Source organism: Mesoplodon bidens (genome assembly GCF_964165515.1).
Source record: "Mesoplodon bidens genome assembly, chromosome: 5".
Classification (NCBI taxonomy): Eukaryota; Metazoa; Chordata; class Mammalia; order Artiodactyla; family Ziphiidae; genus Mesoplodon; species Mesoplodon bidens.
The window spans coordinates 138667926-138740014 of NC_138161.1; the positions used below are offsets into that span (position 1 = coordinate 138667926).

Sequence of the window (72089 nt, forward strand, 5' to 3'; positions counted from 1 at the left end):
CCCATCCCTCGCTTTTTAAAAAACACACATATATGTTTGCCTAAACACATTTTGTTGAGTTTTGCAGGTTTTTGAACTTTATCTTATATAAATCGAGTTACACGTATGCTTCTGTGATTTGCATTTCTTATTCAAAATTAAGCTCCTGAGACTGAACCATACTGATCATGTGGTTCATTCATTTTCACTGATGTGAATTTCTCCACTCTTTTGTCCTTGGACACTTAGAATGTTTTCAGCGTTTTTCTATTGCCACCAGCCTGCTGTGAACATTCTTGGGCATGACTCCTGGAACATGTGAACCAGGATTTCTCTGGTGTAGACACGTAGGAGTGGAAGGGCTGCTTAGTTATAAGCATCTTCAACTTTAAAATATAATATAATGAAAATGTTTTCCAAAGGGATGATACCACTCTACACTCCCAACTGGTGTGCAGAAGAATTCCTCTGTTCTACATCCTTTTTGATCGTTACAAAATGACCTCTCGTGATTTTAATTTGCAGTTCCCTAATTACTACTAAGATGAACATTTTTTCACATGTTTATTGCAGATCAGGTTTTATTCTCCTGCACAATGCTTATTTATGACTTCTGTCCAGGTTTTTATTGGGTTGTCTTTAACGGATTGATTCACAGGTGTTCTGTATACATTCTGATACTATACCTTGTCAATTACATGTGTTGCAAATATATTCGTTTGGCATTATCTTTTCATTCTTTTTGAAGTATTTTGAGGAAAAGAAGTTAATGTAGTCCAATGTATCAATCATTTCCTGTCCGATGTACACTTTTTGTGTCTTGCTTAACTTTCTCTCCCACTAGTTTATAAAGATTTTCTCCTATATTTTCTCCTTAAAATTGTAAAATTTTGGCCTCTCACATTTACATCTAATCCATTTGAAATGGATTCTTTTAGTATGGCATAAGGTATCCACCAACTGGATACGAATATCCAATTTTATAATTTTTCATATGGATAACCTTGAACCAGCACCATGCTGAATGGTCCATCCAGTTCTCAATGATTTGTGATGTTATCTCAGACACAATCAAGTCTCTGTCTAGGTGTGTGTCTGTTGCTGGGCTCTGTCTTATGCTCCATTGTTTCAGCTGTATATCCTTGTGCCAATACCAGGAGTCCTAATTACTCTTACTTTATAATAAAAATGTCACCTTATCTTAGCCTTCTTTAGAAGCATCTAGGTTATTCTGGTCCTTTGTTTTACCATGTACATTTTATGATTACTTTAATTAAATTCTAAGAAAAATGCTGTTGATCTTAAATCATATAGAATCCATAGGTCTATTGGAGACAATTGCTATTGCTCTAAGTTTCCCTACCCATAACATGTTGTATTTCTACAATTATTTGGGACTTACTTCTTTAATAGTTTTCCAAAAGAGTGTATCATTTTGTATCATTTTCTCCATATTTTCTGAGCTTTAGGTCCAGCTATGTTATTTTTCACTGTTGCTATTGTAAATGGTATTATTTAAAGTTTGTAATATTTTGTTTGTTGCTTCAATAAAACACAATTATTTCTATATACCTAGCAACATTGTTAAACATATGTTACTTCTAAAAATTAATCTATAGATTCTTTTGAATTTTCCATGTGGATAATCATAATAACTTAGTCTCTTCCTCTCTAATTGTTTCTGGCTAGGATCTTAAGTACAATGTCAAAAAGTGGTAATGGCAGCATTCTTGACTTGTTCTTGATTTCAAAGGAACTATAGTAACATTTCACTTCTAAGTATGATGGCTACTATAGGTTCTTTGGAGATATTTCTTATCAGGTTAAAAAACTCACCTTCTACTTTTAGTTTGTGAAGAGTTTTATCATGACTGAATATTAAATTTCACTGGAGGCTTCTTCCATATCTGTGATGATCATATGGTGTTTCTTCACTAATCTGCTGATGTGATAAATTTGCATTAATACATTATTTAATGTTAAACTAGCCTTCTGTTGTTGGGATTATCCCAATTTGGTCATAATCTACTGTGGACAAAGAAAGTCGCCTGACATTTCAGTAAACAAAGGATGTTTTGGAGGTCTTAAAGCTATCAGCCACTACAGTCGCTGCCCCCGACTTCTTCCCTGGTGTACCCTGAGGGGATTCAGGATGGAGAAAAACAGGATACTGGCCATGCATATATAGTCAATTAGTATTTGACAAGAGAGACAGGAACACTCAATATGGAAAAGATTGTATCTTCAATAAATTTTGGTGGGAAAACTGGATAGTCACATGCAAAAGAATGACATTGAACTCCGATCTTACACAAAAATTAACTCAAAATGGATTAAAATTTAAGTAAAAATGGATTAAAGACTTAAATGTAAGACCTGAAAATGTAAAAGTTTTAGAAGAAAAATAGGGGAAAATCTCCTTGACATTGGTCTTGGCAACAATTTTTTAGATATGACACCAAGAGCAAAAATTAATAAGTGAAACTACATCATACTAAAACGTCTTCTGAAATAAGTTAGACAGAGAAAGGCAAATTCTGTATGATCTCACACGAATCTAAAAGAGCTGAACTCATAGAAATAGAGAATAGAATGGTAGTTGCTAAGGGCTGGGATTGAGGGGATCTGGGGAGATCTTAGTCAAGGGGTAGAAACTGCCAGTTATGAGTTCTGGGGATCTAAAGTACAGCATGGTGACGATATTTACAATACTGTATTATATACTTGAAAGTTGCTAAGAGTCCGATTTTAAATGTTTTACCACACACACACACACACACACACACACACACAAATGGTAATTATGAGAGAGGATGGAGGTGTTAACTAACCTTATTGTGGTAATCATTTTGAGAAAGGATGGGAGCAGGGCACAACCGTTAAAAGAATGACATAGCCCGAGGACATGACATAAACTGATTAGAACCAAATAGGTCCAAGATGGCAGATGACTAGAACTTGAGCCTCAGTATATGCTCATTGTAACACTTCAGCAAACTAAATGATACATCCACAGGCACCATGACAGTTTCAAGGCTGACCACAAAAGTGGGCAGTGGCCCAATTCCTGGAAATCCCCACTCCTTCCCCAAAATAGCTGGAATACTCCTCTCACTCCTCAGCCTATGAAATTACCCACCCCTATAAAAACTGACCACCCCATACCCTGGGGCCTCTCTCACCTTCCCAGATGGCCCACACTCTGACATATGGAGTGTGTTTCTCCCTGAATAAACCTTCTTTCACTTGCTATGGCTCGCTCTTGAATTCTTTCCTGTGTGAAGCCAAGAACCCACACTTGGTGGCCATCCCAGGGACTCAGACGTGACCTAGGATGTGACCATCCTCTCCTGCCCCACTCTCTTTCCTGCAACAATTTTGCACACAAAAGTGTACTTTCAAATCATCATATTGTACACCTTAAACGTATACAATGTTATATGTCAACTATATCTCAATAAGGCTGGGGGAAAAATATTTTTGTAATAGTATGGGGAAAATACATCTAAAAGTTCTACTCCCTGAACTATTTCCCCAAATGATGGAATTTTGCCTACCGATTTATAGCTTCTCTAAGATAGGTATCATTTTGCACTTTAAAGAACAATGACAACACCAGAAAAACAAAACAAAACAAAACTGTCTGCATGATTTGGATACATGCTGAAGTATGAGAGCCACAGCCCCAGTGTACCCTTGGAGGAGGAGTTTTGAGAATCACAGAGCCTCAGTCAGCTGAGTCTCTAAAGGACTGTTAGAGCAGAACCAACCTGTTCTCAGCCCAAGATCCTTAAATGAGCAAGCAATAAATTCCTATTAGGTTGAGCCACTATGTATTTGAGTCTCTACACTACTGTGCCCTAGCCTACCCTAACTAATATAAATGCTTACCTCATTAATTTTCAGGCTTTTTTCCTTTTATAATATATGGGCTCAAAAGGTAAAATTTTCTCTAAGGACTACTTAAAAAGTTATCAGTTTTGACATTTAGACTTTTGATTATCATTCAGTTTAAAATATTTTGTCCATTTGATTGAGGGGACTTGTGGATTCTTTAGAAGCATGTGTCTCAATTTCCAAACTTACAAAGTTCTTCAGTCTTCTTGTTGATTTCCAGTTTAATTGCTTTGTGGTCCCAGAAACTCCTCTGTATGACTTTAATACTTTGAAGTTCGATGAGACTGCTTGGGTCCTTTTTTATCAACATTCTGTGTATGCTTGAAAAAGCACACATATTCTGTAGATGTTGAATGCAGTGTTCTGTGTTTCCACTGGGTCAGAGTTGTTAACCATCTTGTTGAAATCTATATGCTTACTGTTTTTATTTGCTTGTTCTATCAATTTCTGAGTGAACTTTGTCAAAAACTACCTCTATTGCTGTGGGTTTGTCTGTTTCTTCTTGTGGTTCTTTCCATTTTGGCTTTATACAATGAGGAAATGTCATTGGATGCATGAAAATTTTAAATCATTGAATCATTGTGTTTTGGTGAAACCAATCTTTTATGAATATGTGGTGACTAACCTTCTTGAATTCTAGGAATGTTTTCTTGCCTAAAAGCCTTTTTTCTCTGGTAGCAATATAGTTACACTTATTTTCCTTTGGGTAGTATTTTTACACCTTATCCAATTCTTTTATTTTCAACCTTAGCATGTCCTTATGGTTTAGCCGTATCTTTCACAAAATTGTTGTTTGTTTTTAAATTCAGCCTGGCTTCCCTGGTCCAGGAAGATCCCACATGCCACAGAGCAGCTAGGCCCGTGAGCCATGGCCGCTGAGCCTGCACGTCTGGAGCCTGTGCTCCGCAACGGGAGAGGCCACAGCAGTGAGAGGACCGCGTACCTCAAAATAAATAAATAAATAAATAAATAAATAAATAAATAAATAAATTCAGCCTGAAAATCTTTAAACTGGAACATTTGGTCCTTTTCCACTTAATGTAACTACTGATATATTTGGATTTAAAACTATCTTATTTCATGCTTTTTGTCTATCCTTTCTGGCCTTCTTTTTAACTGAATTTCATGTTTTCCCCTTTTACTAGTATGGGGGAGAGGCCTTGCATTGGTTATCCTATGTCTTACAATGTATATTTAAAATTTTAAATGAATCAAAATCTTTGTCTTCCTTCTGGTTAATACAAGGATCATAAATGTTCAAACTCCCACTTACCGGGCTTCCCTGGTGGCGCAGTGGTTGGGAGTCTGCCTGCCAATGCAGGGGACACGGGTTCGAGCCCTGGTCTGGGAAGATCCCACATGCCGCGGAGCAAGTAGGCCCGTGAGCCACAACTACTGGGCCTGCGCGTCTGGAGCCTGTGCTCCGCAGCAAGAGGGGCCGCGATGGTGAGAGGCCCGCGCACCGTGATGGAGAGTGGCCCCCGCTTGCTGCAACTGGAGAAAGCCCTCACACAGAGACGAAGACCCAACACAGCCCTAAATAAATAAATAAATAAATAAATAAATTTAAAACACATAGTGCCATGTCCCGCCCCAGAATTCCTAAGTCAGTGGAGCTGGGGTAGGATCTGAGAATTCGCTTTAAAAAAAAAAAACTCCCACTTACCTCCTTCCTCACTTTCATAAAATTGTAATGTGCTTGGGGCTTCCCTGGTGGTGCAGTGGTTAAAAATCCGCCTGCCAGTGCAGGCAGGGGACATGGGTTCAAGCCGTGGTCCGGGAAGATCCCACATGCTGCGAAGCAACTAAGCCGTGCGCCACAACTACTGAGTTCGCATGCCACAACTGCTGAAGCCCGCAGACCTAGAGCCTGTGCTCTGCAACAAGAGATGCCACCACAGTGAGAAGCCTGCGCACCGCAACGAAAGCGTAGCCCCCGCTCACTGCAACTAGAGAAAGCCTGTGCACAGCAACGAAGACCCAATGCAGCCAAAAATTAAAACATTAAAAAAAAATTGTAATGTCCTGTATTTTTCTGTTATTTAAAAAAATGCCACAATTATCTCTTTTATATGGTTAAACACCTCTTGCATTTGCCTGCCTAACTTACTGCTTTTTTGTTTACCATTTTATCTTGCATTTTAGGCCTTCCATTTTGTCTCAGATTCCTTCTGCCTAAATCTTTTAGGATTTTCTTTGGTGAGTTTCTGTTGATAGCAAACTCCCAGTTTTAATTTTTCTGAAATTTCTTTATTCTATTCTCATTTCTGAAAGATTTTTACTGGGTATAAAATCCTAGTTTGGCAGTACCCTGGAAAGAATTGTTCCATTGTCTTCTGTTATTAATGTGGAGTTGGTTGTCAGCCTAGCTGTCATTGCTTTGAAGGTTCTGTCAAAGGAAAAATTCTGGATGCTTTTGTCTCAAATTTTTCTCTTTGCCTTTGATTATCTAATTTCACGACTTTGTGTCTAGATAGGGGCCCGTTTTTACTTATTCTCATTGGGATTACCTGGGATTTTGAATCTGTGGAGTACTGTTCTTCATCAGTTTGAGAAAATTCTCAGCCTTTGTAGCTTCAGACGATCTCTATGATCCATTTTCTCTCTGCTTCTCTGGGACACCAATCAAACATCTATTGGACTTGCTGTGTATCCTGCCTGCATCTTACTCTCTCATCTGTAATTTCTTCCTCTTTGCTGCATTCTGCATTTCTTCTGCTCCATCTTTCAGTTCAACAATTCTCCTTCAACGTTGTCCAACTGCGGTTTAAATTTTATTTTTCATTTCTAGAAGTTATATTTGGTTTTCAAATCTGTTCTACCATTTTTAAGTGGCCCATTCTGTTTTCAAGTAGGCCTTATATTTTAAAAAATGTACTAATTTGCATTTTGCAATCTTTATTTGATAACTCCAGAATCTTTTTTTTTTTTGGTGAGGGGAGGATAGGCTGTTTTTGCTTCTATTTTGAGGGTTTTCACCAGTGGTCTCCTTCCCTGCTTATTATTCACTGTGTGCTGCCCATAGGCCTTGAAAAACTCTTGATGTGGTTTTACCACAACCTGGGATGAGGGATGAGGATTGCTTTTTCCGGAAATGAATCAGATTTGCTTCTATTGTGCACTTGAGATTTATATTTCTGGAACCACTTTAAAATTCATGACCCGAGGGTCCCCCTCCCCACTCTAATAATGCAGATTTGGGCTTTAATTCTGCTCAAGGGTCAGTACTTGATCTACAGTCTCAGGGATAGGCTCTTTTCCTCTTTCAATTTTTCTTCTCAGCTCTGCTCAGCACCAAGGAAACTTTGTCTAGTCCCAAGGGGGCAGAAAAAAGAATCCAAATGTACTTCTGGGGTCCCAACTTAACGGGAAGGGTCTACTAGGCTCCTCAACTTAGGGGAGGCCTGCTTGGTCATCTGCTTCTGTCTCCCTTGTTCTGAAAGGCTATCAAGATTATAGTTAGATCAGCAAACACATCTAAGTGCCTATTAACTTTATAGGTTCTTGCTGTATCTTGGATTTTGGCCTGCTTGTTCCTCATTATTATATTAACTCTAGGATGATAAGATTTTTGAAGTATTTTATCTAGCATTTTAGTTGCACTCATTAGAAACTTTGGCCCTAAAACGTAGCCCATTATGCAGGTAGCAGAAACCAAGATCTTCACCTTGCTTTGATGTTCTTCAGTTTCGCTATGTGTATAGGCATGATTTAATCCTACTTAGGATACTGTGATTCGTGGAGCTATGGATTCATGTTTATCAACTCTGGGAATTTTACCTTTTAAAATATTGCCTCTTCTCTATGCTCTTCATTACTTTAATATAATGTAGTATTAGACATTCTCATTCCATCCTCCATGTCACCTAACTTCTCATTCATACAGTCCTTTTCTCTCTCTTCGCTGTCTTCTAGGTCAATTTTTTAGATATACCTTACAGTTTAAATCACTTCACTTATGTCTAGTCCTTTTTTTTTTTTTTTTTTTGGCGTACGTGGGCCTGTCACTGCTGTAGCCTCTCCCTTTGCGGAGCACAGGCTCCGGACGCGCAGGCTCAGCAGCCATGGCTCACGGGCCCAGCCGCTCCACAGCATGTGGCATCCTCCCGGACCGGGGCACGAACCTGTGTCCCCTGCATCGGCAGGTGGACTCCCAACCACTGTGCCACCAGGGAAGCCCCTGTCTAGTCCATTTTTGACTTATCTATTGAGTTGATGTCAGTTCCTGTACTTTAACTTTTGGTCTGTTTATCCCTTGTTTCTTATTGTATGCTCATCTTAGTAATTACAGCTACTCTGCATTTTCTCTCTTGACAGTTAGAACCTATTAAGTGTTTGACAGTGTTAGATGTGTTGTTTCCATGTTTCTGTAATCACTCATAGTGGCTGGTCTTACGTGTTCGGTGATCATCAAGTAATGCTATGAGAATTCTGTAGGCCTAACTTGGAAAGTTTTCCTCTAACGATTTGATTCTACTTCTACTGGTATCCCCATCCTGGAAGCACCTCAGCCTGCTCTGACTCCCCTACTCTTCAGCCCCAGACCCCAAACATAACTAAGTGCTCCTGGTCATCTAAGCTGCAGCACCAGTCCCTACCCTGATTAATCCAGATTTACTCTAATTGTTTAGCTTTGGGCTTGGGGTAGAGGAGGGGAAAAAGTCCTTGGGGAACCCTTCTGTTTTTTTTGCCAGCAATGCCTTAAGAAGCATGTTCTAAGATTAGCTGTCACAGAAGAGGTGAGTTGCTCAGAGGTCCGGCTTACTCATGATACCAAAATCAGATATTCACTTGTAAAACCACCACTTTATGTATTTCTTGAAACATATTAAGCATGACTACTTTATGAACTGTACTTTGATACTTCCAGTATCTCAAGTCTTCATGGGTTTCATTCTGTAGCTTTCACTCAAAATTTACTCTTTACCTTAAGTATCTTTATTTCACGTTACTTTTTAAATACATGTTTAAAGTGAAATATTAAATGTACAGTTAATGATTTTCATACTGTGTACACACCTATTTAACCACTACCCAAATCAACATGTGAGAGATGGCCATTACTCCAGAGAGCTCCACTAGGCCCCCTTGTTAGTCAGCTCCTCCCCCACACCTTCCAGTAAACATTAATTTGGCTTCTATCGTGTTGACTAGTTTTGCCTGTTCCTGACCCTCACATAAATGGAATAGAGGATATACTATTCTGTGTCAGGCTTCTTGCATCTAACATGTTTTTGATACTCATCCATGCTATGGCATGCATCAGTAATTCCCATCGTGCTTTTTGCTATGCAGTATTGCACTGTATGAACATAAAGTGACCTTCTCTTGATGACCACCTTTAGTAATAAAGCTGCTATGAACATTTGAGGACAACTTTTCATTTCTCTTGGGAAACGTTTCCTCCCCACCTGGTAATAATTCTGGATGATAGAGTGGATATAGTTTTAACTTTTCCTAGAAATGGCATCTTTCCAAAGTAGCTGTACCATTTTACACTCTAAACAATGTATGAGTCCCAGTTGTTTGAACATCCTCGGTATGATGTCTACTTGTCATTGTACAGGGTGCACTGTAGTGTTTCCTTGGTTCTAATTCATTAATCATGTTAAGTATCTTCTCATATGCCTACTTTTTTGTAAAGTGGCTGTTCAGGTCTTTACCTTAAAAATTTTCCTTATTAAATGTCCTGTCAGATATACTGTGAATATTTTATCTGTGGCTGCATTTTAACTTTTAATGGTGTCTTTTTAATTTTGATGTTTCTTCTTTTTAATGGTTAGTGCCTTTTTTTGGTAAATTTCAATCCTTGCCTACTCCAAGGTTGCAAAGATATTTTCTTCTAGGTTTACAATTTTAATTTTTACCTTTAGACCCATCATCCATCTTTTGTGTATGGTGAAGTAATTGTTCATTTTTATTCTTATTATTGTCTAGTTGCCCTAGCATACTTATCAGGGGTGTGGAGACAAAAAGCAAAACAAAAAATCAGTATGTAGTTTAGGAAGATATATATCAAATAACTTGGGCCACTAAAACTCGCAGTTCATGCAGTTTTCATTTTGGATAATCTTGAAAGCTAAGGTTCAGAAGTAGCAGTGGAAAATGGGCTATTTATTCTTGACAATGAGACTCAAGGAGGAGTCACGGTGTTTTTGTTTTTTTTTTTTTTTTTTTTTTTTTGCGGTACGCAGGCCTCTCACTGTTGTGGCCTCTCCCGTTGCGGAGCACAGGCTCCAGACGCACAGGCTCAGCGGCCACGGCTCACGGGCCCAGCCACTCCGCGGCATGTGGGATCTTCCCAGACCAGGGCACGAACCTGCGTCCCCTGCATCGGCAGGCGGACTCTCTACCACTGCGCCACCAGGGCAGCCCCTACGAGGTGCTTTTAAGAGTAGGGAACTGGGTAACAGAAAACGAGGGTCTAGCACTAAATTTTGTTGGGCCAGATGTAATGAGCTCCTTTGAATTTGACTAGGTTTAGAATCCTGGATCTACCACTAGTTTTCAAAATGTCAAGACAGTTACTTTTGAATCAATTCCCAGGAAAGAATAAAAGAAAATGGATTATTTTTCCTAATGGGCTATTAGAAAACTTTGATCTTTACTTCAAGGAACACCCCTCCCTGTATCAGTCCATATTTCCATCCCTGTTTCAAAGTCTGGGTAAAAATACTATTTTTTTCCAGGCAGCCTTTCCAGATTTTTCTAACAGAATTAATCACCATGACACTTCAGAGAAAATACGACATCCCTGAGGTTCACAGGTAGTATAACTGAGGGCTGCCCATCTAAGACAAACTGAACCTATTTGTTAAGTCTGATTTTCTATGATGCTTTGGGGGAAAAAAAAAATCCACTGCTGTTCCAGTAGCCTCAGGATGTAATCTAAGCTCTATATAGATCAGTTTCAAAGACAGGCCATGTTGTTCCCGTTTACTTAACTGAGCTCCATTTCTCATCACTCCCCAATGTTTCATTCTAAGCCAATCCCCAACTATCTTTTTTTTTTTTTTTTTAAATCATCTCAGGGTCATCTCAAGTGCTGATGAATAAGCTAGTGTAGTCAGTAAACATGAACACCCAAATTGAAAAAGACCAGCTTTATCTAACAACCCTTTAAGTATCATGTGTCTATTCACCCAATATATAGGCTGTTGGGAAATCACATGAAATCACTGTATAAACATAGCACTCTACAAATTTGCTGAGTTGACTCCATATATAAAGGTAGTCAGCTGGTCTGTGCAATGCAAAAAATTAACAAAGGAAATCATTTAACTACACTTTGCTTGCTTGCCTGAGTATCAGCTGTACAGATGTCACACTTGAACCTTAAGAAATCATTAACTCACAGATTCCTTCTTCTATCACAGCTCCTGATATTTGGTAATGAACACACATCCACACAATTTAAACCTGGGACACTTGAGCTAAGTCAGACCATTATTTTGCCAATATCTTCACTCTACCCACCATTTCAGTTTTCAGTGGAAAGAGTACTGTCAGGAGGCCAATTTCAGCATGATGCTGAGAAATGGAACATGACAAATTTGTCCTGGTTTCCTTACTAACAAAACTAGGTGGTTTGATGGTTGCTACAATTTGGGAAAACCTAAAAAAACAAAACAGACGAAATATAAAGTGGGTAGGCACTACGTAACACTGTGTCACTTTTATTTCAATCTATCATATGTGGATTCATTTGGTTATTATAACAAGTTTCCAGCTCTTTACCTTTAATATTCTTAGCTTTCCCAAAGGCTGAAATTAAAACAAACAAAAGCTCCTACTGTTTAAAAAAAATTACAAGCTAGGGAGGAATCAATCAAATAACCTAATCAGGCTCCAATTTTTCAAATATTCTTTGCAAATTAGATATTTTGATACATGAAAAGTACTGGATTTACAGATCAACAAACCTGTGGAAAATATGCAAGAACAGAAATTTCTTCCTGAACTATGAGGGAGTGGGATTATTTGACCTTTCAATTGCTAGAGGCATCTATCACTAGATATAGCAGGTAGGACCCTAACACTTAACTTGAAAAAAATGGCAATGCACTTTTGTTCTACACATTAATCCTAAGAAACTACGATTACATTCTCACCATACCAGAGTATTAGGATACATTATAGAAAAACTGAAAAACGAACACCAGATTTTCATATGCATATTTTAATTTTTGGAATTTTAACAATTCAAATAAAATTCAGCTAGTTAACATAAATACAGAGTAAATGCACATAATTTACAGCCACATACAGGAATTCAATAGCAAACCTCACATAAATGGTCAAAGGATATCAACTCTTTGAAGTTGATTTATTTAGCTATGACTGACAGGTCATAATTTAATGGTTCACATATGCAGGGGTACACATTCAAAATAACACAAAAACTGAGTAAAACTAGAATCTTCAGTTTCTAAAAGGGGTAGCATAAAAAGCAGAGTGTAGATTGAGAAATATAAGGGCACAATGGAGATCTGTGTGGGCCGAAAGTTAGTACATTGTATTAAACACTTTTATATAGTTAAAATCCCCTTCCAATTTAAATCATTTAGAAACATCTATATTCTTAGGAATGTGAAAGTTATGATCAATACTAGAGGAGAAAAAGGCTGAACTATTATTTGCCAGCCCCAAAGGGCCTATAGTGCTAACAGTCCAGGCAGAAGAGCATGTAAACAACAGACGACAGCACGAACAACGCTGGAAGGGTAAAGGATAAACTGATTCCTAGCACTTAAGTCCTTCAAGATCAAACCAGTATTTTTAGTGATCTAAAACAGAATCTAAAAATGCTGACGTATTTACACTCCAGTAAAAGAGTAAACACTCATTATTCTTAACAACCCAAACTCAGCTGGCCCTAATAGAATAATGCTATTCCACAATGGGCATTTGGTTTTAGGAGACAAAAGGCTAGATTAAATAATGTAATGATATTCTCTCTTGGTGTCAGAGTTAAAAAATCAATTGTTTGCGGGTCCCATCTAGTAAGATTGGTTCCACGAAATTACAAACATAAGGAAAACCAAGACAAAAGCTTTGGTGATACAGTTTTTTCCCTGGATTTAAAAGCACTGTATGGTACCCCGCAATCACAGGTTGGTCATCATCAGATTTTTGACTTTGAAATCTAGTAAACTGTTTCTGTGAGCCACAAGTACCAGAGTTCTTATCTGCTGCTCTATGAGTATGTTCTTTCCGTATGTACCGCTTTAACCTGAAAAGTTCAATTTTCTGAGACAATTCTCCAATGAAAGTACATACCAATTTGAAGAGTGCTGACTACCTCTAAACTAGAAATAAAAAGCTATCTGACAAAAACAGATGAAAATAAAACACAGTTTAAAAAAGAAGTCCAATGCTTTTTAAGTGTTTTTCTTTTCTTCTTTTTAAACGTTTGCATCAATTAAAAAAAAAATCTCCAAAGAAATGTTTCAAAGACAAACTTTATGTACAATTTTTATATAAAGTTTTCTTTTTAAATTAGCTTTGTCATACATAAATTACGGCAGATTGTACTTTGGGGGGGGAGAAAACAAAATAAACTTCACTGCTCCTTTCCAGTTGTCACACAAAGAAACAAAGTCTGAGACTCTAAGATCTCTTCCTTCCAGCACATAAATATACTCATTTTTAAAAGCTGAAAAAAATGCACTAAAGGGTCAATACAAATACAAACAGGAATAGAATACGGGTTCATCCTTGAAGGACACTTGTTATGAATTTGCTACAACTAAATAAGATGTTCCTTAGCTGCTGGTTTTTATATCATTCTTAATCATTTGTGGGGTATTCAGATCACTAAGATTAGAAAGTCTCTGTCTGACATTCAATACAACTAAAGTTTACAGATCTTCACAAGGCAAATTGCACTGTATTAGGCAGTATAAATGGCACATGAAAATGAAAACACTATATATTGACACTTTCTTTACAGATTTAAGTTAGAAACCCCATTACTGTTTTTTTGGGGGGGTTGGGGGGCATGTTCCTCACAATAAATGTCAAAGCTGAAATTCACCATAAAAGGTATGAATAATCCCAAAGGTAATGAAACTGAATTTGCCTTTGGTCTCCAAAGAGATTGGAATATTTTAAATTCCAATCGAAGCACCTCAAAAACATCCAGTTACTGTTGATTGCAAGGAAGTTAAGGTGTAGGAATTTAAGAGGGCACTGTGTCTCACTGGTGACAGTGGAGAAAGCTTGCAGTGACATGCTATGATTTTTTATATGTTAGGGGCACTACAGTGTACATAAGAATACTTAAAACATTTATAGTAAAGATCTCCAAAATATACCTAAATCCCAGAAAAATGTTATGAACACTGTTTCTGCCTAATACATAACCAATACTTAAAAAAAGTAATCTTAACTTGGGAATTCTCTCCTACTCTCACCCTCCCCCGCAAAAGGCCACAAAGTGCATTCACAAAAAGTCATTCTTAAGATAAAGCCATTGCACAAAATGTACAGTTCATGTATACTGAAATGACTACCACACTGGAGTTTAATTGGATAAGTTTCATACACCAGTATAGCAACATCCATAAGCGAAAGTCTTTTAATTGAATTACAGCAAATATCTTCATAAGGGCCATACATATAATACATTTAAAGTATTAAAAGGTGCAGTTGAACTCAACAGCAAAATGTAAAAGCTATATCCTGTTAACACGCTTAATCTGAATTAACTTGGATCTTTCTATGATTTACCATTCAAGAAATTTGGATGGAATAAACTCCTTGTCCAAAGCAGTTTGTTCATTTATAAACCTGTAAGTTAATTAGGATCACTACCTGCCCAATCAGATTGCAGAGGGCCCTTCTTCTATAATGTTCACGCTGCCCCAGATATTTATAACGTCACCTTAAAAAAAGAAAACACCTTGTAAGGACAAAGCTGAAAATTACCATTTTCTCTACTAAATAAATGCAATGTATGCAGAGGTTCTGGAAATAATTCAAAGGTTCAAATTCTTAATGTGAAACCAAACAGAGAAAGATTCAGAAGCAGTAAATTTTTTCCACTTTAAGAAAATGATACTTAGGTATGACAGGGGATAATTCAAGTTCATAATTAATAAGTCACTGAAAAGACACTGCATTCATTCATGTATCATTAGGTTAGAAAAGATAAGAGGACATGCTCAAGTCACTGAAATGGCCAAGAATCAACATTTTACCGGTTTATTGTGTCCCAAACTATTACCATTTGAGTTGATACATTAACAAACAACTTAAGCGTTCACATAAAGCACCTGTGAGCAGTGGAAACCAAAACATTTTAAGGCTAAAAATAAACACGTTTAGACACTACTTCATTTGTCGTCAGAAACAGTGAATACTAATGCCAAATGATTAACTTTAAAATATAGTGCCAGATCCTCTCAAGGAAATGTGAAAATACTACTATCACTGTTATTTTTCAATTTTATAGGAATTACGCAGAAGTCAGAAATTTATGACTGTCAATACTATCTTTGGATAGTTATAGTATAGTATATAGTTACAGATGGCTCTGTCTAGAAGACTGGAAAAGTGCTCATGGAATAAACACTATACTCTGATTGCCATAACTCAACAAAATGCCAACTGTGTCCTGTGGACATGGAAGAGAAAATGGCAATTTTGAAGAAGGAGCGCTTCTAAAGGCTTTCTCTTGGAGGCAGCCAAGGGTTTTTTTCACATTACTAAAAAGACTAAGTAATGTGGTTATGATTACTTTAATTCCTACAACCAAACTTCCACTTAGGTATAGTTCCGTGTTCCCACACTATTTTCCTTCTGTCCACCAAGCTGGCTTCGGTACTCCATGGTCCACTGTATCTTTTGGTCTTCCCTCTTTATAGTACAGCAGCCTGGTGGTGCTATCCGTTGAGCAGGTAGACCACTAATTCATAGGTGGCCATCATAATGGCTGTGTTTGGAATCTGTCTCACCAGATGAGTTGTCAGACCACGGTAAAGAGACCCATAGCCTTCTTCTTGAACAAGCAAAGACAGTGTCTGAAAAAAGGATCTATATTTTGTTCCCTCCTCACGCAGTCTTGTTCTTACAACTTCTGTATGGGGAAAAAATAAAGTCATTTTATTTAAACACCAGTGTGATATCTTTATACCCTCCTAATACTGGACACATCCCATTTATCAGACCGTAAGTGTAAGCTTAGGATAAATGAGGAGTAATTTTTAATGTGCAACTTATTGAAACTAGTTACCATAGCCGTGTCTTTCACCAAACTCCTAAGCTAGCTGGCTAAAATCACATATACTAATTATAAAATTTCATAGGTTCCTGAATGGTAAAAGACAGAATAAACAAAAGTATCAGCTGTATACTGGATATAGATAAAAGGGAGAATAGATGTGATAAATAAAGGTAAACCGGAAAGAGAATAGAGGTGGTATCAAAGATGAATACAGAAAGATACAGTGAGAAACAAGGAGGAAAGATTTTTAAGAAGTGGACATTACAATGAAAAAATAGGATTATTAATTTATTCACAATGGTCCACATACACCAACATGAAATTTCATGTGGATAAGTCTGAAAATGTTTAAAATACTAGTGTCAGCTAAAAGGCCACATCTGGGCAGCAACCAGGCAGAAATCATAAACCTTTAGAGCTGAAAAGGATCTTAAAGGTTAGTCTAATTTTTCTTCATTTTAAAAGGTAAAGAAAGAAATGGGGGCTACTAAGAAGTTTTAGTCAGCTGAAGGCAGAGGCTGGGACAAGAATTAAGAGTTTCAACTTAAGAATCTCTTCTTTCCACGCCCATTATTTCTCAAACTTTTTCAACACAATGCTCCTGATGGGCCTGAGGGAAACGGTTGAAAGTAACTTTCACTGCAAATGTTAACATTTGAAATCTCCTATGTCCTGTCTTGAATATCCATGTCATTTATATATTTCACTCCAAAATACTGTTTATAAACTGTACCTCTTCTTATAATGACATCATCTCACTTGAAGAGACAGGGTGCTTGCAACTTCAAAACCCTCTCTCTCACCTGAGCAGGTCACCATCCCATACGAGGCCAGAACCTACCCAGTGCTGCTGGTACTGTCCTCTTTTGATTTCTCTTAAAGAAGTTAGGAATGGCCCTCAGGAAACTGGAGGTAAGCTGACAGTCCAATTTTGTTCAAGAGTTGGTTTTATTCGTAAATTACGTTTTAGAGCAAATACTCATTTTCTAGCTGTATTTCATTTTTCCTGACAGAGCTTTAATCACATAGCCTGAGCTTTGCAAAGGTGACTGTAAACATTAATCAGCATAACAAAAGTGAAGCACTTAGATGAAAAACCCAAACCAAACTAAACCCTCAAACATACCAAAATCAAAGCTTACACTTTAACAAAACAACAAAAATGTTACAAAAAACCCCTCAGCGTGTTACAGAGAAATTCTTAAGTGGTTTTCTTAGTTATTAATGAAAAAGGCTAATATTATAAAACTTAAAAAACAGAAGTTTTAAAAATCATTAATATATACTTATTTGCCAACATGAAACAATGTAAAATAACTTGGTCTTTGGGATTATAGACTTCAATTCAAATTTGAGCTCCACCACTGAGTAAGCTATGTGACCTTGAGCAAGTTACTTCATCTTAACATTTCTGGTTTCCCATCTGAAAATGAAGACAATTCTGGTTATGTTCTGGCATATCTCTAGACTTATAAGTACTTTGCACGATTTTTCTGCAGATTAGCAATAATGTATACTGCATATATGTATGTAATAATAAAGTATCTAGTATGGCACCTACATCCATACTTTAAAAAACAGAAACTTGCCCAAGTCACCTGGCTGGAATCTGACTCTGGGCTGAAATCTGACTGCCCAGAGCCCATGCTAAATCACCACCATGCTACTATAGCATACCTACACCGACCTATTAAAACAGCCTTATGTTACTCATACAGGTTTAATCCCCTTACGGTGAACTGTACTTAGTTATACTGTAATTCAGTAAACTTATAAATACTCTAATAAGTTGGCCAGTGGCTGGGGTAGGAAAACATTTCTGATTTAATAGAAGATTGCTCATACACATTCAAGTCCTCTTACCATGTGGATACGCTATAGTTGTGGCACACGTTTTTGAGGTGGCAGCGGCTAGCATCATTCCCACAAAATCTGATGCTTCTTTGACAGACTCTTCTTCATTTTCCATCGTAGAGGCAATCTTATATCCCAGTAGTTTTTGCTTAATACTTTCATAAATAACAAAATGGATAACAGTCTCAGATATGCCAGCATATGAAGCAGACATGCCCCTATAAAATCCTCTAAGTCCATCTGCCTGATACACTTTACGGACACACTCAAAAGCGCCCATTCGCTTTTCCCCACGGTTCCTGAAAAGCAAAAGGGAAAAACCTTATTAACAAAAATAAAGTAGTATAGGTTTTTAAATAAAGTAAATAAAATATATAGAGATATGCCACTCTACTAAAGAATAACCCTCTTTAATTCACGAGGAAGTAAAATCAGATTTTAAAACATTCATTTTAGATTTCCTATTCTTCTGTCCCAAATTTGTCATATTAAATAGGTAACATACAAGTAGTTTATTTTACTGAATGCAAAATAACTACTTTGAATCTTCAGTTTCATTAAAGTCCGACTGTATGAATAAGCAACAAAATCCACTGTGACTGTGTTCAAACACACTGTGACTGCAGCTCAAGATAAAAACAGAACAAAATAAACAAAAACCCCTCACATTATATTAAATGTAGTTCTAAGTAAGCTGAGTCTTTTGCATTCAATAATATATAAAAAGAAGGACTGGGACTTCCCTGGTGGTGCAGTGGTTAAGAATCTGCCTGCCAATGCAGGGGACACGGGTTCAATCCCGTGTCCCGGGGAAGATCCCACATGCCACGGAGCAACTAAGCCTGTGCGCCACAACTACTGAGCCTGCACTCTAGAGCGCACGAGCCACAACTACTGAGCCCGTGTGCCGCGACCACTGAAGCCCTCGCGCCTAGAGCCCGTGCTCCACAACAAGACAAGCCACCACAATGAGAAGCCCGCACACCGCAACAAAGAGTAGCCCCTGCTCACTGCAACTAGGGAAAGCCTGAACACTGCAACAAAGACCCAATACAGGGGGAAAAAAAAAAATGAGACACCAATGATAATAGAATATCACAAAGCAAGGAGTATAGCAAGGAGTATAATTAAGCTAATTTCTGTGTACCTGGGGGATTCTTGCAAGCCCACCCAGTTCTTCCCCAAAAGTGACTGGGTGACTTTAAATCAAATTTCCTATGATCCTTTGAAGGTAACGGCCGTACGTTTCACCTCAGTAAATAGTGAATGAGGACTTCTACAGTTATCAAGTATTTATGAAGCACTGTGCCCAAGAAAACTTTCTTAGTGCTACTTAGGGTGCAGCATCTACTCTTTTACAAGCATATAATTTTGAGTTTGCAAAAATATTTATTACCTTCATTATGATTCCCCCAATAGAACTTTATCTGTAAGAAATGGGTTTAAATGCCACCCACAGGAAAAGAAATAGAAAACTTAACTATTTATAAATTATATACAACTGGATAACATAACAAAATAAAACCACAACTAAGACACCTGCCTGATAACCTACAGGTTCCTCCAATTTTATAAACTAGTAATAGTCTTGAATCAATGACTATCCTCAACTAATGGTACTGAATGAATAGTTTCTTAGCTGAATGATCCACGCAACCAACTGTAATTAGTTTCTGCTACCAAATCCTTTCTTACAAGGAAGTCAAGGGCTGTGAGGCCTCAAGGTCAATATGCAAACACATCAGCCCTGTTCTTGATCTGTGCTGTAAGGGAGCGTCCTCAAATCGGCCTTTCACTACTACCCCAGCCCCATCCCATTTCCCCACCCCTAAGCCTAGGAAATTGTGCTGGCTTATTATTTTTTTTCACTTACAACATTAAAGAGTTTTAATCCATGCTCTTCCGGGATCACCTACAATCCACCCTCTAGCATACTGAAGCAAGCCCCTGGTAGTTTATCACAGTACAGTAGGGAATGGCATCTCACACTTTTTAACCTCTGGGTTGGCTTACCTACCATTACCTTTCAGATCTCTGGCTTTAGGAGATAAACTCTGAGTCCTGCTGCAACACTCAACTTAAGATTTCATTAAAAATTATTCTAGATGAAACAAGAATTAGACACTGCTTTTCAAGTCTCCAAATAGCATACAATTCCACATGACAGGACGTGGGAAACAGAGCTTTAAGCAGGCATGATTGTTAATAATTTCTTAGATCAGTTTTATTTATAATCTATGATATCTACACTAGACTTCCCAAACCCTAAAATATAAAAAACAGTGAAAATTGTTATACGCAGTCTACTCCAGACTGAAAGGCTAAACAGTTTCAAAACTATCAACGTGATTATTATTATTATAATACATCAGATAAGGTCATCTCTCTACGTAAAAGTGTTACTTTTTCCCTGTCCTCCATTCTGAAGGGCCAACAGGAGTTGAGATGGCAGGACTCTCAGCCACACTGCTTCTAGCTTTCTCTCAGCTCCTACAACACGTCAGAGGCCCTAAACTTAGGATATGTGAGATTTGCACTACTGCCTATGGTTAAAAATGGGCTCAAAAAACCAACCCTTGACTATTCCATTTAAAGCTGGACCCAACTGCTTCCTCGGCTATCTCTAGAACCTACCAGTACCTGCTCATTATAGATGTACTGAATGAATGATCTTGCTGCTATAAAGTGGCTGGCGGTAACAGATGAAGTCCATGAATACACGAGAGCTAAATTCCACGCCAGAACGCTCTGGGTACAAGGTTCATGAGTTTGAGCAATGATCCTTAAAGACTCAGTCTAGACTCATTGATCATGCTGTTTACTTAGGTGTTAGGAGGCCGATTATAATCACGCATGGAGGGAATGAAAGTATCACAGGTCAGGCTAGATTAATAAGTCCTTTTTCTTTCTTCTTCCTTTACTGAAAAACACAATGCATAGTATACTTTCTTTCCTAGAAGCTGTCATACTGCCAACTATTAGTGTCACTTTTGCCTCTGATGGTACATCCAAGTTTCAAAACCAAACAAAAAACCAAGCCAAAAAACAAACAAAACAAAAAAAAATCAGCAGCAAATGAGGGGAAAAAATGTTTGGATACCTGGCACTGAGACCTCACTGATACAAATTTATAGAAGAAATTTAGTTGAAGCCAACTTTAACAAATTTTGTTTTAATGAATTAACATACCTTGCATCAAGCTGTAACCGAGTCTTTATAAGCCAAATGGGGTTGGTCGCTGTGATTGCAGTAAAACCTAAACAAACATGTTTAAAATGAACTCTGGTAAAAATGAAGAACACACTATTAACTTCAAGATTTTTAAAACTATATAAATCTATATTAAAGAAAATAAATATTTAAACTATCAACTGATGTATGCTTTACACTTTTATTTTACAAATCCATTCAACCATGAACATTTGTACTTTTTATTTCCAAATCAGTCTCAGATTCTGACCATAACTAAAAGATTCTTTTAAGAGCAAAATCTGATTATATATAAACTTCTCTTCCAATATATTCAAAATATCCTATGGGTGGCACTCTCTACTCTCTAAGCTAAATTCAGAAACCCATTTCTACAAAGAAACATAGAAATTTTGTGTATTCTAGGGCTTTTTAGCATGCAAACTCTACAACAGCTACTTGGGGTCCAACTAAATCACAAATCACTATGTTCAAAATGGAGTCTACATAAACGTCAGCATTTACCAATATCTGATCTTAAGTTGATTGTACAACAGAAAGAATTGTTGTTTGGCCTTGTGAATACTTTTTATAAGCACACGATTCCTAATACTGTTAAAATAATGGTATCACAGAGATAAGGTTTCTGTTAGGGTTAATAGGACAGATCTATTTTTCATCCACTTAAAAACATACAAAAACTTAAAAGTCCAAAAAGTTACACATCAGAACTTCCCTCTTACTTTTATAGACACTGAAGAGAGAAACTTAAGGTAGGAGGTAGTTCTATCTTACTTTAAAACTAAAGTACTATTTAGTAACTATCAGTGCAGAAGGGTGGTCCCCTAAGATGGCTCATTCCAGGTAGTAAAGTAAGATCTCTGGAACAGTATGTTTCTAGGCTAGTGCACACCTTTTACTTGCTATCTTCCTATTGTTGTGGGAAAATAGCAGCACATGAAATGCAATCTTGATGATGGAAATTTATGAAGATTGCTTCATCTATACAAAACAGGATTTTCATATAATACTTGTGAACACTTAAGATCACTACACAAACTTGATAGGACTTACATCAACCTACATTTATTCATTTGGCCTTTAAATTCAGTGAAAACTTACAGGTAGAAATGTCTAAGGATCTTAATTTTTAATACTTGCTGTCAAATACTAGCGGGTCAAGCACATTATTTTTAGAAAGGTTTTGAAATATAACCAGCACACTTAATATTAGTAAAGTACTTTCAGGAACAAAAATGCTGTGGTACACTTAGGAGTAATTTGTTTTTTTAGTTAACGTGTAGTGGAGAACTAATCATAAACCTTTTTTCACTTTCAAAGTTAGTATGGGTATATCTACAAAGGCAAAATAATTTTACTAAATTGTTTACAAAGTAGAATTTAGTCTCACAGGTTCTTTTCCCTTCTATAATGTCAGATAATCAGCTAACTCAAAATTTACTCCCTTAATCCACTATATTAATACTGTGGAAACAGCCAGATGTTTCACAAAGAGATGCTCAAACTGACTCTATTATCAAGCAAAATAACTGAAATAAGTTTGGTTTAATAACTCCTTCAATAATTTTGTAATGATTATATAGTCTCCATTTCTCAAGTGCTTTTAATACTACATACATACATAATATAAAACTAGAAAGGGACCGACAATGTTGTAAGCATCAGCCAGTACTAAAATAATAAAAATTTAATGTGTTGGACAGGGTGTCAGGAAGATGTTTCAAATAAAAGGTTCTTTTCATGCACATATTCTTGAGAAAAGGAAAGAGAAGAAAAATATGAAACCAGATCAGTTTAAATATTTTGTTTGGAAAAGATTTTTCTTGCATGTTGGCTTAACTGAGAATAAAGTTATGGAGTTCAATTTTTTTTTCTCTTGAACCCCATTCTTCTCAGTGAAAATGTCAAACTAAAGATTCAAATTACATTCTAAAGCAAATGTGCACCTGACATCAGAATTCTGGTCATAAGCCTAATTTAATGATTCTTTATTTTAAACTTAAATATGTGCATTAGCTAAATGTCTATAACTATACAGTAATATTAGGAGTTTATTAGTAAAAAGCTGCTTAGCAGCACAAACCAACAAAACACTCTGCATTACTCACAATGGTTTTTATTATTATGTGGAAAATGTAGGAAAAAAACATTTGCTTTTTTTAAATTTTGAAAGCCTAAAACTGGGAATGCTTATATCCAACTTTTAAAAAAGCAGTCTGTCTAGGTAAAAATCTCATTCCTTATACTTTACTTGAAAAGAAGATGAGCATCAAAGCTTTCTTTTTTAAGAAAATAGAAGTTCTATGTCTAAAAATATAAGCTTAGGACCCAAGCTTATTAACACTCTTCCAAGTCTCAAATTCCTCAATTAGAGGCTGAAAAAAACCCCATATGTGTAAACTTTAAAATATTACAATACATATTTATAAATATTACTAGGAATAAAAATTTAAATACCCATAATGCTCTGTACATGTTAATAAACTAAACAGGAAGCAAACAACAGGTATTTCTCACTTAACTAAAATTCATTTCCAGACACAGATTGACCTATGGAACATGACACATTAAAATTTAGGTAAGTGAGAGAATGTCATCATCTTATATCTATACAGCTTGTGCTTACTACAGTTGGGGCTCAACTCTCCTAGTAACAAGCTAGTTCTTAATAAAGACACTAGCCTAACTGCTAGCAAACCATTAAGTTAGACAAAAGAATCACGGCATAATCCACAGGTTTTTAGCTATTGGTCCTTTACCAGTTCTGGTCCTTGGGCTTTATGCTATTACATCCTCTTAACCAAAGACACTCTAATTATAAACGTATGGAGACAGTATTAGGCTAATTAAATCTAGAAAAATATAATCTATTAATTCAAAACATGAAGCAAGCAGGAAGAAATAAAAATTTATTACTAGCTTAGAATGATATATGGTAAAGCAGTTTGAAGTTGACCAACAGTCAAAGTTAAACATATCTTCCTACTCCTTTTAAGACAAACAAAGATACTGGGGATGGTGCCCCTGAAATTTAGAAATTTCCTCTTACTTTTTATTTTGACATTTAAATTTTGTGACATTTTGATAATATGCTATTTCATATTAATATTCTGAGTACCCCATTAAACATTAAAACTGATTTAGAAGTATATGAAGAATCTACTTGTAGGTTAAGAAGAATTAATGTTGCTGCTCCACAGTTAGTTAAAGCAAAATGGCAGTATACTGGCCATACTATTAGTAGTATAGTTAATAGTTTATTAGAAAGTTAAAAAAAAACTTTTAAAATGCCATTTTTAAAGTTTTGTTTCATCTAATATTCCATTTGATAATGTAAACCAATTAAAAACCAGATTAACAGAAATCCTGGTTACAGTAAACTTGCTGAAAATGTCTATTTCATTAAGTGAGTGATACCTGTAGTATTGCATTTTCAGTACTTTTTATTTCAATTAACTTCTGTAAGAACAAAGCCCACCTAACCTTCTAAGAAAAATATATTAAAACTACTAAAAAACCCCCAAAAACCTAATTAAAACTAAAACAAACAAGATCCCATATATTCTTGTCCCATATCTGGAAAGTAATGGGAGGTATTAAGATCAATGTTTTTGCAAGAAGGTAGAAAAAAAGGCAAGTATCAACAGACAAGAGAATAGAAAGCACTGTATTAGACTCTTAAAATACATTATGCTAAGCGAAGAGAACTACTGTTTTTTCTAAAAGCTGTTGGACGGCATGACACCATTTATAGCTATGTAAATCTTAAATACTGCTAAGGAATTCTTTGGAGGTCAAGGCTACTATGGCCAAGCTAACGACCCCAAGCTTTTAGTACACGATAACTGAAAAGTTACCCAATTTTTCCTTCTAGAAGGAATATTATAAAGGAATCAGAATTAAAGTTTTATAAAATACTCAGATAATGCACACACAAATTCAGGAAATAAAAATTCATTTCCCGCCTTCTATTAATTCCACAGCTATTATAAATTCCCAGGGTGTGTTTCTTATAACTAGAGGCTGCAAGAGATGCTCAGATCAGTACTCACGAGGTTTAAGTTAGTCCATATTTCTACAGGAAGTGACCTGCGGATGGGGAGCATGAGATGACACGATCTCACTCTTTTCTCGGGAGAAATGTACAGTAAATGCCTAAAATAGACACAGGCTTTTCTGTATCATAACAACAAGCAGTGATCTCATCAGAAACATGTGTACAAAATGAATCCCACTGGAAGGATTTGAGAAATATTTACTGTGAGATCTAACTTTTTGAAAATTTTAAGTTAAAAAAGAAAAAGAAAGGAATATAAGAATGGGCCATAATTTTTTTAAAAAAGTACCGAGTACTGAAAATTCTGCCATCTGTAGCAGTTTCAGAGTCCAAATACTTACCTAAAAGAAGATCAATTTTGCCTTAAAGAAAAAATGCTAACCTTGTCAAAGGGGAATCTAAGAAAATATTTAGAGGGGATTATCATACCCCATTTTCCTACCATTATCTACCATGCTCAGAGCTGAAATCACAACTTTCTATTCCTTAACAATCAGCCTACTTAGTAAATCTAAAAAAACAAAAACAGGGGAGTTCCCTGGTGGTCCAGTGGCTAGGACTGACATATTCACTGCTGTGGGCCCGGGTTAAATCCTTGGTGGGGGAACTAAGATCCTGCAAGCTGCGCAGCACGGCCAAAAGAATTAATATCAAAATTAAAATAAATAAATAAATAAATAAATAAATAAATAAAACAAAAATAGAAAATTCAAGTAACTTCATTTTGTAACTATAATTTTTTTAAAAAAATAAAGTATAGGTGGCTACAATAGTACCTTTCACCTTTTGCACTATGATCAGTAATATTGCACATCCATTTTTATGAAATATTTTGGATTATTTTGTATTCAGTTTCTTGTGCTCTACAAAATAAAAAACAGGAAGAATGTTTACATACAAACACACGAAACGTCTAGCCATCCATTTGGCTAAATAAACTGCCATGGACAAATTATTTAAAAGAATATTTTATAATGCAAGACAAAATTTCTACTTAATGAGTAAAAATTTAACCTTTAATAATAAGTCAAATAGAAAATGTATCCTGAAAAATAACAGTGAATGCTATAAGCAAATAAAACCCACTAGGTATGTAGTAAATGTTAAACAATTACATTGTTGGTATTGAAAAAATTAAGCAATCACTGTGTGAATATATAATCCAATAAAAACCAAAATTCATTTCTTTTAAATCTGTACTGTTGTATAGAAAAGTATATACAACCCAGATAAAAACTTTTGAAAATTGGGAGTTACTATAAAGAAGAAATGTAATACTATTTTTTTTTTGTATACACGCCTGTGTCCAGGTGTATACAGAGGGATACGCAAATTCATTTTAACAAAAACACACAGAAACTCTCAAGAAAATAAATACCCTCAATAGCTAAGACACACTTAGTCTGGCAAATGTCATACGGGGAGGGGGTGGGGGGAAGGCAGGTAAAACAGAGTCACCATTACTTGATTTGATTAAATAGCCTCACAACTGGAAAAAAATTTTTCAATGTATGAAAATTCATAGCTCAAATTGAGAGGTTTACAAATTCTTATACTATTCCCTTGAAATACTAAAACAAAAGAAAATAAGATGGCCTTTAAACAAACTGTCCTTTTAATTAAAAAGGTTTAGTATCTAAAACACTCAAGTTCATATTAATAAAATACAAAATGCAACTGAATTGAGGTTACTTGGAATAAAAACTACATACAAGGTATATGTTATTAAAGCTTAATGCATGTGCTATTTGATGTGGCAAAATCTTGCAGACACTATCATTAATGGTGTATTTTAGTGCATTTTTGATGATAAAGTGACAAGGTTAGCATTTTTTTTTGAATAGCCAGTTAGAAAACAAGTTTTCACATGACTGCCTCTAAGCACTTTGCACCCCCAATTCATATTTTGAAGACCTCTAAAAATTATCCTGAAGAAAAACCAATGCAGTCTGGTCTAGATTCTTACAAGAATGAAGGGAGCAAAAGGCTACCTTAACAAGTCTGCATGGGACCATTCAGTTTCACAAACCATGTAGCTATGTATAAAAACTGCAAAGCTAAATGTTATTGCTCATGAATACTGCAAGGAAGCTCTGAAGGCATAGTTCTCAGAAAAATCTAACTGCAAACAAATGGAAGAAGTATTTTCAAATTACACAATAAATGAATAGTGCAAGACTCTCTGAACAAGTATAAGACTATCAATTTACCAAAATTCAAGAAATTCAAGTTGGGAAATAGTATCAATGTATAAATAAAAACTGAAAACTATGAGTTAACATTTGTACACATTTGAGAAAAAAAGTACAAAATGACAATTGCACTGAAATTCTCTGCAATGTGATACAAATACAGTAATAAATTCTGATTAGATATGCCAATGAAAAAAGATGTTCCAGTGGGAATTAAGATATTCTGAAACTCTAAATTTGTAATACTGAATATATAACTATCCTCAACTTAAAATAATTGCTTACCTACTTTCTTGGCATCAATTCTTTCAAAAAAGAAAGATTAACATTTCTTTACAATTTTCTGGGGTTAAGAAACAAAAACATGAACACTGGTAATCCAGAAATATATTCTTAAAGACCCTAATATAGTGGTTATGTAGTCTGAAATTAGCCACTAACTTTACACTCAAATTTGTAGAGGGAAAAATCATACCTAGTTGTATTCAACATCTGTAAAAGTACATTAAAAAAATTCTAGTTGAAACTAGATGATCTCTGTGGTATTAAAGAACTAATTCTCAAAACATAAACCTATGTAGAGCAACCCACTCATTACAAGAATAAGGTAATGGAGACTCACATAAATTACCTAACTTGCCCAAGATCTCTCTTCATTGGTAAAGAGTATTTCACCACCTTGATCTTTAAAGCTTTACCTTCCAGCTTTAAAACTTCAATGAGTCAGTCAACAATTACTAAATATAAAAAGCCATGAAAATAATTTTTAAGGTACATGCTAGATTTATTATATGGCTATTGACCTTTCAGAAATTAGTATTTCAAACTTACTCTTAGTTCATTAAGTATGTGGTGGAAATTGATCCATTTATTTCTAAACAGAAAATGGTTAACAGTTTAAGGCACTCATTATTAAGCATCTAATTGAAACTCAATGTACTGATCAACAGTTGACAAAAGTAGTTATAATTTGCTTTATAAAGTCACAGCATATTTTGGAAATGTGAGACATGGTTAAATATACAACAAATCTCAGAAAACTATAGAGAATTTTTTTAATGAGAACCAAAGGTCATGGCTTTGTCTAACATGCAGGGCAGCAAATGATTCCAGAACCGCACTAGTCAAACCAATCTCCCAGCTTATCTTTAAGGCAGTGCAGAGGCCCAGGACTAGTTGTTTTAATTCAGAATCATATAGTCTCATCAATGATGATACAAGAGTTCCTGGAAACATTTCTAGAGCAAGCATGTACACATATCTGGTGCCTACATTTTGAGTGTTATCTTAGTGCGATTTATGTGGAATGATAAACATATTTTTCAATACATTTGTTACAATAACTCTGAATTATCAATAATATATCACTCACAAAAATTTCAGCATTTGAGCACAGGACAAAATGAATACTTTACCAAGAACTGCCGGCACATTTCAGACAGAAGCCAAAACATGCAGCAAAAAGGGAAAAGGCACTAACAGAAATTGAGGAGAAAAGAGTAAATTACAGCTCTGTAACTTGTAAGTGTAATTATGGTTGGATTCTTAAAACTGTTAAAAGTGATCAGTAAATATTCAGTGGACTACACAAGACAATGTAAATATTATGTTACCTGCATGCTATCACAAACTCCTAAATACAAAAATGCCAGTTGACAACAGATTTTACATATACCACCTAATCAACTTTATTGTATACTAATAAATGTAAAAATCATGTTTACAGATGCTAATCAATGAAAAGCACATGAACTGCCTTAACTTTACAAGGTTAAATTCATCAAAATTCAATACTAAGTCTCTAGGTGTCAGAAAATTTTTTGTTTTTTAATATCATATACTCATACCTGCCACTGCAGCTGAAATCATGTGTACCTGGGTAGAATCAGGATCAAATAAACCATTCAACTTTTCCTTGCAGTTTGAATAAGCAGCAAAGTATATTGCTCTAAAATAAAGATTTAAATTTTGTCAATAAACATATTGCTTAATTCATAAGATTTAAAAGACATATAAATTGATCTTTATTATTCCAGAGTCCAGAAATATAAAAACATAATGCCTTAGTTTTTATTTACATTTTCATGTAACATCACATACATATTTTTTCATGAAGACCATGAAGTACTTTTTGTATCAACTCATTAAAGATAAAGCATCCTCAGATAGTCCTACCCCAATAATTTGACAGCAACTAACTGAAAAAGTGTAAGACTTTGGCAGGCCTCTATAATGCTAATAAGGCTAAGTTAAATACACTTGAGTTAAGGAAACGTGATATGAGTACTTTATGTTTTTTTGAAGAGAGGAAGGTAGAACTGACTCAAGTGATCAAAGTATATGTTAAACAATTTTGAGATACTGTGCTATATACCAACCTATACTACACAAAGAGTAGTTCACAGCACCCTTTAAAAGAACAATTGCAAAAGAAATCAGTCCCATCAGGTCAGATCTTGTTTTCTAACATTTGTAAACATTCCATTAAATTTGTAAATATTTTCCCTGTTAACTCATTGACTGTGACGTCATGCATCCCAACTACCTCCTCACTGTTTAGCTTTCCAGGCATTGAGTTACTTGCTTGCTGTATCAAATATCCTGCTATTGCCCAACAATCCTGATTATCTGTCCAATAAGGGAAAGAGTAAACAAACAAGTAAAAATGGGGAGAGTATCACTGCTGTGCTTTTTTAATGTGCTTAAGAAAAAAAGGAAGTTAATATGACTGAAAATGAAACATCCTACTTCACGAAAAAGAAAAAAAAAGGATACATTGAATGGTAACAAATTAGCAAGGGGAATAAATAATGCATTACTAGCAATGAATAAGAAAAAAAAGCATCCTAATGAGAAAATGGGCAAGGAATATACATAGGTAATTCACAGAAGAGAGATACAAATGACAAATAATTACAGGAAGGAGGATATGAAAACAGCAAAATAAAACAAATGTATATTTAAAAATAAACCAGTGAAAAATCATGTTTAGTCTATTTGGCAAGGACTAAAAGACATGGATAGTAGCCAACATTGGTAATATGTGGATAAAGAGCAACTACCTCACTATCTGAGAATAAAAAGATGGCATGCCTTTTCAGAAGGCAATTGAGCAATGTTCACTAAGTTTAAATGTTCATACGCCCTTTTATCCAGAAATTCTACTTTTCGGTAACTATCCTAAAGAAAAATACCTGCTTAAATACTCAAGGATAAAGGTACAGCTATGTTCACAAAACCATGTTTTTAACAGCAAAAATCTGGAAATAAATCTAAAGGTTTATCAATAAGGGATCAGTCATACTATACAATTTTTAAAAGCTTCACTTATTTTCACGGAAAAAGCTTCAAAACAAATTTGGTGAAATATGATTCAACTTACGTAAATAATAATAAGTCTACATATTATGCTTTTTATGTGCATAAGCCAGAAAAATTAATGGAAGACTATAATGGTGGTTATGTACGGGGAGGGAAGAGGAGTAACTGTGTGGACAGGTGCACACGGTGAGAGGCGATGGTTTAAGGTAACATGTCAAGCTTTACACTTTTTTTAGTCTTTACAATAAGAATGAAATTTTGGATCATTTTAAAAAAAGAAAGAGCCCATAAAAAGTTGAAACCCAATAAATAAGATATGGATCTACTACACTGTTTGAATACAGAGAGCTGGGTACACATTTTCACTCTGAATGTGAACTCTGCAGTGTTCTATCATGGAAGAAGTCAATCTAAGATAAAAAGAAATCATAGAAAAATGACAAATGAATGTATTAAGGCCTTCTTGGTTTCTTGAACTTGGTGCAAAAACCGCTTCACAATGATCTCACTAAGAGGTCCTCGGAACCTGCACACGGTACATCTGCCTATCCTTTCAGATGGCTACTGATACCCATTTGTTATACCAGAGTGCTTTATCTTGATTTCTCTTCAGGATCCCCCCTCATGAAGCTTGAAACAAGAAAGACTGCCACAATTTGATTAACTTAAATGAATTTTTTTTTTACCTGGAAGGGGCCACCCCCACTAAATTGGGGCCTAATCCTCTAAACAGGGAACGAGGCCCTTCTTTTTCCAAGATCACCCTGAAAGAGAAAAATAGTATTTAGAAATGTCCTTCAAAGTGTGCTACTTTATTTATATAGCAAATGTAGAGTCTAAATTCGCCATGTTTGCACTATAACATGTTATAAATACTCTTTTGTCAGTGTTGCTCACTTATAAAAATCTGTTTTTCTTGACAAAGTATAAATTAATAAAGATTGATAACAGATTTTGTAGCAATAATAAAAAGAACTCCTTTCAGATTCTTTCCTCAAAGTTTTCAAGACATAATTATCAATATAGATTTCTACATTTATTTTCATATGATCATGCTACTCTTATCTTCAATCTCCTCCATTTTACTACCTTTACCAGCAAATTCAATTCCCAATTAGAAATGTAGTTCCCTCCTAGTATTTGAGGTCCTTTCCTTGATATTGGACAACTCCCTCATACTGCAGCATTATCTTATCCAACCATTCCAGTGAAATGCCATGGCAAAATGTATCACCCTAACATCCTTTAGGGTACTAAAATGGTTAGTCTGCTCCTATTTCTTCCTCTACTAAGTTAACATTTACTATATTGAATAGGTACTGTATAAAGACTAAGCAGAGTAAGGAGACAGAAAAGAGGGTAAGGCCCCTGCCACTGAGAAGTTTGCTATCCAGTGGTGGAAAAAAGAATTATATTGAAATAAATAATTTAACAGACCATATCAATAAGCAAATACTATACAAGCTAGATATATATGCCCAGTAGGAAAAGGAACAGAGGCATGTCCAAGTCATGGAAGGCTTTCTGAAGGTGAGTTATTAAATGAAGTTTTGGAGTAAGAAACAAAGATTGAGGAAGAGTAAGTATTTTAATTCAGACTTAACAGACTGGGCCAGTGGTTCTGAAGCACCTATATACTTAAGAATGATCTCTTCAAAGGCAGCTGAGCAGAATGGTTAATTAAGGGCCTGAACTGTGGGGACGGACTTCCCAATATAAAGAGCTCAATTTTGGTAAGTAATGACTTTTCTCTTATCCTTAATTTTCATCAGCAGTAAACAGAGAAAAACAGTACTTTTGGGGGAAGGGGGCAGGTAGGGTGGTGGTTACTATAAGGAAGAAATAAGTTAATTAAAAAAACAGCTTAAGACTTCCCTGGTGGCGTAGTGGTTAAGATTCCGCCTGCCAATGCAGGCGACATGGGTTTGAGCCCTGGTCCGGGAAGATCCCACATGCCACAGAGCAACTAAGACCGTGCGCCACAACTACTGAGCCTGAGCTCTAGAGCCCGTGGGCCACAACTACTGAAGCCCATGTGCCTAGAGCCCATGCTCCGTAACAAGCCATCGCAAAGAGAAGCCTGCACACCGCAATGAAGAGCAGCCCCTGCTCGCTGCAACTAGAGAAAGCCCGTGCGCAGCAACGAAGACCCAACACAGCCAAAAATTTAAAAAAAAAAAAAAGAGAGAGAGCTTAAAAGAGTACCTGGCTCACAGTAAGCACTTGATAACTCTTACTATTATCATTATTAGTGGAACATTTGTTCAAAATGCGAATTTCTTAGATCCCACCCTCAAAGTATTCTTGATTCAATAGGTACAGGACAGTGCCCAGCAATCTACATTTTTACCACGCCACCAGATGACTGACACAGGTGATACAGAAGCACTTAAAAAAGAAAGAGAGACAAAAAATTTATTTATTGATTTGGCTGTGCCAGGTGTTAGTTGCGGCACACAGGATCTTCACTGCAGCATGCATGTGGGATCTAGTTCCCTGACCAGGGATTGAACCTAGGCCCCCTGCGCTGGGAGCGCAGAGGACCACCAGGGAAGTCCCCAGAAGCACTTTTGATAAAACTAGATTAGACAGAAGCAGAATTAAGAATGAGAAATTGTAGAGCACATTTTGAAAATTTCCGTGTTTGCTCGCCTTTTCTGTTAATAATCTCTTTGAGAAGTAAAGAAAGGTAAGTGTCCTTTAAAAAAAAAACACATTTGCAAACACTCACAATTTTGCATACAATTTCACCTAATTTACAGACCTCTTGAAGCTCATCCAAGAGCCCCTAAGAAATTGACAAAGCCTGGGGGGAATTCCCAAAGTTCCTGGTTAAGAAGCCATGAAACACTTCATAGCCACTAGGATGGCTATAATCAGAAAGACAGATGGAGTAAAACAAAGGTTGGTGAGGAATTTTATTTTATACTTTATTATTTTTTGGCAAGGAACTGGAAATCTCATTCATTGGTGGTGGGAATGTAAAATGATGTATCCGCTTTGGAAAACAGTTTGGCAGTTCCCTAAAGTGTTAAATATAGTAACCATACAACCCAGCAATTCCACTCCTAGTATATCCCCCAGAAAAATAAAACATGTGTTCCTATAACGGCATTACTCATAATACCCCAAAAGGGGAGACAATGCAAATGGTTCATCAACCAATGGGTGGATAAATAAAATGTGGTACATACCTATACAATGGAATATTTGGCAATAAAAAGATATTTGTTACAACACAGATGAACCTTGAAAACATACTAAATGAAAGAAACCAGTAAAAGACCACATACTATTTAATTTCATTTATGTAAAATGTCCTGAATATGCAAATCTATAATGACAGAAAGTAGATTAGTAGTTGTTGCCTAGGGCTAGGGGGAGAGGAAGAGGAGAAAATAGGAGTGACTGCTAACAGGAAAGGGCTTCTTTTTGTGGTGGTGATGAATATGTTCTAAATTTAGAGTGTGGTGATGGTTTGAACAACTCTGTGAATATACTAAAAACAACTGAATTGTACACTTTAAATGGGTGAATTTTATGGTATGTAAATTATCTCTCAAGAGATGTTGGGAAATTAAAAACCAAAGGAAGAAACCATGAAACAGATTGATTAGGACAGAGCCCCAGAGTAGGGAAAAAAATGGGAATAAGAGTCAAGAGAGTTTAAGGCAAGAGAATGCAGAGTTGGAAGCCATCTGGATACCGATGACAGGTGAAACATTAAACTGTCTCTTAAATGAGAAATTAAAACAGAACCCAGAGGGATTCCTACAGTTCCTCTGAGGAAAGTCAGAGAAGGCAAAACCACTGAAAAATAGAATAAAAAATATATAGTATTGTCACAAAGGTCAAAGGAAGAATTTTAAGAAGAGGAGCATTACATTCGGTAATAACTGTCAAAGTCATGATATTAAAATACTCTATTATTAAGCAGATAGAAGTATATATCTACAACAATGGCATTTTAACCCCAAATTGTTAACAATTTTATTCTACCTGCTCATGTACTTAAGTAAATTTGAAAAAAGAAGAGTGATGAAATCTTTTGGTAGTGAAAAACACACAGTATGAGTTTACTTGCTACTACAAAATAAACACTACTGAACTAAGCTCAAATAGATTATGTCCCAACTGAGCTGATAAGACAGACACACAAGGCATTCAGTTACATACCTAAGTTTAAACATATAAAACTCAATTTCAATAGTTTTGAAATTTCAAATCTAATTTGTAACACAATGAAGTATGGTAAAATGTAAAAACACATCTTTTTCAAACCATTAAGAAATGCCGAACACTGAAGTACACTTTAAAATCAGTAGAACTCTGCTTTAAATCTTAGTTATATTTAGGTTATATAAAAATCAGACTGACATTAATTGGATGTACTTACTTGTGTGAGCACTTTGAAAATTAAAAATACACATAGAGTTAGCATTTAACATGATCACATTTCAAAAATAAATGAATTTATTTAAACAAAGCAAAATACCTATAATGTCTTGAGAAAATAAATCCACTGGATAAATGTAGAAAAATACTCCAAATACACATGATTTGGAAATGATATTACATTTTATATTATCCAACTTACTGTTCCTGTCCATTAGGGATTATTGTTTCTACTGAATTTATGGGAGTAATTCTGTCATTAAGTTTGTAAAAACCTTTTTAAATATGGCAGAATATAAATAAACAAACATAGGCATCATTAAGGTAAAGCCGACAGAAAAAATTCATGAATACTGTGCTCTCACTTTAGACAATGGAGAGGTCCAGGAGACACTACTCGATTGACACTGGCTCCAGCCATGGTGTTCAGCTGAACTTCAGAGATATAAAGTGTCACAGAAGATGACTGCAGCCGTGTTTTTACAACTTCCAGTGGACATGTCAGAATAGCTCCCACCGTACCACCACATCTACAAAAAAATGCAAAGAACAAAACTTATCTACTTAATTCACAAATTAGTACACACGCGCAGAGCTGTGAAACAAATGAACAACTGGGGCTTTGCGAAGGTACTAAAATTTACGATTTTTGATTTTAGAGGACGAAATAATTTTTTAAATGTTTCACTTATTTGACTGTATACAAACACCTTTAGTAGTTAAAAGTAACTGAGATTAATATCTACCTAGCAAGAATAATTAGCTGAAGATTCCAAACAGTGGGTGTTACTACTGAAATTTACTGGTACGTCACATCATAGCTTTTAAACACTGTTCTAGGGCTTTATTTGGTCCTCCTTGCCCAGATATTACGTGTGTTGAAACCTAGACCATTATTTGACGTATATCCTATTTTTCAAACTCCTATCCTATCTTTCAAAATTCAAGAAATGGTCTTGAGAGCAATACGAAATAAACCACTGATGGATAATCATACATGTCCCCTTATTTTAAATATCCAAATACTCAGAGGCATTTCACCTACAAATAAATAAGGAATTTGAGTCTCAAAATCTGTATGTTAGGCTCACCATGTGGGAATCTGTGCGAAGTAGGTAGGCTTAGCTAGAAGAATCCAATTTAAATATAAGGACTGATCACCAAAACAACAACAAAATAAAAGCTCTTAAATGATATTATTTAAACTTTTTAAAGGTATATAAGAGACAGGCTGAGTAATTATTCTTTTTAAATGCAAGACTGGAAAATAATTTTCTCTTAAAGCATTAATAGCTACTCAATGGAGTTCTGAGAACTGTTTTCTAACCGGAGGAAAATCACTCAAGAGACCTCTTACTGCGTTGAAAGAGAAAAGCAGACTGAGTCAGAAGTAACCTGGACCTCCAAAACAGGCATTAGAGCAAGAAGAAAAACAGCCCACCACAGAAAGATACTAAACAATTCTACATATAGAATTTTAAAAATGTGTATATACAAAAGATATAATAAAAGGGAAGTAGGCATGAAAACGATACCATTCCAAAAAAAGTTAAGATAAGAAATCATTAATAAGAGTATTTCATAGTAATTTAACAGTACATGCCATCAAGAAAATAAAATTGAAACAAACTTTATGCAATAAAAGCGAAAAATTAACACAACAAATGAAAAACAGACAACATCCACATGTAAAATAAAACTTGATTCTTACCTCATATCATATTTTAAAAAGTAACTCAAAATGGACAATACAGAACTTTTAGAAGGAAACATTTGGAGAAAAATCTTTTTGACTTTGGGTTAGGCACACATTTCTTAGATTGAACAACAAAAAGCAAACGCATGAATCATAAAAGAAAAAACTGATAAATTGGACTTCACCAAAGTTTAAAAATTCCACACTCTGGAAGAAACTGTTAAGAAAATGAAAAAACAAACCACAGTCTGAGAGAACTATTTGCAAAACACTTATCTTGTAAATGCTTATATTCAGAAACAAAACTCAAAAATAAAAACAACTAAAAAAAGATGAACAGATACTTCAACAAAGATATATGGATACAAATAAACACAGAAAGATTTTTCAAAATCATTTTTCATCAGGAAAATGCAAATTAAAACCTCAATGAGGTACACTGCACATCCACTAATGGATAAAATTAAAAAGATGGACAATAACAAGTGTTGATACAGAGCAACTAGAAACCTCAAACACTGCTGGTGGGAATGCAAAATGGCAGATTGTTTTTTTTTGGGGGGGGGCCACACTGTGTGGCTTGCAGGATCTTAGTTCCCCAACCAGGGATTGAACCCCGGACCAGCAGTGAAAGTGCAGAGTCCTAACCAGTGGAACACCAGGGAATTCCCGCAAAATGGTAGATTTCGGAGAAAAAAAAAAAGTTTCAGTTTGAGAAAAAGTCTGGTTTCTTACAAAGTTAAACATATTACTGCTGTACATCCCTGCAATCCCACTCCCAAGGTGTTGACCTGGGAAAAATCACACATACAGGCATACTTTAGAGAGATGTAGATTCAGTTCCAGACCATCTCAATGCAGTGACTACCACAATAAATTGAGTCACATGAATTTTTTGCTTTTTTAGTGCATATAAAAGTTATGTTTACACTATACTGTAGTATATTAAGTGTGCAATAATAGCATTATGTCTAAAAAAAGTACATCTTAATTTTTAAAAATGCTGATCAAACTTGTAAGTTTTTTGCTTTGAAAAAACAGATGAGTTTCTTTTTTAAATTTATTTTATTGACATATAGTTGATTTACAATGTTATATTAATTTTTACTGTACAGCAAAGTGATTCAGTCATACATATATATTTACATTCTTTTTCATATTCTTTTTCATTATGGTTTATCACAGGATATTAAATACAGTTCCCTGTACTATAAGAGTAGGACCTTGCTGTTTATCCATTCTATATATAATAGCAAATTTATAAGCTTTTGCACAGCGAAGGAAACCATAAACAAAATGAAAAGACAACCAACAGAAATGGGGGAAAATATTTGCACATGATGCAACTGACAAGGTATTAATTTCCAAAATGTACAAATAGCTCATACAACTCAATATCAAAAAAAAACAACCTAATCAAAAAATGGGCAGAAGACCTAAATAGACATTTCTCCAAAGACATACAGAGGGCCAACAGGCACATGAAAAGAAGCTCAACACCACTACTTATCAGAGAAATGCAAATCAAAATTACCATGAGGTTATCACCTTGCACCAGTCAGAATGGATATCATCAAAAAGTCTACAAATAATACATGCTGGAGAGGGTGTGGAGAAAAGGGAACCCTCCTACATTGTTGGTGGGTATGTAAATTGGTGCAGCCGCTATGGAGAACAGTATGGAGATTCTTAAAAAACTAAAAATAGAGTTACCATATGATCTAGCAATTCCACTCTTGGGCATGTATCTGGAGAAAACTCTAATTCAAAAAGATACATGCACCCAGTGTTCATTGCAGTACTGTTTACAATAACTAAGACATGGAAGCAACCTAAATGTCCATAAACAGATGAATGGATAAAGAAGATGTGGTATTATATACACAATGGAATGTTACTCAGCCATGAAAAAAAATGAAATAATGCCATCTGCAGCAACACTAGATGGACCTAGAGATTATCATACTAAGTGAAGGAAGTCAGACAGAAAGACAAATGTATGATATCACTTTTATGTGGAATCTAAAAAAAATGCTACAAATGAACTTACAAACAAACTTATGGTTACCAAAGGGGAAAGGGAGAGTGAGGGATAAATTAGAGCTTGGGATTAGCAGATACAAACCAGTATATATAAAATAAACAACAAGGTTCTACTGTACAGCACAGGGAACTATATTCAATATCTTGTAATAAACTATAATGGGAAAGAATCTGAAAAGGATATATATATATAAACAACAATCACTTTGCCGAACACCAGAAACTAACACAACATTGTAAATCAACTATACTTCAATTTAAAAAAAAAAAGAGAGAAAAGCATGTAATTTATTTAATGTAAGTTTTATGTGGAAAACTTTGTAAGAAAACGAAGACCCTAAGAAGTGGCTAAAACTGAGCATTTTTATGCTAGGTTTGATGAAGAATGGAAAATCGTGGGAAAATGTGACAGGACAGAAAAAGGGTATGAGCAAAGAAATAAAAATGCTGCTGGGAAAATGGCTCTGATAGACTTGCTCAACACAGGGTTGCCACAAACCTTTGTTTTTTTTTTTAAAAAAGGCATTATCTTCAAAATACAATAAAGCCAAGTGCAATAAAACGTGCTATGCCTGTATATGTCCACACAAAACCTGTCCATGAACGTTTACAGCAGCTTTACTCTTAATAGCCAGAAACGGGAAACAACCAAAATGTCCATCAACTGATGAACGATAAACAGACTGTGGTCTATTCATACAATGGATTACTGCTCTGTAATAAAAAGCAGCAACCTGGATGAATTTCAAAAACATTATGCTAACTGAAAAAAACCGGCACAAAAGGCTTTCATTTTATAACATTTTCATTTTTATGACATTCTGTAACAGGCAAAAAAACTAGAACAGAAGTAAGATCAGTGGTCACCAAGAGGCAGCTGAGGTGGGAATAACTGACCGCCAAGGGCATGGAGAAATTCCTGGGATAACAGAAATGTCCTATGTTTTGATTATAGTATAGGCACACATCATTTTATTGTGCCTCACAAGTACTGCATTTTTTTTATAAATTGAAGGTCTGTGGCAACGCTGTGTTGTTAGATGATGGTTAGCATTTTATAGCAATCAAGTATCAATACATTTTTTTGTTTGTTTTTTTTGGCAGCGCCTCATGGCTTGCGGGATCTTAGCTCCCCAACCAGGGATCAAACCCACGCCCCCTGCAGTGGAAGCGCAGAGTTCTAACCACTGGACAGCCAGGGAATTCCCAGCAATCAAGTACATTTGATCCTTGAATAACTTGGGGGTTAGGGGTGCCGATCCTCTGCACAGTCAAAAATCCATGTATAACTATATAGTCAGCCCTCCTGTATCCGTGGTTCCACATTTGTGGATTCAATCAACCATGGGTTGTGTAGTCCTATGGTATGCATTTATTGAAAAAATCTGCCTGTAAGTGAACCTGTGCAGTTCAAACCTGTGTTGTTCAAGGGTCATCTGTATTTTTATATAAATTTATTTATTTACTTATTTATTTTATTTTTGGCTGCGTTGCGTCTTTGTTGCTGTACGCGGGCTTTCTCTAGTTGTGGCGAGCGGGGGCTACTCTTTGTTGTGGTGTGTGGGCTTCTCATTGCGGTGGCTCCTCTTACCGCGGTGGCTTCTCTTATTGCAGAGCATGGGCTCTAGGCACGCGGGCTTCAGTAGTTGTGGCGCTTGGGCTCAGTAGTTGTGGCTCATGGGCTCTAAAGCGCAGGCTCAGTAGTTGTGGCACATGGGCTTAGTTGCTTCGCGGCACGTGGTATCTTCCCGGACCAGGGATCGAACCTGTGTCCCCTGAATTGGCAGGTGGATTCTTAACCACTGTGCCACCAGGGAAGTCCCCGGGTCATCTGTGTTTTTAAGTTAAGGTATATACGTTGTTTTTTTTAGACATAATGCTATTGAACACTTAATAGACTATAGTAAAGTATAGTATAAGCAAACCTTTATATGTACTAGGAAACCAAAAAATTAGTATTTCTCAAAAATTCCACTTACGACTTTAAATAGGAAATTAAAAAATTTAATCCCCCAAAATAAAAGATCAAAACCATGATTATATTTTCAGAAATCAAGCGTCAATTAGACAAATAGTAGGGCCATAAAAGATTTGAAACAAAATTAAGCAAGCCAAGGGAGACTTCTACACTCAATGAATAAGAAACTGATATTTTTAAACAGCTATGAAATAGGCTTAAAAACCTAATTATAGGGCTTCCCTGGTGGCGCAGTGGCTGAGAATATCTGCCTGCTAATGCAGGGGACACGGGTTCGAGCCCTGGTCTGGGAAGATCCCACATGCCGCGGAGCAACTAGGCCCGTGAGCCACAACTGCTGAGCTTGCGCGTCTGGAGCCTGTGCTCTGCAACAATAGAGGCCACGATAGTGAGAGGCCCGCGCACCGCGATGAAGAGTGGCCCCTGCTTGCCACAACTAGAGAAAGCCCTCGCACAGAAACGAAGACCCAACACAGCATAAATAAATAAAGTAATTAATAAACTCCTACCCCCAACATCTTAAAAAAAAAAACAAAAAACAAAAAAAACCTAATTATATATAAGGCCCAAGGAGAATCTTAAAAACAGAAGCCATAGTTTATTTATGTTAATTGTTGAGGCTAAGTAGTAGAGATATGAATCACAGTATACACTTTAGTATATACTGCAGAACTCAAGAGAGCCTACATGGTAGACCACACTGTATTCACACTATAGTAGTGATTTATTTATAGTAACTCATATTTGTTTTTAATTCAAATCTGCCTAGCTTTTTGAAAGCTGTTTAATACATTTACTTTGTAAGCTTATTGAACATAAAACCCAATAGACCCCAAATTTGTAATAAACATGCAAATTTATATTCTGTAACACCTAAAGAATATGTCCTTGGTTTTCACAATGAACATGAATTACTTCCATAATTAAAATAAATAAAAACAAGCAAAAAGCAAAGTTATCACATTCACAGCAATGACTACCTATATCATACTCAGTCATTCCTGGTTCCGAGAGAATAAACACATTACACAAAGAAAACAACCAACTAACCTACCAGGGAAGAACAGTATCTATGCCTCACAGGCTTGTTGTAAGGATAATATACGATACATGATATAACCCATGACGTGACACATAGAAAGTACTCAATAAGCATTAGCTACTGAAGTTGTCAGCATCTGTTACTGATTATAGCAACTAAATTTCTTAACAGAACTATTACGAATACTTTATGGCAGAGCACAGACATATACTATGATTCCTAAAAAAACCAATTCAATAAATAAAATACATGACGATCTAAACTGTACAGAGCTGTGGGGGGAGGGCGGTGTAAGTGGGTGTATACACAAGCACTTACACTGTCCTGAAGCAGTTTTACATTATAAAATGCAATAGGTATGTAGTACAGGAGTGACACTCCAGTGTTTCTCATGCTGCTTTTATCTTAGTCATTTTAAAGTAATTATTTTGTAAACTGAAATCATCATAACTGATGTAGAGAACAAAACTACTGTTGTCAATAAACATTTAAAAATCTCTATGTATGAAAGCAGGATTAATTACATTAGTTTATCTCTTCACCATGTCAAAAATCTCACTGTCTAAAGGAAAATGCCACAAGGACAAAGAGAGGAGAAATTAACACGATTTCAAGCAATGAAGCAAATGGGAAAGATTAACTGCCTTGGAAAAGAGGAAGAAAGGCTTGCAGAAGGAAATACCAAAGAGAAGCAAACAGTTTTGCCCTGCTGAACTCCTTACAACAGGCCTAATGACTAAGGGCACCAAGTACTCAAGATGGAGGTAAGGCTAAGAATTTAAAACAGAAGGACTGGCTGACAGGTAATGTAGCAAAGCTAGGATACCCAGGAGGTATTCTCTTCCTCCCCACCATGGGTAAAACTGTATTCCAGGGCAGAAGCCTAATTTTCTGAAGAACATGAACTCAAACTGTGAGCTCAGGTTTAATGGGTACAATGGATGCAAAAAACCCACATCAAGTTACAATACTGCAATCTTTCATAATACTGGAGACAAAGATCTCATGAATTTCTAGAAAGAACAAAAGGTCGCATACACAGGAAAAGTCATAATAGCATCACATTACTCAACAACGGCAGAAAATTACTTATTCTAGAATTCTATGCCAAACCTAACTATTAAGCAGATAAAATAAGAAGTTCCCACTGGTAAGGAGACAAAGGGGAAGGGAGCAGGGAAACGTTGGTTTTTAGTATCTTTCAGCAGCTTTTTTTAAAACTATACGTATACATTTCTTTATTTTTAAATAAATGTTTAATCATAATTTTAGCAGTAAGTATCCTTTAAAAACAGCACGGGTTTTTAACTGGAGAATGTGGTGGATGTTTCTGGGACCCAATGGACTCCATGAGAAAATGATGTATTTGCGCCAGTGTCTTTGACTCAGAACTCCAAAATAAATCCAGAATCTTGACCACCTCTCACCATTTCCACCCTGGTCTAAGCCACAACATTTTGTCGAGGTCACTGCAGTAACCTCCTAATTGTGTCCCTCTTCTTCTACCCTTACCGGATTCCCTCCAATGTATCTTCAATACATAAGAGTGACTTATTAAAATCTTGTCAGATCAAGTCACTCCTCTGCTCAAAGCTTTCCAAAGACTTCCTGTGTCATTCAGAATAAAAGCCCAAGTCCTCACAATGGCCTATAGGATCTAACACAATCTGATCTTCCCTGATTCCTCCTGATCTCATCTACTATCCACCTTCTCACTCCCTCTGTTCCAACCATACTGGCCTCTGCTCTAATTCTAATTATTAGAGTTTAACACACCAAGCATGCTCTTGTGGTACTGGAGGCTAACAATCATCAGTTCGAAGGGAGATCAAAGGATAAAGAGGCCTTCTGATATCCGACTATCCTCAAGTCTCACTGGTTCTACATTCTAAACTTCCTCTTATATTTCCCCTCACCATCCCCACTGCAAGTGCCTTAAAGCAGGGCCTCATTTTATTTCTAGCCTTCTAGCTGGTCCTGAGTCCCTTCTGATCCAGTGATGTGGCCAATGTGTCAAGATCAATTGCAAGGTGTCACCAAAGTAATTTGCTACTAACGAAAGTACTAAGTTGGATGCTTTACTGTTAAAAGAAAAAGTTACAATTCAAAGTCTCTCACTCATTTGCTTTAAATGCTTTGATTAGCAAAGAATTCCAAGGAGAGAACAGTCAAGTTTGATTGCAGAAGAGCATATAAATGTGTTATTCTGTAACATCAAAAATCTAGAAAGGGGACTGCTCTGGTGGTGCAGTGGTTAAGAATCCGCCTGCCAATGCAGGGGACATGGGTTTGAGCCCTGGCCTGGTAAGATCCCACATGCCGTGGAGCAACTAAGCCGGTGAGCCACAACTACTGAGCCCGCGAGCCACAACTACCGAAGCCCATGCACCTAGAGCCCGTGCTCCACAACAAGGGAAGCCACCGCAATGAGAGGCCCGTGCACTGCAACTAAGAGTAGCCCCCGTTCGCCATAACTAGAGAAAGCCCACACACAGCAATGAAGACCCAATGCAGCCAAAAAAAAAAAGATCCTGTTTAAAAAAAAAAAAATCTAGAAAGGGGGTTTCTAAGGTTATGAAACAAAACTGTTAAATGTCCCTATACCCTTGGTATATCCACGTTAGAAAATCTCAACTATGTATTCTTCATAAAACTATTTGGATCAATGCTAATTTTAAAGTTTCAAAGGCAAATGTCATACCTTTTAAAGATATGAGGCCAAGGCTGCTTGGTGAGAGTCAGGTTATCATATAACTATGCACTGATTTTAGAGAATATTTAAGAATTGTTTAACATGGTTATCACGAAACACCTTTACAAGACATTTAAAACTATTCTATTTTCATGTTTGAGAAATTATACAATAAGTAAATCAAGTCACCCCAGGAATTTACTGGAATGTAGACACATTTTTAGCCTATGCTAATTTGGGAGTGTAAATGTCTCAGAACTTTCAAGTGTTGCTTCTACTTGTTTACTGTATATAATGAAGGTAACATTTTTTGACATGCCAGGGGTTCTGACTACTCAAGGGCTATGGATTCCTTGAGTAAAGCAATGGCTAAAAGCTGCTTAGAATGGAAATTTTTTTTTTTTTGAAGCTAGGCACAATGTAACAAAGAAACTGGTTAAAAAAACAAAACAAAAAAATCTGGGAAAATAGATCTTTAAGAAAGAGAAAGGACTCTGAGGGCCCTAAAATACTCTCCCTCACCCAAGTTACAGCAACACAAGAATCAGAAATGTGGGAGGCTGGGGGAAGATAGGGAAGGGGAAAAAGAAATTGTTCACTAAGTAAACATGAGTATCAGGCAGATCAGTTCAGCCATGATGCCAAGAGTCATAAATCCCTAGGTCAGTGAAAATGCAAAACCTGATCAGCAGGATAGCCCCAAGGGCCTGAACCACTAGATTCAGTTCCCCTGGCTTTAGAGAACTTTACTAGCCACACCTATGGAGGAATTTAAGGTGCCCCAGGTTTCTAAGGAAAGGATGGCTCAAGGAAAAGAAACGGGATTCTAAGACTGTGGTTGTTACACATATATCTTTGATTCTGACCTTTTGAGCACGTTATGGATCAGGACACATGTTTTGAATAGGCAAGGTTAATTTATAAATGGACAAAATCTATTCTGATTGGGTCCACAATATTTGTGTGTATGTGTGTGTACGTATATACACACATATATATGTATATGTAGGTACTTTAGAAATATATTTCTGTTAACATTAAACAAAACTATTTTGTCAGACAACTGCAGTGTCTAGCTTTGTAAAGCAAAGTGAATACATTAAAATATTTTGTCATTTTTCTGCTGCAGGTAACACTCCCCTGTAATTTCCTAATTAGGGCATTAGTCAAATTAAGAAATACCGCTAAGAAAGAGATTCATTAAAATGTTAGCTATAGGGACTTCCCTAGTGGTCCAGTGGTTAAGAATCTGCCTTCCAATGCAGGGAACGAGGGCTCAATCCCTGGTCAGGGAACTAAGATCCCACATACCATGGGGCAACTAAGCCACGTGCTGCAACTACTGAGCCCACACGCTCTGGAGACTGGGCGCCACAATTAGAGAGAAGACCGCGTGCAGCAATGAAGAGCCCTCCTGCTGCAACTAAGACCCGACACAGCCAAAATTAGATAAATAAATATTTTAAAAAGTTAAAAAGGAAAAAAAAAGAAATGTTAGCTATAGAGTTTTGCAATCTCAAAACATGTAGCCTGTCTCTGAAATTCCATAAAAATCATTTAGGAAGTCTTACTAAAGATTGTTTCTCTGACAGTATATTTGTAGAGGTTATTTCTTCTGAAGCTTTAATGTTCGGGCAAGAAACAAATTCTTGAAGAATGAAGGACATATTCTACATACTTGACAGACTACCTTATGAAAAGTCAGATATAAGAGTGGTTGAAAATAATGGTATTTGGCTGGGGGGGTACATGTAGTGTTTCTCATGCAGGAAAACAATTAACAAGCTAGGCTTATTTGAAATGCTAAAGCAAAATCAAAACACTGATAAACTGAAAAAAAAAGAAAATGTTAACCAACAACTTTGATAAACATGGAAACACAGAGGAAAGCCGTTATCATACAGCCCAAGATGTAGATGTATAGTCTTTAATGTAAGGAAAAACAATGATATCAGGACTAAAATTCACCACAGAAGCAAAATATGCTGAGGGTATGTGGTAGTTTTAGTAAAAGCAACTCCCCCCCACCCAAATTACTGCTTTGTTTCTTTGATCCCCCTTTGCAACAAATCTCAAAATCCTATTTACTGTCTCTAATTTCTCTCCCACTCCCATCAGATTTCCCTCCCCCTGCTCTGCCTTGAAAACTGCTGATCAAGGTAACCAAGGTCTCCACAATTGATAAATTCAATAATTAACAGCTCTCAGACCTCATCTTAATGGACAATAACATATGTCCTTCCTAAATACTGTATATTTGTTTCTTCATTTGACTTTCAGAACACATTTTCTTGGTCACTTTTTAAGTCTACTTTGCTGGTTCCTGCTCTTCTTCTGATCTCTTTTGCTGAAATTTCCTCTCTTCTGCTCTATATTCACTCCCTTAGTGACCTCGTCTAGGCTCATGTCATCATCTATGTTCCATTAACTATTAAATGTGTTATCTCTAGTCCAGAGCTCCTTCCTGGAGTTACCTAATATAACCATCCTAAACAACTGGCTTTTTGACTTCTCTACTTCTCAAATTTTCGTCTTAAATGGAACTACATACTGATCTTCCCCCACCCCAACCGTATGCCATCCACAACCTTCCCATCTCAGTTAACAGCAATTCCCTCCCTCTAGGTGCCTGAACTAAAAACCTTGGAGTTATTCTTGACTCTTCTGCACACACCACATACAGTACATTACAGCCTTCTCTGAAGAACCGTTACCTCTCGCTTTGATTACTCCAGTAGCCAAATCATTTCCCTACTTCTGGCCCTGCCCCTACGTACAGTCTGTTCTAAGCATGGTGCGACCAGAATTTGGCTTTAAGACTCCTGCAATGACTTTTCCCATTTCAGAAAAGCCAAAGATCTTCAATGGCCTAACAATGGCTTACTACTCTGGCTATACTTGCCTCATTTCAGTGCTCCTACCCTACTTAGGGTCTTTTCACTGCCTGTTCCCTCTGAATAGTTAACTCCTCTCCAGGTCTTTGTTCAAAAGCCACCTTCTCAAAGAGACTCTATTATCCTCCTACTTAGAACTACAGTGCACCCCCATTATTCTCCTTTATCCCACTCCACTTTTTCCCCAACCATGGCACTGAAACCTTTTAATTAATGATATAATTTACTTAGTGTAACAATTCAACGCTCCCTTTCAGATAACTGTGGATATTTTTCAATATTACATTAAAACTGGGCATGTGGTAGGCTCTTGAAATTAGCTGCAATATGGAATCTGAACTATACCAATAAACTTTTCATATTGTTACATTAAAATCCATTGCTTTATTTTACATTCTGAATCTTTTACCTATGCACTACTCTATAACATCATGCGTTGGTTATTTGAAAACTATTGGTTCACTGGATTATACAGGTCTTCCAAGTGTAGATACGTTTTGTGATACAATATTTTAAAAATTACATTTTCTATCTATTCTAGATTTCAAGGGACTTCCCTGGTGGCACAGTGGTTAAGAATCCGCCTGCCAATGCAGGGGACATGGGTTTGAGCCCTGGTCCCGGAAGATCCCACATGCTGCGGAGCAACTAAGCCGTGCGCCACAACTACTGAGCCTGCGCTCTAGAGCCCGCGAGCCACAACTACTGAAGCCCATGTGCCTAGAGCCCATGATCAGCAACGGGAGAAGCCACAGCAATGAGAAGCCCGTGCAACACAATGAAGAGCAGCCCTCGCTCACTGAAACTAAAGAAAGCCCGCGCCCAGCAACGAAGACCCAATGCAGCCATAAATAAATAAATAAACGATTAAAAAAAAAAGATTTCAAAAATTCTAATTTTTGCTTGAAAAATCAAATTTTATCATATGGCAACAAATGTTATCATTTGTTGTGGTTTTCCTTGAACCAACAGGCCCACTTCTTTCATTTTTTGAGAAAATGTCTGCCAAATATTCAAGTCTGAATTGTCATAGTCTCTCTATCAACTGTTCTTTCAAGAGTGGTTCTCATGAAAAAGGAGGCTAGTTCAGCTTAAGGCTGAAACAATTGTAGAAATGCTTTACTCATGTTTCCCATTTGCCAAACAGAATTATGAAATGAAGATGTGTACTTAAGAGTCAAGATTTTTTTGGGGGGGTGCCGTGCCACGTGACATGTGGGATCTTAGTTCCTTGACCAGGGATTGAACCCACGTTCCCTGCAGTGGAAGCGTGGAGTCTTAACCACGGGACCACCAGGGAAATCCCAAGAGTCAAGATTTAAAACATTAATTTTTACTGCTTCAAGAACATTCTTAAGAGACCCTGTGTTTTTAAATTGCACGTGCTAGTGACTACTAGCACAGTCTGGTGATGCCGCCTGGATGTACACTAAGGTAACAGCAGCTTCACCAGTCATTGCTTTTGCACCATCAGTCCAAATCTCAACTCAGTGAAAAGGCAAGTAATGTGTTAGTACTTTTATGAGAAGAGCTTTAACGTCTCAGACCACCAAAAAGGTCTTGGAAACTCCCAGGCGTCCCTGACCCACAATGCTATACTACACTAATCCCCTTACAGGAAAATAAGTTTGAGAATACATCAGGATAAGCAAATTACCTTACTCATGCAATCTATTAGTAAGAATTAAAATGTATTTTTAAAAAGAAAAAAAAGGTTATAAAAATTATGGAAATAAGGCTAATAAAAAATGTAGACAAAGTGTAAATAAACCACATTATACTTTTAAGTAGTCTACTTCTGCCCTGATTTTACAAGGAAACAGGTGCAAGTAATTTAACAAATATTATGACAAAATTTCTACAGAATCAACGTAGATCTGACACCCAAACGGAGTTTCTTACTGAATAAATGAAAAATAAATGGTTTGATAAATGAATGGATTGATTAATTCCAGGATATAAAAATAAACCATTTCTTAGATAATCTGAAATTACTAACTATATGTATTAAGCTCTCACTGTCACAGGAGCTACAAAGGAAGGAAATTCATCCACTTAAAGGGTGAAGGTTTATTCCTCTCATTTGAGGCAATCTCTCTCTCAAATGGAAAAAAGCCCAAACTGCCTCTTGGTGGACATATGCAGCTGACACACAACTGAACAATATAGATCTATCAAAGAATTTAAAAACATACTGCTTATGTCTTCATACATAAACATATAGTGTTATTAAAAGCATAGCTAAAATTAAATCATATTTACACCCTTTTTGGGCAGTTGTGAGTAGCCTCCGTAACTCAATCAACCTAACCGATGACCTTACAAACTCTGAATATTAACCCTGACAAAAACATAATGGGACCAAAGGGTGTGTTAAAGAAAGCACGAGTTATGCATGTGAGTCGGTCACCCAGACCCAAGGTCCAGTGTTAGTGTTTCAAGTTTTCCTGATTTAATAATACATCTATAAGGCTACTAGAAATGTGAGATCCTGATAAACACATATTTGAATAAATACAATTATAACCATCAGGAAAACAATCCAAAGGCTCCATCTTAAGACAATTTTTGTCTAAAGATTAAATGCCACTGTGAAAGGTTATTGGTTCTTGCACAACGGCTAATAAAAAGATCTCTCGCCTTTTCTCTATCTTGTTATTATTAAAGTAAATTATAAGTTTCCTAACTCCTAATTTACATAATTCTATCATGATAAAAAAATGAAATCTAGTTTTCTATGAAGAACGTCCAAAAAATGATTGCCTAAATATGCAACTTTGAGATATACTAGACATCTTCAATTAAGAACAATGTTACCCACAACTCAGTTTGCATTTCCATAATGCTTAGCATACAGATTTCCAGAATATTCTATAGAAATTTCATACAGAAATAGAAATTTCATAATCTATTCTAAATGATTTCATTTAATATAGAGCTGGGAGGTTCTTCAGAGATTATTTTAACTCATTTTACATGTATGAAAAGCTGTTTAATATTGGTTAAGAAATTTTTTATACCTTGGTATTTTCCCATATTTTGAAGGGGCTAAACCAGATGATCTTTACCATCCTTCCTAGTTCTACTGTTTCTCTAAAAAAAGGTAAGCCAAGTCTTACTGAAATGACTTATGAGACCACATATAAACATGAAATCGAGATGGGATGCAAAAGAAGAAAATTTATAAGGCTGAGTACCTATCTTGTGTCAGGACCTATAAACAAGTACTTCATTTAATACTCTAAAAAACCTGCATATGCTAGGTTCTTTTTTGGGGGGTAGAGGGGCTCCTAAATCTATTTGGGTTTAGATGCTGCAAAAATGCCCCATTTCTGTTTTTAAAGAAAACGCTAACCATAAGGGCCTTGACATGCATTAGTAACAACAACGTGACTGATGATCCTAATCCAAACTGGGAAGTTAGTGCAATCAAGCTAACATTTCAAATAAATATGCCCTATTTTTAACAAAACTTGACATCTGAATCTTGAATGCACATCAATAAAAATGTTAGGACCTAGAATAGGGCCTTAGAGATCATTTAGTACAACTTCTTCATTCTACAGATGAAGATGAATTAAAATCAAAGAGCGTGTCCATTTTTTGCTCAAAATAGTGGCCAGAAGTAGATGTGTGGTCTCCTAACCTTCAAAAATTACCTTATGATCTAATTACAGGAGGGAACCCAATTATTTGCACAAGACATCTTTAATAAGAACATCTACATGGCTAATGGTTTTTAAAAAACGATTTAATTTGCCAAGATTATTCTTACGTATCAGAAATATAGAAAGCAAACCCTGCCTAAACCCTGTCTCACGAATAAATGAACAGTATTAAATGAAAAGTATTTTAATGCCAGAACAGTGCCTGGCCCATTATTGGTGTACAATAAATGTTTGTTCAATGAATGTGCCAACTCAAGGAAAGTACTGTCATCACTGGCAATAGAGTCCACACGTTTAACTCCAATCAAGCCACTGTGAATAGAACCGCCTGTGTATTACTTTAAGATTCTTAAAGTAGTCGATTTAAAAAAAACTGTATGCTTTAAAGGGATGCGACTTTATATGGTCATAATGGCAGCAAAGAGCCTCAGCATAATTCACCGTAGTCATTTTTGATACGACTATGATCCTACAGATAAGAAGTAACTCCTAAATTTAAAATTGCTACGACTCTCCAAATAATTTGGAAAGAACCACCTAAAAAGGAGACTAAACTGGGTGAACAAAAGATCTGTAGCACTCAAGTTGGCCATCAGGGAACTGAGACTTCAAGTTTAGTCTTAATCTTGTACGCACAGTAACTACTGCCAAAGCTTCTGACCTCTCCCCTACCCTCCACTTTCTCCGTTTAAGCAGACGAAAAGCAGCGGGTACGCAAGACGCCTGGTTCTCAGGAATAGAATCCGACCCTAGAAGCACTATCGCTTTGTAGCGCATCTCGCAACCTGGAGAAAGGAAAATTTCCAAGACCTAGAAACCTACAGCTATTGCGGGCGACAGAACCCCAAAGCCTTCCAGCTGGCGCCGGAAGCCCCCAGATGACCCACCGGGGCCGAGGAGGGCCCGGAAATCAGCTGCCGGAGATCCGAGGCGGGGCGTGAGCGACGTGAGGCAGCCCCGCAGCCCGCGCGCCAGGAACGGAAGGAGGAGGAGGCCCGGCGCCCATTTTGTCCTCGGCCTCCGCACTTCCCGCTTTACCCGCGCCCCCCCACGCCGCCCCGGCCAAGCAACCTACGTGAGGCTTGCAGTTACTGGCCTTCCATGGCCCCGCATCCCCGCCGTCCGCTAGGCCGCGGCGCGTGGACTGGGCCTGCGTGGACGCCAGCCCCGCCGCCCACTCTCTAGGCCTCGCTCCGGTTCCGCGGGCCCAAAGCCTGACGTCCTGCCGGCTTCGCCCTCCCACCCCTCCCCGCCTCGGCCTCAGTCCCATGGGTTCCCTCAGCTCCCCCGGCTCCAGTCCCCTCACCCCTCCCCGCCCAGGCCTCACTCTCTCGGTCCCCGGGGCTGAAGCCCCTTCTCCCTTCTCGCCCGCGTCTCAGGCCACGGCCCTCGGCCTCAGCCCAGCGCCCTCAGCCCCAGTCTGCAAGCCCCTCCTGGGACGTACCCTCCGGCAAACAGATGCACCAGCGTGTCCCTCTGGCTCATTCTCTCTCCCGCATGTCCTCCGGGCGCTGAGGCGGGACGCGGATCCGGCCGCCGCGACGGCCGCAGCTTCCGCCCCGGACTGGAGCCGCACGGCGCTCCAGTGACGGCGACGGGAACTGACGGAGACGCGGCTGCAGAAGGCGACCGGCGCGGCCCTCCCCGCCGCGCTGCAGCCACGCCGCCTCCCACCCTGGCTAGGTTTTCACCACCCGCGCTAGAGGGCAACTCAGTGGCAGCGGGGGCGTGAATATTCCGACCCTCCCCCCCTCCCCGCGATATAAACAGAAGCTACCATTGGTACGCACTGCGTGACGTCAAGCAGCCGGCATGCCTCTTTCACGTGATCGCTAAGGGGTTTCTCAATGGAAGGGGCCGGGAGGCGGGGCAAGAGCGCGTGCCCGGAGGGTAGTGGGTCACCAGGTCCTCGCACCTAGTCCTCCCGCCCCGAGGGCTGCACCGGGTGCCGCCTGGGCCCGCGCAGACAAGCGGATTCGAACTTCACGCCACGTGAGAAACGACCTGGATGCCCGGTAAGCAAGAGGAGTTGGGACACGAGTCTGCCCAGACTCTGATGTACTTTTTTTAGACTATTTTTTTTTAGAGCTGTTTGACGTTCACAGCAAAATTGTGAAATTTCCCATTGGCCCCTGCTTGATTCACGTTTTAATAATTGGATCTATGACCCAGCATTTATGCTTCCTGGTGTCTACCTCAGAGTAGCACTCAGTGCATGGAAAGGCTTGTAGACACTCGTACAGGATCACAAACAACAGTACGGTGTTTACAGACAATGCTTAGTGTAGTATACTATTAGTGTAGAATAAATATTCTTTATTTTAGAAAGAATAAAGAAAACTGGCATTTACTCATTTTTCTAACCAGCAAGTTTTTTCTTGTATGTATATACAAGAAGGTCAAAGACTGAGGGAAAGAAAATGTTTTATCCCTCTACAACATGATTAAATATTTAAAATTTTTGTTAATTAGTAATTATTTCTAAGGTGCAGAAGTGCAGGAAATAATATAACATAATCTGTATTCATCACCCACAATGAACAAATGTTGATATTTCCCGCCTCTTCGTTTGGTAACTTCCATTTCACCTGCAGGGTCCTCACTACACTTTCCCACCCATGTGGGGTTATCCAGGGCTCACCTTCCTTTCCTTCCAGGGCCATTTCCTTCACGAAGTCCTCCCTGATTGCCGTAGCTCTCTATGCTCATTACCTGCTCCTAAATGCCCACAAAATGTACAGACTGCATGTCACTGGCAAGTGTGCGTCCACTCCACAGTAAATGCTCATCTGTAAAATGGGCACAAGAATACCTACCTCACAAGGCATATTGCTTGAGCACTTACTAATATGCCAGGCTCTGATCTACAGCATTCTCTAACACAACTGCCCTATGAGGCCATTGATATTATTCCCCCAATTTTTCATGAGGAGACTGAGATTTAGAATAATTGACTTGCCCAAGATTATCCAGTTCATCCAGAAAGAGATTGGATTTGAATCCAGCAGAATCTCTCTGATCCCAGAGCTTCAGTTAGTGAAGTAATAGCTGCACATTAGAGAGGGAAATTTTGAAACAAACAAACAAACGAAACTCCAAAAAGTAGAAATAAAAATTGACACCCTGGCCATACTTCCCCCAAACCCTTGTATTAACTTTTGGTGTGTGGGAAGGTTAGTTCTATCTTTTTTTACAGCAGTTTTATTGAGGGATCTTTCACATGCCATAAAATTCACCTATGTATAGTGTACAGTTTAGTGGTTTTTAGTGTATTCTGATGGTTGTAGAGCCATCACCACTACCTAATTCCAGAACACTTTCCTCACCCAAAAAGAAACCCCACACTTGTTATCAGTCACTCCCATTCTCCTCTCTCCCTATCCTCTGCCAACCACTAATCTACTTTCTGTGTATTTGTCTAATCTGGACTTTTCATATAAATAGAATTACACAATATGTGGCCTTTTGTGTCTGGTTTCTTTCACTAAGCATAATGTTTTCAAGGTTCATTCATGTTGCAGCACACATCAAGTACTTCATTCCCTTTTATGACTGAATAATAGTCTGTCATATGACTGTATCACATTTTGTTTATCCATTCTCAATTGATGGCCATTTGGATTGTTTCCACTTTTTGGCTGTCATGGATAATCCTGCCATGAATATTTGTGTACAAGTTTTAGCATGCAGATACGTTTTCACTTCTCTTGGGAATATACTTGAGAGTGTCATTGCTGGGTCATATGATAATTCAATGTTTAACCTTTGGAGTAACTGCCAGACTGTTTTCCAGAGTGCCTGCACCATTTTAGATGTATTTCTTTTAAGACAATGGCTGTAGCTCCATGTTTTTGGCATAGTGAATGCTGTGGTAATTACATTTAATGAAGCTTCTGAAACTGGTAAGGAGGGAGCCCAAGTTCTTACGTGGAGTAAATTATTCCCGTAAGAGCAATAGCAATTCATAATGTGACCGTTTACTTTGGAACCTCATTCAGATGGCATCGTGGAAGGAGACTCTGCCCCCTGCACATTCCGTCCGGTAGCCCCTGGGGCTGCCCACTGGGGTGTGGTTGATGATGCCTTCATTTTTGTGGGGATTCCAGGGTTAGTTGGCTGTCATGTTTGTTGAGGTTCCACTGTACTGTGTCATCTGCCAGCTCTTTTATAATTTTCCTTCCTCATTGCTGTTGGCTAATGTCTTTAAGTGATTCCTTCAGGACCAGCACAAGATGAGGTTTCTTGAGCCCTTGCCCCTTAAACAAACAAGCTTCTAGGTGCTTTTCCAGAATGATATTAAGGCAGGGTGGGTGGGGCTAAATGACCTTGCTTTAGTGTCAGGCACACCTGTACCTCTTCCAGACCCCCATTCCTACCAAGGGGTCTTCTGGGAGCTGTAGTTTTTAACTGAATGTAGGAAGAGAAACTGATGGGGAAACTGTGGGTGGCCACAACTGGTTGCTTGGCTCAAAACAAATAAATAAGCTCATTGTCAAGTAGAGAGGACTGCTACTTTATTTCCTGATTGGTACTAACCTCAAATTTTAATTGCTGCTGAACTGCAGGAGACAATCGTTTTAGACCTGGCAGTTGAGGAGGGAGCGATTGGAGGGGGGTATTGGTTTGGCATGCACTCCTGCACTCCACACTTCAGGAACGTTATTGCATGTGGATCGGCTGCTTTTGGAAGACTATTGCCCAGAAGAAGAGGTGTTTGGTTTTCACAAGCCAAAGATATACCATAGTATAGAGGGCTGCTGTATTTGCAGAGCTAAATCCTCCAGTTCTCAATTCACTGACAGTAAACTCTGTGAAAAGGACTTCCAGAGCTGCTTTCGGTTACATGAGACTTGATCAGGAGACATCTGTAATGCCCGTGTCCTGCTGTGAAAAGATGGAAGAAATTACCAGCAGACTCAAAAAAAAAAAAAACCCAAAAAACAAAACTGGAATCACGTGGTAGATGCAAGGGCAGGACCCAGTCTAAAAACTACACTGAAACCAGAGAAAGTGAAAACTCTATCTGGAAACAGGATAAAAAGCAACCAGATCAGCAAACTGCCAAAGGAATTTAAACGTCGTAATTCTGATGCTCACAGTACCACCTCAAGTGCCTTTCCAGCTCAATCTCCTTGTTATAGTAACCAGTCAGATGATGGCTCAGATACAGAGACGGCTTCTGGCTCTAACAGAACGCCAGTGTTTTCCATTTTGGATCTCACATACTGGATAAGACAGAAAATATGCTGTGACATTATCTATAAAGGCTGTCTTGGGGAAGTCCTCATCTGACACACATCTATTCAAGTCTTGTTGCAGCAATAAGAAAGCAGCTGCTGAGAAGCTGGAGGCGCAGGGGCCAGAGCCTCTGCCCATCTCCACTCAGGCATGGTGACTGAGGTTTATGTAGAAAGGAAACAAAAAACAATTTAAATTTTGGAAAACAAAGCAACAAAATGACCCTCCTATTTTTAACTTGGATACCTGCTATTCTGCCAAATGACGATTTCTAGAATAGTTTTTTTAATAGAGTTTTTTTTAATTAATTTATTTTATTTATCTATTTTTGGCTGCGTTGGGTCTTCATTGCGGTGCGTGGGCTTCTCATTGCAGTGGCTTCTCTTCTTGCGGAGCGGAGGCTCGCATGGACTTAGTTGCTCCGTGGCATATGGGATCTTCCCGGACCAGGGCTCGAACCTGTGTCCCCTGCCTTGGCAGGTGGATTCTTAACCACTGCGCCACCAGGGAAGCCCTTAGGATAGTTTTGACTGGGTTATTTTTCCTTCAGTTCCACAAACTCTGAAGCCAGTGTCTAGCTTACTAAAAGAAAAAAAAAGTGTACATAATATCGGGTTGGCCAAAACGTTCGTTTGGGTTTTTTCTGTACGATGTCATGGAAAAACCCAAACGAACCTTTTGGCCAACCCAATATTTAAGATGCTGAGTATTTCATAGGAAAGCTGAATGCGGCTGTAAAGTGCTTTTAAGTCTTTTAAAAAAATCCCCTTGGGCTTTCCTAGTATCCATTTATTTAAAAAAAATCCCCTTCTAATGAATGAAATTAGGGGAATTTGGGGGACAGAGATGGGATTTGTTGTATGATAAGTGTATGTAGTTTTAGTCTTTCTATATTCAGAAGCAGTGGTTAGAGCATTTTTATAAGATGGCTGGCTATACTTGTTTTCCTTCGTTATAATAAATTTGTCATAACTCAGTAAACATGGACTTGCCCCTATAGTTGTTAATAACTTTGAAATATTAAGGTCTTGCCAAGGTTCTGATGATTCAAACCTGTACTACTGAATATTAAGCAGGACAGACTAAGCTCTCTGGTGTGAATATCTTGAAAGAGTAATTTCTAAATATACAGAGGTAACTTGACTGTATATGTTGCATCCTGTGTCACCTCCCTCCATATTGATGTTTGATAAAGATTTTAATTTATATGAAACTTCTAAAGCAGAAGCTCCTCTTGGGGAAATGTCAACTCTTTAGGATAAGCAGTCCTATATGAATAATACCAAAGCACTACCACTTGGTACAGAACACACTCTATTAAAAATGTTAAATTATCTGAAAAATAAAATGTGCAAGTCTTCAGGATGGCACACGAAAAAACAAAGTTAATACTTCTTGGGGCACATTTCTTAGAGGGCTTGCAAGTGTGTAAATAATTTGTTTATGTTACATGACTGGTGACTTCCTGAAAATCTGCACAATTCACTTTTAGCTCTTCAGTTGACCTTTGTGAAGGTTTTATCTGTGGAGAATGATTGTTTGACTTGTTTTAATGTATTAGGGCTTTGGGGTTTTGTGGGTTTTTTTCATTTTATATTAAAGTAAAATTCTACTAAAAAAATTTTTTTAATTGCTATGGGCTGAAGAAAAGTTCTTAATAGCTATTTGTTGGGAAGTGGAGCACAGATGGACAACCGATGCCATTTTTCCCCCACTTAGCCTTTGTTGGTCTTGTAGGTACAGAAAATTCATATGGGCTCTAGATTGGCAACATTAGTTTTAAATATTTGGGTAAGGTTTTTAAAAAAATCTTTGTGTCTTTTTAGCTTTTAGTGGGCGGTTTGGAGAGATTGTTTTATATTCTCAGCCAGATGCCATTAAATTTTTTTTCTTATTTTGCTTTTAATAGAAAGTAATACATTCAAACAATACAGAAGTGCGTGAGTTAGAAATTAAAATCCTCACTTCAGCCTCCCTTCCTAAATCCTACTCCTCAGAGGACATCATTGGTAAGAGTTGGGTAAGCGTCCTCCTGGGTACTTGATGCCTTCATGGTAATCATCTCAAAGAGCTTCAGATGTGTACAGTACTCACCATGTGCCAGGCCTTGTTGGAAGCACTTTTCATGTATTTTAACTGTAGAACCCAATGAAGGACATTTTATAGACCAGGAGAGAGACTGAGATACAGAGGGGTTAGAGGATTTGTCAAGGTGACTCAACTAGCACGTAGCTGAGTTGGGATGGAAACCTAGGGAGTCGGGCTACAGAATCTGTACTCTCATCCTCTGTTCTACACCATCTCAATTGTTCATTGGTTGAATGAGAAATTAGCTATAGTTTCAAAAAAAAAAGGGGGTGTGGGTGGGGGAGAGGGGGCTTTTGAGAGAACTTAAGGAGATGTGGTGCCCAGAGGACGAAATGTATACTTATATCTGAGCCCCAGATGGAGCCATGAGGGCAGTGGCTCCCAAATGCAGGTTTCATGTCCCATTGAGCCACCTCTCCCATCAGCAACGTCAGTTACTCTGTGTCACATTTCAATTCAGTCATGGTTAAAGGCTCTCCTTAGATACACAGGTGATAAGCAGAGCTCGCACTGGAAATATATAAGGAGCTGGTAAAAAATGGATTTCCCCCAGAAGGATTCAGTTAGCTTGTTGGAAACACTGTCCACCAGGGAGCAATTTAGGAATGTGTCCCAGGTGGCTTGGAGAAAAACCCCAGAAAACAAAATACGACTTTTCCTACCCTCCAGGACAGGAGTATTAGAAGGGTAGTGACACCTTGCAAAGAAATGCATAGATTTTGTTGAGATAGGGTGTAACACACTTTTGTGTGGACAATGCCTGGGACCTCAACGGTGTGTGGTAATGCAGACGTTGTGCCTTGCCTCCCATTTAAGAAACCATCCAAGGGCCTTACCAAGGGTCCCTGCTTTTTTTTTTTTTCTGTTTTTTTTTTATTGAAGTATAGTTGATTTACAATGTTGTGCTAATTTCTGCTGTACAGCAAAGTGATTTAGTTATACATCTAAAAAAATAAATGTATTTATTTTATTTATTTGTTTTTGGCTGCATTGGGTCTTCATTGCTGCGCGCGGGCTTTCTCTAGTTGGGACGAACGGGGGCTACTCTTCGTTGTGGTGTGCGGGCTTCTCATTGTGGTGGCTTCTCTTGTTGCAGAGCATGGGCTCTAGGCACGCGGGCTTCAGTAGTTTTGGCTCACGGGCTCTAGAGCGCAGGCTCAGTAGTTGTGGCGCACAGGCTTAGTTGCTCCATGGCATGTGGGATCTTCCCGGACCAGGGCTCGAACCTGTGTCCCCTGCACTGGCAGGTGGATTCTTAACCACTGCACCACCAGGGAAGTTCCCCCACTCTGACTTTTGAAGTCACTGCCCCATTGGTTTCTAGCATCCAGAGCTCATATTGAGAAGCTTGACTCCATTTGTAGCTCTGGTCTTTATATAGAACATGTTTTTTTGCTATTTTAACCTTTTAGGATCTTTCTTTTATCCCTGGTTTTGGGAAATTTCACCACAAAGTACCATGATGGTGGTGGAGTCTGTTCATTCATTGTGCTGGGTACCTTGTGGGCCTTTTAAGTCTGTAAATGAAAACGAGAATTCACCCTTGGAGTGTTCTTTAACGGTTCCATGTGTGCTGGTTTGGGTCTTTCAACCCCCAAAGCCAAAAAGCATCGTTGATTTTTTCTCCCCTGAACAGTACCTGGCAAGAAGTTGGCACTGGGTCAATACCCAGAGTCAATGGCCAAAAGTTAAAAGGATAGACTTCTGGTTTGGCAGCAACGCTGTGCAAAGCAGCACTTGGCAAATATTTGGTGGCGAAGAGAGTGATAACAGTTTTATTTCATAGGTGGCCAATTCCCTTGAGTCTGGGTCCCCCCTCACGCCCCACCCCAGAACTGCTTCAGCAGCTTTCCACCTTCTCCATCCTTGACCTCAGGCCATGCCCTCTTACCCTGCTTAGTAGTTGGGTGAACAGAAGAGAAACAGAAAACAGGACTGGGAAGTCTCACTGACCTTGGAGTTAGGGTCAAAGATCAGTGTCGGGGAAAGCCCCACAGCCTGTAGTCAGAATTACCTTGGAAAAGCCTTTAAATCTCCCAGAAGTATGAGGTGCCAAGAACTTCTTTTACTTTGTGTTTCTCTCTGCTCCTCAATTAATCCCTTAATGTCTTCTTTCAGGATGTCCGTGAAACCATCGCCATCCAATTTCTTGGCCACAGCGAAACTGTTTTTTCTCTTTTCATTGATTGGGAAATACTTAAAGTTGTTTTCCCAGCTTTTCCATAATTTTGGCTCTGTAAGACTTTCACTTTCAAACAAAATGGAGTAACAAGGATCAGAAATATGAAAATCCAGGCAAAATATATAAAACTGTAAACAAAAAGAACAAAGAACATTGCTCATCATCCCCTTCTACAGAGAATTAAGTCACAACCCACAGTGCCAGTGTGCCGGGAGGGGAATTCAGGATGGAAAAAAGCTGGAAGCATTCTGCGCTTTTGGAGGTACGGTCCCCTAGATAGTTATTACAGTTTATGCAGTTATTTATTACAGTTATGCAACTAACTTTTATTCAACAAATTTTTATCAGTTAGGGATCTGACACGTTGGTGGATGCTTTTACATGTATTATATCATTCTGTTCTCACAGCACACCTATAAGGTTGGATATCTTTATTTTTTTCTACTTATAAGAAAAGGGGGGACTTCCCCGGTGGCACAGTGGTTAAGAATCCGCCTGCCAATGCGGGGGATACGGGTTTGATCCCTGGTCTGGGAAGATCCCACATGCTGTGGAGCAACTAAGCCTGTGCATTACAACTACTGAGCCTGAGCTCTAGAGCCTGTGAGCCACAGCTGTTGAGCCTGCGAGCCACAGCTACTGAAGCCCACGCACCTAGAGCCTGTGCTCCACAACAAGAGAAGCCACCGCAATGAGAAGCCCGCACGCAGCAATGAAGACCCGATGCAGCCAAAAATAAATAAATTTATTTAAAAAAAAAAAGAAAAAAAAGAAAAGGGGAAGGGAGGGGGGGAGAGAGAGGGAGAGAGAGAGGAGATGAAGATGAAGAGGAAGAAAAACGAGAGGGACAGAGACAGAGATAGAGAGAGGCAAAGAGAGAGAGAGACAGAGAGATAGAGAGACAGACAGAGAGACAGAGAAGGAGGAAGAGAGTGCGACAGAGGCGAAAGGAGAGCGAAGACAGTTCAACGCCCCTAGCTTGGCACTTAATGCTGAAGTCCCTGTCTACCGCCCCCTACTCTCCTACCCCTTCCTATAAGCGCAGGTCCCTCTAAGCCAACTGAACTGCTGGCATTGCCCACATTCACACAGTTGCTTCACTCCTCTGGGCTTTCAGAGATGTCCCAACACCTCCCTCCTCTGCTGTGTGCTTGCACAGCTCTGGGCTGGCCTCTCCAGACCATGCCCTGTCCACCCCGCAGGCTCGTGCACTCCCCGAGAGCCAGGATTCCTGGCCAACCGCGGGCCCCACACTTCCCCAGGTTGGGAACCATTTCATATTTGTCTATGTAGCCTCTTGGGCACTTGGCATCGTGGACATTAAATAAATATTTTCCCCGTGCCTACCCAGTGCCAGGTACTGTCCTAGCAGAGCAGCGAGACGGACAAGGTGGCAGCTCTCACAGAGTTTATATTCTCCTTTACAACAGACAATACGCTGGTCAACAAATCAAATAATTTCATGCTGTGGAACTATTTTACCATGAAGAAAATTAAGGGATGGGAAGATGTAGTTTAGACTGAGTGGTGATGGACATACTCTCTGGGGACATGGCTTTTCGGTTGACTGCTGAGAAGGGTAAAAAAGAACCAGCTGTGTGAGGATGGGGGTTGTATTAGTTCCCTAGGGCTGCCATAAGGAAATACCACAGACTGGGTGGCTTAAACAACAGAAATTTATTTTCTCACAGTCCTGGAGGCTCGAAGTCCACGATCAAGGTTCTGGCAGGTTTGGTTTCTTCTGAGGCGTCTCCTTGGCTTGCAGATGGCCACCTTCTCATCGTGTCCTCGTGTGAATGTCTCTCAGTCCGTGTGCGTCCCTGTTCTAATCTCCTCTTACAAGGATACCCGTCCTATTGGATTAGGGCCCACCCACATGACCTCATTTTACCTTAATTTCCTCTTCAAAGGCCCTCTCTCCAAATCCAGTCACATTCCGAGGTACTGGAGGTTAGGACTTCAACATAAGCATTTTGGGAGGACACGATTCAGCCGGTAACAGGGGTGACGTGCATTTCTAGGCAGAGCAAGTGAAAAGGCTCTGAGTGAGTTTAAGGAACAAGGAAGGCAGTGGGGCAGAGCAGAGTGAGCACGACAAGACAGGTTGGGGGCTTCCCAGGTGGCACAGTGGTTGAGAGTCTGCCTGCTAATGCAGGGGAGATGGGTTCGAGCCCTGGTCTGGGAGGATCCCAGGTGCCGCGGAGCAACGAGGCCCGTGAGCCACAACGACTGAGCCTGCGCGTCTGGAGCCTGTGCTCCGCAACGGGAGAGACCGCAATAGTGAGAGGCCGCGCACCGCGATGAAGAGGGGCCCCCGCTTGCCACAACTAGAGAAAGCCCTCGCACAGAAACGAAGACCCAACACAGCCAAAACAAACAAATAAATAAATAAACGCCTACCCCCCCCAACATCAAAAAAAAAAAAAAAGAAAAGAAAAGACAGGTTGGAGATGGAGTTGGATAGGTGGACAGGAGCCAGCTCATGCAGGCACTTGTAGGTCTGTCGACCGGAAAAAAAAAAAAGCACAACCTAAAAGTTGAGAATTATGTTTTATTCCGCAGCCTTACTGAGGACGTAAGCCTGGGGATTCAGCCTCTCAGATAGTTCTGAGGAACTGCTCCGAAAAGATAAGGGAGGGGCCAGGATATGCAGGAGTTCAAACAAACAAAAAACAGGTAGTCAAACATCAAAAGATGACTGCTAATGAAAGAAAACCAGACATCTTAATGAATTTAGCACTTTCCTGTGTATGGGAAGATGCAAGAATCTGGGCTGATTGAAATCATTCCTTTGATAAGCACCTTAACTATCTAGGGCCAGTCTCCTGTTTTTTTCCATCCTGAATCCCCTCAGGGTACACAATTGGGGGTAGTGGCTGCTGGCTTGATGGCTGCAACATCCTTTGTTTACTGATATGGCAGGCGACATTTTTTGTCTGCATATTCGAAGTGAGAGGAAAACCCACTGGAGGCTTTTAAGCACCCTAGTGCAAGGGCCCAGTTTTCTTTTCCTTTCTTTCTTTTGGCTCAGAGTCAAAGACTGCATTTTATTTGAATAGTCAGTTTCCTATCTTTTATGTAACTTTCCCCTGCCCCATTGCCCCACCCTGCAAACTTACAAATAGAGCCACTTGGTTAGGGAAATAATAAAGATACAGAGTTTGGAATTAGAAAAATCTGGGTTTGAATTATACTTCTGCCACTTTGTGATATCAAGCAAGTTAATTAACAGTCTGTGACATTCAGCTATTTCAAATGTAGAATTGAAGTATCAATACTCACCTTACATCATGATAATTTCAATTATGCCTCCTAAAGTAATTGCCCTAAACTAAGCACACAATCAATATACACTGAATAATTTTCTTACTGAAAGCTATATAGATTATTTTAAAACATCAGTTGTATTTTATTTCTTTTTTCTCTTAACCATTTTTTAATTGAAGTATAGTTTAATGTACAATGTTGTGTTCGTTTCAGGTGTACAGCAAAGTGATTCAGTTACATATATATATATATATATTTATTTATGTATTCTATTTTAGATTCTTTTCCCTTATAGGTTATTATAAGATATTGAATATAGTTCCCTGTGGTACACAGTAGGTCCTTGTTGTTTATCTATTTTATATATAGTAGTGTGTATCTGTTAAGGGACCCAGTTTTCAATTTCAAAAGATCACTCTGGTAATGTGTGGAGGCTGGGTGGAAGGAGGGCAAGAAAGGAAACAGGAAATGCCTTAGGGGGCTGTTGCAGTTGGTGGCTTGGACTGAGTGCGCACTCTCAGAGGAATAATGAGTAGGCTGGGGTGCGGGGGGAGAGTAGGTGAATGGGGAGAATGAAGAAGGTCCATGATACCTTTCATTAAAATGTAGTTTTCAACCAAGATTCATCATCAGGGTGAGTAGAAGGTGCTAATTTAAGAACACTTTCCACGAATAGAGCAAAGTTATTCCAATGTGTCTTGGATAATTTGATTGGTGCCATTCATTGAGCCTTGACGATGTGATGGATACTTGCTTTACGTGTGGTTTCATCTCATCTTCATGACAACCCCTTGAGGGAGTTACCACCATCATTGTAGAGATGAGGAAACACAAGCTCTAGGGAAACCACGGGTGAGCATCAGAGCTGGAAATGCACCCTCGAACCCCCAGTACCCTGTTTCTCCCCCTGCTCTGGGCCCTCCCAAGATGCTTTGCTCACTGCTCACGGTGGGGCTCGGAGGAGGGCTGCTGACTCCTTTACCTTCTCTGAGCCGCTGAGCCCGTCTCAGATCTGCCAGCAGAGGGAGCCTCACAGACCTGCCGCACAGGCCTTGAATGAGATAGAGCTGCTAAAAAGGGACATTTAGCGGCATGTTCTATTCATTTGTTTGCTGTGAACTATTAATCATGAGCTCCTGCTAACACAAGGTTTAGGAAGCAGTGAGTAACTTTGACTTAGGGCAGTCTTCAAAGTACTGAACCTGGGACATCCATGGCAGTCCAGTATTTAAGACTGTGCTTCCATCACCCTGATACCAAAACCAGACAAGGATGTCACAAAGAAGGAAAACTAGAGGCCAATATCACTGATGAACATAGATGCAAAAGTCCTCAACCAAATACTAGCAAACAGAATCCAACAGCACATTCAAAGGATCATACACCATGATCAAGTGGGGTTTATTCCAGGGATGCAAGGGTTCTTCAATATACGGAAATCAATCAACGTGATACACCATATTAACAAATGGAAGGAGAAAAACCATATGATCATCTCAATAGACGCAGAGAAAGCTTTCGACACAATTCAACACCCATTTATGATAAAAACCCTGCAGAAAGTAGCCGTAGAGGGAACTTTCCTCAACATCATAAAGGCCATATATGACAAACCCACAGCCAACATCGTCCTCAATGGTGAAAAACTGAAACCATTTCCACTAAGATCAGGAACACCACTCTTATTCAACATAGTTTTGGAAGTTTTAGCCACAGCAATCAGAGAAGAAAAGGTAATAAAAAGAATCAAATCGGAAAAGAAGAAGTAAAGCTGTCACTGTTTGCAGATGACATGATACTATAAATAGAGAATCCTAAAGATGCTACCAGAAAACTACTAGAGCTAATCAATGAATTTGGTAAAGTAGCAGGATACAAAATTAATGCACAGAAATCTCTGGCATTCCTATACACTAATGATGAAAAATTTGAAAGTGAAATCAAGAAAACACTCTCATTTACCATTGCAACAAAAAGAATAAATGTCTACGAATAAACCTAAGGAGACAAAAGACCTGTATGCAGAAAATTATAAGACACTGATGAAAGAAATTAAAGATGATACAAATAGAAGGAGCGATATACCATGTTCTTGGATTGGAAGAATCAACATTGTGAAAATGACTCTACTACCCAAAGCAATCTACAGATTCAGTGCAATCCCTATCAAATTACCAACAACATTTTTTACAGAACTAGAACAAGAAATTTCACAATTTGTATGGAAACACAAAAGACCCCGAATAGCCAAAGCAATTTTGAGAACGAAAACTGCAGCTGGAGGAATCCGGCTTCCTGGCTTCAGACTATACTACAAAGCTACAGTAATCAAGACAGTATGGTACTGGCACAAAAACAGAAATATAGATCAATGGAACAGGATAGAAAGCCCAGAGATAAACCCATGCACATATGGTCACCTTATCTTTGATAAAGGAGGCAGGAAGGTACAGTGGAGAAAGGACAGCCTCTTCAATAAGTGGTGCTGGGAAAACTGGACAGGTACATATAAAAGTATGAGGTTAGAACACTCCCTAACACCATACACAAAAATAAGCTCAAAATGGATTAAAGACCTAAATGTTAGGCCAGAAACTATCAAACTCTTAGAGGAAAACATAGGCAGAACACTCTATGACATAAATCACAGCAAGATCCTTTTTGACCCACCTCCTAGAGAAATGGAAATAAAAACAAAAATAAACAAATGGGACCTAATGAAACTTAAAAGCTTTTGCACAGCAAAGGAAACCATAAACAAGACCAAAAGACAACCCTCAGAATGGAGAAAATATTTGCAAATGAAGCAACTGACAAAGGATTAATCTCCCAAATTTACAGGCAGCTCATGCAGCTCAATAACAAAAAAACAAACAACCCAATCCAAAAATGGGCAGAAGACCTAAATAGACATTTCTCCAAAGAAGAGATACAGGTTGCCAACAAACACATGAAAGAATGCTCAACATCATTAATCATTAGAGAAATGCAAATCAAAACTACAATGAGATATCATCTCACACCAGTCAGAATGGCCACTGGCCATCATCAAAAAATCTAGAAACAATAAATGCTGGAGAGGGTGTGGAGAAAAGGGAACACTCTTGCACTGCTGGTGGGAATGTGAATTGGTACAGCCACTATGGAGAACAGTATGGAGATTCCTTAAAAAACTACAAATAGAACTACCATATGACCCAGCAATCCCACTACTGGGCATATACCCTGAGAAAACCATAATTCAAAAGGAGTCATGTACCAAAATGTTCATTGCAGCTCTATTTACAATAGCCAGGAGATGGAAACAACCTAAGTGTCCATCATCGGATGAATGGATAAAGAAGATGTGGAAAAAAGTAAAAAAAAAAAAAAAAAGAGAAAAAAAAAGAAAAAGAGAAAAAGAAGATGTGGCACATATATACAATGGAATATTACTCAGCCATAAAAAGAAACGAAATTGAGTTATTTGTAGTGAGGTGGATGGACCTAGAGTCTGTCATACAGAGTGAAGTAAGTCAGAAAGAGAAAGACAAATGCCGTATGCTAATACATATATATGGAATCTAAGACAAAAAAATGTCATGAAGAACCTAGGGGTAAGACAGGAATAAAGACACAGACCTACTAGAGAATGGACTTGAGGATATGGGGAGGGGGAAGTGTAAGCTGTGTCAAAGTGAGAGAGAGGCATGGACATATATACACTACCAAACGTAAAATAGATAGTGGGAAGCAGCCGCATAGCACAGGGAGATCAGCTCGGTGCTTTGTGACCACCTAGAGGGGTGGGATAGGGAGGGTGGGAGGGAGGGAGACGCAAGAGGGAAGAGAGATGGGGAACATATGTATATGTATAACTGATTCACTTGGCTAACACACCACTGTAAAGCAATTACACTCCAATAAAGATGTTAAAAAAAAAAAAAAAAGACTGCTTCCACTGCAGGGGGAGCAGGTTCAGTCCCTGGTTGGGGAACTATCCCACACCAAAAAGAAAAAAAATAAATAAAAAAGGGAAGTACTGAGCCCTCCCCTCATCCCCACCCTCCGAATCCTGTTTCCAGAGCTGAGCTCTATCTCATGACCCTCTCTTGTGAAAAGGAAAACAAAATATTCAAAGGGAAAGAAAGGGAGGGAGAAGCCCAGGGTGGGAAGGGCGGCAGCTGGCAATGCTGGGGGAGCGGCCGTCCAGGAGGAGGTGGGGTGTGGGACATCGCAAGGTCAAGCTGAAGACCTCCTCTTCCAGTGTGGACCACTGAGAGGGGGACGTGGACCTGAGCTTAGGCCACGCTCCACCCCCCAAGTGGTTTTCTGCTTGCTGGGAGGATTGTCAGCAATGGACACCCAACAGAGGTGGTCTTTATTTTTACTCAGCCCACAGCACACACTGCCACCTTCTCTTCGGGGGCCCCCAGGGCTAGGAGCAGGTCTAATAAACAGTTAACAGGAAGAAGGGAGTGGCCAGTATGTGGGGTGGGTATCCAGTGATTTTCAGAGATGGTACAGCCTCTACTCTGGGGCATCCTCATCATAATAGTAGCAAAAGGGTCTTTTCCCCCCAAGTAGGAGGAAACATGTTACTGTGTTTGACCTGCTGATAAAGGAGGTAACTGGATTGCTGCCCTTAGGGAATGACCAGTCTGAGAAAACAGACAGGTCAGGGAGCTCCCAGGCTCATGGTCTGTGTTCTCAGGGAGCCCCTGATTTGTCCCTGGGCAAATTCCAGCCCAATGTAGTTTATACAACCACCGTTCCCAATAAAGAACAGGAAATGGTGAACACATGCATGAAAATGACTTAGGTACTTTGTCACATTTGAAGAAGTTTTAGGTTATATATAGGCTACTTGTTTTAAGTAGCCATTAGACACAGACTTTAAAAACCATTCTGTTTTTTAGATCCAAATACATATGAGAATTTGGTATAAAAGTGGCATTGCAGATTAGTGGGGAAAAATGAATTATTTGATAAAACATGTTGGGATTACTAGATTATCCCATTTGCAACAAACAAACAAAACTTGGGCTTCCAATCTCACTCCTTAGATAAAATTAAATTCCAGATATATTTAAATACAGAAAGGTAAGCCAAGTCAAGAGAGTGAGAAGACAAACCACAGTTCAGGAGAAAATATTTGCAAAACACATATCTTTTAAAGGACTGTTATCCAAAATATACAAAGAACTCTTAAAACTCAAAAATAAGAAAATGAACAATCCAATTAAAACATGGGCAAGAGACCTGAACGGACACTTCACTGAAGAAGATATACAGATAGCAAATATGCATGTTCAACAACATATGTCATCAGGGAAATGCAAATTAAACAATGAGATACCCCTACACACCTATTAGAATGGTCAAAATCCAAAACACTGGCAATACCAAATGTTGATGAGGATGTGGATCAACAGGAACTCTCATTCATTCCTGATGAAAATGCAAAACGGTACAGCTGAAGTAGGAGGGAAGGGGGCAGGGCACAACCTTTGAAAGAATGACTAGCCCAAGAACATGACATAAACTGATTAGAACCAAATGGGTCCAAGATGGCAGACAAGTCGACTTCCACTAGACCTTGAGCCTCAAGAGTATATGCTCACTGTAACACATCAGCACACTAAATGACACATCCACAGGCGCCATGACAGTTCCAAGACTGACCATAAGGATCAAAAAGTGGGCGGTCGGGCTTCCCTGGTGGCGCAGTGGTTGAGAGTCTGCCTGCCGATGCAGGGGACATGGGTTCATGCCCCGGTCTGGGAAGATCCCACATGCCGCGGAGCGGCTGGGCCCGTGAGCCACGGCCGCTGAGCCTGCGTGTCCAGAGCCTGTGCTCCACAATGTGAGAGGTCACCACAGAGAGAGGCCCACGTACCGCAAAAAAAAAAAAAAAAAAAAAAAAAAAAGTGGGCGGTCACCCAATTCCTGGAAATCCCCGCCCCTTCCTGAAATAGCTGGAATACTCCTTCCACTCATTAGCCTATGAAATTACCCACCTGTATAAAAACTGACAACTCCATACCCTGGTGCCTTCCTCACCTTCTGAGATGGCCCACACTCTGTGGAGTGTGTTTCTTCCAAGGCCTCTCTCACCTTCTGAGATAGCCCACACTCTATCTGTGGAGTGTGTTGCTCTCAAGACCTCTCTCACGTTCTGAGATAGCCTGTGCTCTGTCTGTTGAGTGTGTTGCTCCCAAGGCTGCTCTCACCTTCTGAGATGGCCCACACTCTGTATGTGGAGTGTATTTCTCCCAAGGCCACTCTCACCTTCTGAGATGGCCCACGCTCTGTCTGTGGAGTGTGTTTCTCTCTAAATAAATCCACTTCCTACCTATCACTTTGTCTCTCACTGAATTCTTTCTGTGATCAGACATCAAGAACCTGAGCTTTGGGACTTTCCTGGTGGCGCAGTGGTTAAGAATCTGCCTGTCAAGGCAGGGGACATGGGTTCAATCCCTGGTCTGGGAAGATCCCACATGCTGAGGAGCAACTAAGCCTGTGCAGCACAACTACTGAGCCTGCACTCTAGAGCCTGCGAGCCACAACTACTGAGCCCACGTGCCACAACTACTGAAGCCTGTGCACCTAGAGCCCATGCTCTGCAACAAAAGAAGCCACTGCAATGAGAAGCACATGCTGCAACAAAGAGTAGTCCCTGCTCGCCGCAACTAGAGAAAGCCCGCATGCAGCAATGAAGACCAAAAGCAGCCAAAAATAAATAAATAAAATAAATAAATTTATTAAAAAAAAAAAAGAACCTGCGCTTCATTAAGTCCTGAAACCTGGTGTGTGACCTCATTTGGAAGACTGTGGGTTTTGTCCATGTTCGACTCCTGGCCACATGGGTTCAAGTCCCAATCAGGGTTTTGGACAGGTTTGAGTCCTGACACGTGGGTTCAAGTCCCAATCTGAGGTGGACGGTTTCACAGCCACTTTGGCTTCCACTTTGGAAGACAGTTTGGCAGTTTCTTACCAAATTAAACATATTCTTTCCCTACAATCCAGCCATTGTGTTCCGTGGTATTTACCCATAAGAGCTGAGAAGTTATGTCCCCACAGAAAAATCGGCACACAGATGTTTATAGCAGCTTTATTCATAATTGCCAACATTTGGAAGCAACCAAGAAGTTCTTTGTAGGTGAATGGATAAATAGACTGTGGTACATCCATACAATGGAATATTATTCAGCACTAAAAAGAAATGAGCCATCAAGCCATGAAAAGACATGGAGGAGGAACCTTGAATGCATATTCCTAAGGGAAAAAAGCCAATCTAAAAAGCCTACATACTGTATGATTCCAACTACATGACATTCTGGAATAGGCAAAACTATGGGGACAGTAAAAAGATCAGGGGTTGCCAGGGGCTGAAGGAGGAGAGATGAATAGGCAAAGCACAGGGGATTTTTAGGGCAGTGGAACTATTCTCTATGATACTATAATGGTGGATACAGGTCATTTGTCAAAATTACACATTTGCCAAAACCCATAGAATGTACAACCTATGGTAAAACCTAAGGTAAACTATGGACTGTGAGTGACAAAGATGTGTCAGTGTATGTTCATCAGTGATAACAAATGTATCACTCTGGTTGGGGATGTTGACAGTGGGCAGGCTGTACATGTGTGGAGTCAGGGAGTGTATGGAAATTCTCTACTTTCCACTCAATTTTGCTGTGAACCTAAAACCACTCTACAAAATAAAGGGTATTAAAAAAATTAAACCATCAGAAACAAAAAAAGCAGAGCCAAGCAGTATTATTCATAATAACCCCAAACTGTAAAAGATGCAGCAGATGAAAGGATAAATGAATTATGGTTTATCCATATAATGAAACACTACTCAACAATACAAAAGAAAGAAAATATGCACAATAGCATGGGTAAATCTCACAGATGTTAGCGAAAGAAGCCAGATACAATTCCAATATGACATTCTAGAATAGGCAAGACTAATCTAGAGGGAGAGAAAGCAGACACGTGATTGCCTGGGGTGGGGCTGGAGGTGGGGATTGACTGTAAAGGGGATGGAGACACATGGAGGGAATTCAGTGGCTGGAACTCAATCAGTGAGGTGATGGAAACGCTCTTAACTGTACTGCTGATTACTTGGCTGTATATATTTGTCAGAACTCATTGAACTGCATACTTGAAATGGGTGCATTTA

General features: G+C 38.4%; 1 protein-coding gene and 1 pseudogene across 2 annotated transcripts; one reads left to right on the forward strand and one right to left on the reverse strand.

The window, feature by feature from the left end:
• Positions 1–15065: 15065 nt before the first annotated feature.
• SLC25A36 (solute carrier family 25 member 36) lies at positions 15066–52870 on the reverse strand. The gene is made up of 7 exons (XM_081236106.1): positions 52589–52870; positions 35497–35661; positions 31423–31500; positions 29263–29363; positions 21146–21212; positions 17966–18255; positions 15066–15955 (listed from the first exon to the last, which is right to left on the reverse strand). Exons 1-7 carry the CDS (start codon positions 52627–52629, stop codon positions 15762–15764), a joined length of 936 nt encoding a protein of 311 aa, XP_081092232.1. The 5' UTR covers positions 52630–52870; the 3' UTR covers positions 15066–15761.
• Positions 52871–53152: 282 nt separating this feature from the next.
• Positions 53153–56550, forward strand: LOC308617986 (SIN3-HDAC complex-associated factor-like; annotated as a pseudogene). Its single transcript has 2 exons — positions 53153–53159; positions 55799–56550. The product of its transcript is annotated as an SIN3-HDAC complex-associated factor-like (transcript).
• The last annotated feature ends 15539 nt before the right edge of the window (positions 56551–72089 follow it).

Excerpts from the sequence above, each read along its gene's own strand:
- SLC25A36 (XM_081236106.1), bottom strand. The coding sequence starts at position 52,629 with ATGAGCCAGAGGGACACGCTGGTGCATCTGTTTGCCGGAGG. Across the intron at positions 35,662-52,588 it reads GTGCATCTGTTTGCCGGAGG|ATGTGGTGGTACGGTGGGAG; the intron begins GTACGTCCCAGG and ends ATTTTTTTGTAG. Across the intron at positions 18,256-21,145 it reads CGGTTACAGCTTGATGCAAG|GAACCGTGGGGAAAAGCGAA; the intron begins GTATGTTAATTC and ends TTTGCTTTTCAG.